Genomic DNA, 72089 nt, shown 5'->3' with positions numbered 1-72089 from the left:
GGAGCAAGTCTAGACTAGAGCATTGAGAAAATACAACAGCTCTTTGGGCAAAAGAAGTTGTCAAGGTAATTTCCTTCTAGCCCGTGGTTTTCTCCACAGATGGTGTAAATAAGTTAGCACAAGAATAGAGTGATGGCACGTGTGGTTAGTATTCTCCCAACCTACTGAAAGCTGACAAGCCATAAAAACTGTTTTCCGTCTTTATTTCCAGTAAAGGAATTAAGTAGCTAGCTTGCTCTGCAGTTCTGACTTTTCCAAATTTTGCGACTTTCCGCCACCAGACATAGAGAACAACCACGGCTGTGCCCGGTTCTTCAGGTGGCTGCCAGTCCCCCGGTGCCTGCTCCCTGTCCCTGCCTGCTTTCCCGCTGATGATGACTGACATTCTGGGACTGAGGAGCAGGTGTGTGGTGTCTGCCCTCGGCGTGTTGAAGCATGACTTGAAGGAGGAAATTTGAATTTTTCTTACTTCTTAGAAGAGAGGAGAACCAAAGGGATGACAGATTCCCATAGGAAATGCACACACCTGTTTTTTTTTTTTTTTTTTTTTTTTTTTTGGATTTGGCGCTTTAGGCAGTTTCAGAAAACAAACCCCAGAGTGAAACCATCAATATGAGAATGCCTTTGTGCCCTTCAAAATTATTCTCAAAAGCTAAATAGCACTTTCTGACCAGGTGCAGGAGAATTTTTTCCCCCATTTTTCTAAACTCAGAACTAATTTTTATTGCCTTTCTGGGCAATAAATCATTTTTTAAAACCAGATTTGGATAAAATTATCTGGGAGATAACATCGACAATTTTTAAACACTGATATTTTGGTTTATAACCTTTAAAAAACAAAATCTAAAATATTTTGGACAACTATATATTCAAATAAGATTTAGATATGAATATATAAATTGTGTTTGTGGGTGATAAATATGTAGCCTACCCAGAAATTAGCCTTATTAAGTAAGAGAGCTACTTATCTGATATTTTTACCCAGGTTAGGCCTAGGTACAGTGGTGTGCTAGTAAATTTGTACCAAAAGGCTCTCCAGGGGAAGAAAAGCCCTGATTTTCAGTGTTTGCCAATTTCCATGGTATTAAAAGTACTCACACCAAGGCCAATTTTAAGCAGTGCTCCTGAAGTCCCTGAAGACAGTTGAAAAGCATCGTGCACAGTTGACTCTTCTGAGCTAGTCTGAGCTGGCTCCAACACACTACTGCCCATGTAAGTATCTATAAATAATACAACTTAGAGGGTTCATAAGGATAACAATGGGATATATTCAGAATGATTGAATGCTGACTCAGAAAGAAAACTATACGATTTTGCTATACCATAAATCATAAAAGTATATCATAGGAACTGTGACCGAGAATATAATCGTTGACCTCAGATGGTCCTGATTCTTCCTTTTCTAGCTTCTGGGAACACTCTTTTTTGTGTCATGACCTGGTTATGCTGAGAGTCTGCATCTTGCCTCAGAGAATTTACTAAAATCACAGGAAGGTCTGAATTCTCATTTATACATTCGACACCAGGTATATGGACGCTTTCCCAATTGCTCTGTGTGAAGGACTTGAGTTTTTTTCCAGCATCAGCTGAAAATACCAAATGCCTGTTTGTGTGGAAATTTCCTGAGACTACAGCTCTTAACTCTCTGACCTGAGTAGTATATGTGTGAATTTTCCATCAGGTTTTATTCTCTGCATTTTTCTCTGCTGTATGGTGGCAAATGATTGTCCTAATGTACGAGATCCCCTGTCAGCCTCCCACCCCCAGCCTCAGTACTGCCCCTGAGCTCGGGAAGAGAACCCCTTGCCCTGGGCTCCTGCATTTGAGATTTGACTCTAGATATCTGTTGGCTATGCCCCTTTCCACTAAGTCTGTGTACCCCACTTCTAAGACTATTATCTGGATTCTGGAGACTCCAGAATTCTCTGCCTGAAAGGCTCTGAACCTATTGGACCTGTACTGGCCTCTTTGCCTTATCCATTCTCCAAAGGGTAGACTATGCCAAATCCCAAGATTTTGATTAAGAACAGCTAGCTTGTGTGTTTTTTTGTTTTTGTTTGGTGAGGGTGGTTGTGGGTGGAACTACAAAAGGCCACCATGGATGTTCACATAGCACTCATGCTTGTTGTGCAGACCATATGGAGCCAATAGCAAGAATGTTAAGGGGTCTAGCAAAATCAGAAGGCCTGGGGGCAATGGCTGGGTCTCCCCTACCTGTTGCCACATTTCAGTGTGGACCTCTGAAGACTGCGAGCATCCTGAATTTGAACCTTCCTTTGTAGTGAAGGATGGAATGTATTTCATTTAAGAGCTCATTGGCTTAATTTAAACTTTTAAATATTTAGACAGATAGTATATGGACCTCCATTTATACTCTTGCACCAGAGTCTGCACATATTGGCCAGGCCTTCCCAAAACACAGGGTTTTTGTGTGTGTGTGTGTCCTCTTTTCTCTTTCAAGTGTACAGTCTAGGTGAGTAAGGATTAGGTTTCTAAGAAGGAAAAGTCCCAGAGAAAGTGTCCTAAGCATGGGAATAAGTCCACCAAAAACTAGGTAGCTGATGATCCAATGTAATTGCCAGAGAGAATGTGGTGGATCTAACCCTTGGAGCTGCTAAGAGGGCAAACACTGATGCCCAGACCAGCAGCAGGTCTGGCAATGGCAACTGTCTGGTCTCATGGACAGGAATACAGACTGGGTTATACCGAGATCTACTTGTTTCTCGTCTCTTATTTCCTAACTCTCCCCTACATGGCCATCACTTTCCTCCTTGTATGCTCAAGAGACCTAATAAATCTCCTGCGGGAAGAGTTACAGGTGCCTCAGAGTTCTGGACTCTCCTGCAATTGCTGTGTCACCTTAATCTTATCTCTTTGACCATGGTCAGTTTGTGACTTGCTGAAGTGAACCAATGAGCATTTTAAACCCCATTGGGTAGGAAGAATCATTTTCTGCTTGGACTCTGAACTGAAAACAAACCTTCTCATTGTGCAGCACTGTGGTCCTTTCTGTGTGCTGTCATTAATCTCCTTTTCTCAGCTGCCCAGCTGCAGTGACTCTAGGACATTACAACATAATTCCTTCCTACTCAATATCACGTAGGCCACATATATGAACAGACCATTTCCTGACATTTTTTTTTTTAGCAAAATCAGTATCAATGTGGGAATTCAATGACACTCTATACTGGTGTCATTTTTACGTACTAAACAAAATGGTAATATAAAAATTCAACATAGTCTCAAGAAGGTCCCAGTTAGTGCACATGTAATAACAATACTCAAGTTTCAGTGGCAATTCTTGCAGGAAGGATATTCTGCTATCTTCTAATTAGTAAAAAAAAAAAAATACTAAGATAAATATTTTTGTGAACTTAATTGGGAAAATAAATGAAACGATCAATTAGCCAGGATTTGGGGAGCATCTGAGAACTATGAGGTTTGCAGTAAACATGTGACTGAACTGCCTTTGGATGGATGCTCTCATAAAATACGTTACCAGTTGGGTAGAGATAAATCTAACACACCAAAAACAAGAGTAGAAAATAAAAACAATAAATCACTCTGCTGCTATTCCAAGGACCAGATTTTTTTTACCACAATTAGTACTGACTCTCTGAGTGCTATAGGCTATTGAGACAAGGAAGAAATACATGAAGGGGAGTTAGGGAAAGCATCCTGAAAAAAAAAAAAAAGCCTTGAGCTGTGCTTTAGGAAGATGTGCAGTGGAAGGAGGAGATTTCCAGGGGATGGGGACATTATAAATATTTGTCAACTTGACTATGCCACAAGGTAACTAGATATTTAGGCAGACATTATTCTGGGCATGCCAATGAGGGTGTTTGGAAGAGATTAACATTGTGTAGAAGGAGTAAAACAGGTTGCCCTCCCTAATATAAGTGGGTCTTATCCAATCAGTTGAAGGTCTGACTAGAACAGAAAGGCTGGCTCTCCCCTAAGAGAGAATTCTTTGTGTCTGGTGGCATTTGAACTGGGACATGATGTTTTTTTCCTGCCTTCACACTCAAACTGAAGCATCAGTTCTTTCTTAGTCTTGAGCCTGCTGGCCTTTGGAATGGACCACACCATCAACTGTCCGGGTGGTCAGGCCTGTGGACTTGGGGTAGAACTAAACCATCAGCTCTCCTGGGTCAACAGCTTGCTGACTCATCCTGTAAATCTTAGGACTTGCCAGCCTCCTTGATTGCATGACCAATTCGTTAGAATAAATCTCTTCATATATGTGTGACCACATCCTATTACTTGTGTTCTTTTGGAGAACTCTTGACTACTACACTAAGTAAAGACACACAACATTTGCAAGACAATGCAAAGTTTGACCTGACCAAATTAGAAAGATTATGTTGTGGGGAAATTTAAGATAGTTGATTTGATAGAGTCAGAGAAGATGAAGGAGAGTTGAGATGGATTTAGATTGGTGATGCAATTAAAATACTTACTCCTAAGGTCATCACTATCTCACTAGTCAGTGTTATCCTATTTTCTATTGAGCCTGAATTTGAAGATTTTGTCTCAATAGTGTATCTCCAAACATTCCCTAACAATCATATGGAGTAAGTGCACTAGATTAAACCTTTTGCAAATCACATAGGGATTTGGTTAAAATGCAGATTATGCTTTAATAGACCCAGGGTAGAACCTGAGTTCTGCTGCTACTCCAAGGACCAGGTTTTTGAGTAAGAAACATCCCTTGTATAGTTAATGCTGCTTGAATCAGGGAGCCACTGAAGAAATACTACCTGGCCTCTGAAGGAATAAGGGCTGGTCCCAGTAAAAGACAGTATATTCTGGACTTTTTAAAAATTGTACTTGCATATTACCTCACAAATATTGTCCTGGGAATGCATTGCCAAGAATTTGCAACATCAAAGAACAAAAATTAAGAGGAAATCAATATTCATCCAGAATATGTCATTTGAGGTGAGCATCATGAGTTTGTCAGAGACAATTTGAATCATCATTTTGCTAATATTAAAAGAGGTGGCATTTTAAAATTTGAACTCTGAAAAGCATATTCTGGAATCATTTATAAAATGGCAATATTAGCCATAATTGGCCTGGGTAAAAACGATAGGAGGAGATGGAGGGATTTAGGTAATTCAAACAGAACCGTTCAGTTAGGTTTTCTCAGGGTAATGAGGCAGCATGTTGGTGGAAACTCCAAGGAAACCAAGTGGCAAGTCTTCTGAAAGCAAGGGCTTGGATTTTCCTTTCAAGACATTTGCCAGAAAAGAAAAAAGCACAAGTGAAGAGATGGATTATGAACCTCTGATTTAGACTCTACCTTAGTCACTTAATGGCAACTCAAGCTGCCAGGACTCTTGTTCCTCCTGTTTTATGCCTTTTCTGTCACCCTACTCAACTAGTGACACTTGCTTTTCCACCAAGGCTTAGCACACCACTTCCAAGAAGATCTGGGCTGGGTGGGTGCCAGTCTGAATCTGAATCGCCCCTGTCCTGGGCTCTCCTTATCAAAATCACTTAGCAAATTGTATTAAACTGTTTTACTATTTTCCCTTCTCTGACTCTACGTTAAGCTACTTGAAAACAATTATGGGTCACATATTTATTTTCATTCATTCATTCATTATCAGTTATTTATTAAGTGACCTACCACATGCCTGGGCATGGTGATACAGTGGAAATAAGGTACGCTCCATGTCCTTAATGAGTTTTGTGCGTGAGTGCTGGTGCATGGGTGAGTTCTGGGCAAAGAGATCAAAGAGGGATAAGTGCTTTCTTAGGGATAAGGACAATGACTAAGGGTCATCATATGACAGGCATGGAACTTTGGCCATGGTAGTCTTGGGAAGCTTTCAGTAGGTGATGTAAAATGCTGAATATAATAAATGAAAAACCAATACTGATTGTATTTACTTTATCATCATTCTTTTTTTTTGTATTTTTTTTTATTATTATACTTTAGGTTTTAGGGTTCATGTGCACAATGTGCAGGTTTGTTACATATGTATCCATGTGCCATGTTGTTTTGCTGCATCCATTAACTCGTCATTTAGCATTAGGTATATCTCCTAATGCTGTCCCTCCCCCCTCCTCCTACCCTACAACAGTCCCCAGAGTGTGATGTTCCCCTTCCTGTGTCCATGAGTTCTCATTGTTCAATTCCCACCTATGAGTGAGAACATGCGGTGTTTGGTTTTTTGTCCTTGCAATAGTTTACTGAGAATGATGGTTTCCAGTTTCATCCATGTCCCTACAAAGGACATGAACTCATCATTTTTTATGGCTGCATAGTATTCCACGGTGTGTATGTGCCACATTTTCTTAATCCAGTCTATCGTTGTTGGACATTTGGGTTGGTTCCAAGTCTTTGCTATTGTGAATAGTGCTGCAATAAACATACGTGTGCATGTGTCTTTATAGCAGCATGATTTATAGTCCTTTGGGTATATACCCAGTAATGGGATGGCTGGGTCAAATGGTATTTCTAGTTCTAGATCCCTGAGGAATCGCCACACTGACTTCCACAATGGTTGAACTAGTTTACAGTCCCACAAACAGTGTAAAAGTGTTCCTATTTCTCCACATCCTCTCCAGCACCTGTTGTTTCCTGATTTTTTAATGGTGGCCATTCTAACTGGTGTGAGATGGTATCTCACTGTGGTTTTGATTTGCATTTCTCTGATGGCCAGTGATGATGAGCATTTTTTCATGTGTTTTTTGGCTGCATAAATGTCTTCTTTTGAGAAGTGTCTGTTCATGTCCTTTGCCCACTTATCATCATTCTTAAACTGTCCATATGCTTTAGACACTTCTCTGTATATATACTTCATCAAACAAACAAACAGATATGATGTGTGCTATTTTTGAACATAATAAGAGATCTGGGGTAGTCTCAGCTGAGTTGGTATGTTGGCTGTAGGAGAGGCAGTCCCCACACCTGGCCTGGTAACTCTCACTCCTCAGTGAATGGCTGGATCTGCGTTCAATTGATCTAATCAATTCAAACCTCAAGCTGCTAACCATTTCAACTCCAAGTGGCCAGATAATTGAGAACTAAGTGAATTTTACTTGAATGGTCTAAAAAAAAATGCTTTCATTCTTTAGAGTGTATCTTTAGGACATACATTTAGCCTAACCCAGAAATACAGCTTCTTATCTATTTTTAGTACCTGGAAAGAGAGCCTTCAACAACCTCTCATTGACTTTAACAACATACTAGAAGACAGACTTTGAAAAAGTTCAAGTAGAAAAGAGTTAAATTTCCCCGCCTCTCCACCGCCCCGCCTGGTGATGATAACTCAGAATGATAAGGGTTTAGAAGAAATGAAGAATAAAAGAGAGAACTCTTGTTTTTACTATGTGTAGTTACTTGTATCTATTGTGACATGGAAGTTAAATTCTGGTAATTTTTTTTTTCATCTAGAAGAGTTGATCACACACTGAAAATGTTCTATTTTTTTTTTAAGAACAAACATTCTCAGGAAAGGTTTGATCTCATTTAGATGTAAAAGCATTTAAGATTTTCAGTAAAAAAGAAACGACATTGTACTATACCAGTTAATGCTTTTTCTTTGCAAGCAACAGACAGAAATTGGCTAACTTAAAGAAAAGTGGGATTTAGTGGAAGAATGTGGAGCAGCTTTCAATACCTAAGAAATAGAAGCACAACCAGACCTCCACGGAGATAGATGCAGAGCAGTGGTGGGGATCTGGGTGAAGAAATAGATACAATCTCTTTGGGAAGATATAATTAAAAAAAAAAAAAAAACTCAGCTCCAACCATGTTCTGTCCTTGGGCCAAATTCCTGGGACTTCTATCTTATCGGTCTTGGCAAGTGAGAGTAGGGATGGGGAGGAAGTGCCAACTCGCCCCTTTGCACTTTGATCCATAGTTTGACAGTTCCATGAAGATGGTTCATAATGGCGATGGGCAGATCCCCAGAAAATCAGAGGGACACTCTCAAAGCAAGGGGAGGGGATACAGGACTGGCAAAAAACAACAAATATTCACCATAGGCATTTTTATTCTATCAAGGGAAAAAAAGGGAAAAAAAGTTTTCTCTCCAAGTTAGTCCATCTGATCTAGTGTTGCTGACATCTTTCTTCATACCTGCATCAGGGGTTCAAATACTACCCAGTTTTAATTAAAGGCCATGGCACACTTTATTATTGAAACATTAGTAACAATTTTAGAAGTTGTAGTTGTTCATTGTAAGTCAAATTTTGTGATTTTACAATGAGTTATTTAATAGAAAGGCAGCTTATTTTAAGTAGATACTACCTTGCTCATCTCACTTCTTAGGATGATCACAGAAACACCATTTTTTTGTATATAAAAGCATCTAATTTATATTATGCGATCCATGCACAACATTAACATCAGACATTGTGAAAAATTCATGTTCTTTTTTACCTTATGAAATGTAAGATGTTTTACTTTTTGCTTCAGGGGATGTTGAATCCATTTAATTTTTACTTTATTTAATTCACTAATGCTCAATTATTATTTTAATCATAACCTGAGTTTGCCTTACTTTATTTTCTCCGTAGTATTCAGTGATGTGGAGAGAGGTAAAGAAGATGTCAGATGTTAAATATAATTAATGTTAAAAACAGATCTGATGAATGAGGGTGTTACTTCTGAAGAGAATGACTCAACAAAGAGTTGCCGGTCATAATTACTAAAAATTAGTCATTCTGTGAGATCTTTTTGCTGATACTAATAGATGAAACACCTTTGAGGGAAACCCTTTTGAAAGTGCTGCAATGTGACCTCAGAGAAACATGCCTTTCCAGACATTATACTAGTTATCAATTCATTCAAGAAGATGTAAGCAAAGTTTTCTTAGAATTTAAATATCACTGAAAAGTGTATTTATGAACACACTTCTTTTCCTAGCTAAGTTCTGGGTAAGTGATCTTTGCTCTGTACTTTGCATTCCATGAATTACTTAAGACTAAAGACTTAACCTCTGTAAATCTCAATTTTCCAGTCTGCATGATGGGGACAATATTAGTGCGTACTTCTTAGGGCTAGATTGAGTATTAACTGAAGCAAAGCATGTCAAACTTAGCATAGTACTGGACACATACCAGAAACAAGTTAATATTAGTTAATCTAATTCTTATGAAGCAATTTTGCAATGGTTTGAAAATTCCACTAATTTTCCCAGCATATTTGGGAAGTCTCTTTAATTTCATCACACCAGTGGATTTCATCTGCTTTCCAGTTTATGTTGCAACTCCTCTTCCCTAAGACTGTCAAGTTCCCTTTCCAAGTTATCTTTAGTGTGCAATCGGCTAGATCCGTCCTTCTCAGCTTTTCATGAGGGAATGAACAGGCACATACCCCTCATGGCCAGGCCTCAAAGTGCCAAGAAGATAGGCCAATTCCCTTGACATTTCTCCGTGTTCCTCAGGGCCATCTGCTTCCCTTTTCTGCCTCATCACCTTTAGAAAAGTCCTCTTTTGTTCTCACGGTTGCCAACGAAGACTGTTGTCACAGTTTGCCAGAAGATGTACTGGCATGCCCAGTGATAATGGACTCCATAGATAGGACTTGGAGTCCTCACAAATGAAATTCCCACTTACCTGGACAAAGTAATAACAGGAAAGATGGCATCTCAAAGAATACTTTGAAAAATAATAAATTCTAGAGAATCGTATATTCTTAGCATATGATACATCTCATATAAAAGAAAACACTGAGATATTCCTATGGAATTTTTTCTATTAATACATTATTTGAACTATGTCTTTTTATGGCATTTATTTCCTTAAGATCTTAGACATAAACCTAAGTTTGCAAGGAAACACTCACATCTGAAAGGAGATGTTCTTAAATTGACATTTTACATATATCAGTTGTTACAACTTAAGATCCCACCTTTACTCAATAGTGCTTAAGGGGTCATGGAGGAAGATTTGATTGATTGTTTTTTAAGTATACAAGGGACAGGCCGGGTGCAGTGGCTCACGCCTGTAATCCTAGCACTTTGGGAGGCCGAAGCAGGTGGATTGCCTGAGCTCAGGAGTTCAAGACCAGCCTGGGCAGCATGGTGAAACCCCATCTCTACTTAGATACAAAAAAAACTAGCCAGGCATGATGGCTCCCGCCTGTAGTCCTAGTCCAGCTACTCGAGAGGTTGAGGCAGGAGAATTGCTTAAACTGGGAGGCAGAGGTTGTAGTGAGCTGAGATAGTACCACTGCACTTCAGCCTGGATGACAGAGTGAGTCTCTGTCTCCAAAAAAAGACAGAGTGAGACTCTGTCTCCAAAAAAAAAAAAAAAAAGTATACAAAGGACAGCTGTTTTACCCAGAAAGGAAGAAATAAGAAAGTCAATTATTAAAAATTTGTTTAACTGGCATGTGTTGAGTTCCTATACCTTATTGGATACATTTGAACATTATTTCATTAAGTTCTTAAAAAATATGAATTAGGTATTATTTTCATCTCCCATCTTACAGATAAGGAAACTAAGATTTAGAGAGTATAGGTCACTTGCCCAAGGTCACGGACTACTGGGAAGCAGGGACATGAATTGAATCAAACTCTTTTCAAATCTAAATTCAGTGCACTTAATTTCTGTGTCATGCCATCACACTTCCTCTCTATAAAAGCTAATTTCCCTTTTAACATTAGGTTTTATAGGTGGTTCTACTAATTATGTTTGTGAAGTTTTGTTTTGTTTTCTTTTGCCTTCACAACTGGACACAGATCAGCATTCTCATGTTCTGAATGATTTAGCTTCGGATTACCCTTCTCCAAAGAGGGAGGAGGCAAACCTCCAACTAAAGGCAGGGTTGGAATATAAAAGTCTCAGCTCCTCAAGAGTCCAGAAAAACCTCCTCCCAAGAGTGCTGTGGCCTCTTGGCGCCTCTCCAGGCCCAGCCTGCCTGCAGGACTTGCTTGCTCCATCTTGCCGGTTCTCAACGGAGAACTCTTTGTTTTGGATCCTGTTCTTGTATTCTGCTCAGTGGACTTGAAAATTGGAAGTTTCCTTGCTTCCTGGTCCTTCCTGTGCCTGGGAAACAGACTTGGAATTCTTCTTTTCTTCTCTTCATTCAGCAAAAAGACAACCCCACCAGTTACCATTCCTTGAATTAGTTCTTGGAATCCAGCCTGGGCCAACAGTTAGGCCCCCTGAGAAAAGAAGCCTAACTTCTTTTGCCTAGTCCTTCCCTCAATAGATTAAGAAATGAAGAGAAAAAAACCTTCCTAAGATATACTACATAATACTAACATTTACTTTAAAAAAAAAAGACTTAACCCCTGCATTTTCATCACTTGAGAGAATTGATATAAGCTAATATTTTCAATAATTAAAAGAAAATAAACCATTTCTTTCCTGCTCCCCTCCCCTTCTGAATATTTGGCATAAATAGTTGCTTGGGTAGAATAAATTCTCACTATTCATTGGTTTGAATGCTTGTGTATATCCCAAGGGTATACACAATGACCTCTATGCACATGACCTCTGTTTTACATAGTCAACTTTTATTTTGCTGAGGCAGAAATAATGCATGCAGCAAAGACTGCCAGCTGTTTACCAGAATGCCTTCTGCTCTTCTTCCTGAGCACACAGCTAGACTACACTTCCCAGTCTCCATTGCAATTCTGTGTGGCCACCCACGTACTAGAGCTCTTGCACTGCTGTGTTTTTGCATCCCCTTCTACCTTCTGGCTTCCTGAGATGGAGCAGACTATATGCAGTGGACTAGGATGGCAAGGGCTCTACTGTCCTTTCAGGAGAGCCCTTGCCATCCTGGTCCACTGCATATAGCCGAGCTCCCACTGACCTGGAACCCTCATCCTGGCCTGTCGTCCAAAAGAGAGAGAGATGCGTTGTTCCCTCACACATGAGAAGCTGAATTTGGAGGTCTATTTGTTACAATATCATAGCCTGTCCTAACTGAAACAGGGCACATGTAGTATGTAGCACAAGTTTCTTAGCTAGTGAGAGTGCTTAGCAGAAGCTCAGTGCCTGCCCTTCACCATGATTTGAGGTTTCCTACTCACGGATTGTCATCAGTAACTCTTGCCAAGTGATACATCTTTTGAGTATTGGTGGAATATGATAACACAAAGTAAACTAACCCCTAATTGTTGGTAGCAAAAGTAAAATACAATTGAGTGTGTCTTAGAGGGCAAAAGTTCTTGGCTAAAAGGTGGTTGCTTTCTAGAGTTTAACAATAAAATACCAAACTCATATTAGAAATATGAATAATTTTACCATATGCTCCACATATAGAAAGAACAAAAAACTCAATTCTGGAACTGTTTCACCAAATTCTGCAACCAGAATTTTAAAAATAAATATATAAATAACTATGGTCCTGAATTTATAATATTAATGATATGTAGGAATCATTTACATTTTTCAGTTTAACTCACAACATTTCAGCTAGAAAATTATATGGTATATATATGGAAATTTAATGATTTACACACACTCACATATATACTGACACACAAAGTTATCACGTTATGATACATTCCTTCTAAATATTATTTGTTTGGTCCAAACTCTAGGATGATTTACCTTCTTAATTCTCTAAAACTATGATATTAGACCACATATTTTTGCATCTTAAATTGTAAAATTTCAGAATATAGAGAAAAGAAGAAAAGAAATATAAATGATATTTATTTCAGACTATTGAACTCATGTGGAAAAATAGACTGGAAAAAATAGTCCCCCGAGGACGTCAGGTCCTAATCCTTAGAATCTGTAAATACTACGTGATACAGAAAAAAGGTTTCTGTCTATAGGAACCTAAGAAAAGACAATTTTTAATTAAAAACAATTAAAACATTAAAAATTTAAGGTCTTTATAGGTATGATTAAGTTAAGGATATTGTGATGAATAGGTTATCACGGCTTATTAGAATGGGCCCTAGATGCAGTCACATATATCCTTATGAGAGAGAGGCAGAGGGAGAGCTGACAAAGAGGAGAAGGCAATGTGATCAGGGAGGCAGATGGGAGTGATGCAGCCACAAGCCAAGAAGTGCTGGCAGTCCCATGAGCAGGAAGAAGAAAGGCCAGATTCTCTCTTAGAGCTCCCAGAGGGAGCATGGCCTGGCTGACTCCTGGATGTAGGCCTAGTGAAACTGATTTTGGAATTTTGTCCCCTAGAACTGTGAGAGGATAAGTTTCTGTGGTTTTAAGCCATTAAGTTTGTGGCGATTTGTTATAGCAGCCACAGGAAACTAATCCAATTCCATTTTCTAACAGCTGAGTTCAACTTTGCTAAGTTTATATCTGTGATATTTTATCCTAAGTCTTTGGGGATCTAGGTTTGTCTTCCTTTTCCTTGGCCTGAAAAAGACAAATGTCCCACCCATTGTATTATGTGTTGTTGAGTGTATTATGTGTATTATGTGTTGTTTAGTGAGCTCAAGAGAGGGAACATCTCTCTTATCCAGCTGAGTTTGAGTCATTGAAAAACAGAGTAAGATAGATAGAGAGCAAATTATCAATTTTCTCACTGATAAAGTTGATTTTGCATGATGGCCTTACTAACACTGAATCTCAGATTTAGAGAGACTTACCTACCTTATTTCCAACATTAGACAATGGACTCTAAAATTTAGGGTCTGAAATGGCAGAGCAGAATGTATGCTTTCTCTATGCACATAGCTCTCAAGAGAATGAGGAGGTAAAGGGACTGAATAACATTAAATGATTCCCTCTTCTCCTGAGAACAGAGATGTCAGGACTGCTGTGCTAGTGGAAATCTTTTTATACGGAAAGAAGTGCTGGGAGTGGAGATGAAACATTTTCTATGGTTCCATCTCCTTATGGACCAAGATTCACAGCTATCTGTGGGCAGAAACAGTGACACTCTAGGCTTTACAAGCTGAGTGGAAGAAAACTTAAACCATAGATAGCAAAGTCGTAGCTGTTCTCTGCTCAGATGTGAATTTTGGACTTGGGACAGTGTTTAAGATCCTAAATGAGTCTGCTGAAGCCTAGTTAAGTCCTGAATATCCCCCGATTCACACATGGACCTTTGTTTATTAGCATATTCCACCCACCTCTTCTTTCAATCTGTTAAAGGAGACTTCTGCTTTATACGATCAGGTAATAAAATCTGTCTTTATAAATATACTTGTTAGTATGCATTTAGAAATGTAAGTCCTCACTCTTTTATAGACAGGCACTAATAGGTTACCTACTTTTTTCCCCAAATGATTCTTACTTGAAAATTAAAAGAACATTGCATTTAGTGTTAAAAGCCTGTAACCTCAACATGAGGTCTCAATAACCCAGCTGCTACCTATTTATCTTGGTAGATTCATTTATTCTCTCTTTCCTAAGGTTATTTTAGCAACGTTGTGTTATTTGTAATAAAAGTTGCTTTTGTTTCCACACTGGGCCAGAATGGATTGAGTAATAACATTAACAAATACCTTGAGCTCACATCCGCACCTTTCACCCTGAATTGTTTTCCAATGCTAACTCATTGTCTCCTCAACATTCCAGTGGCTCAGTGACAAGGGGTATTGTTCCCATATTTCAGAGAGAAAAAGGAAAGCATGAAAAAGTCAGAGCACACCTGTATCTAGAAATCAGAGCCTTTGATAATGTTACTATACTTTTTTTCCTAAGGGCGTACATTATGTTAAGTATCTCTCCTGGTTATTCTGAGTGAGATTGCTGAATATGCCTTGGGCTGCACTGAGGGAGGCATTAGTTGGAGTCCTGTGGTTGTGCTTGATGATTAAAGTGTGACATAAACATTGAAGTACCTACTGTGTGCAGGACACAGTGTACTTCTACTCTAAATCTTTGGGAATTCCTGAAACCTTGAGGTTTGAATAAGGGTCAAAGTGGGGGGCATTGACTTCCTCTCCTATCCTTGCAAGTTTGCTCAGGTAAGGGAGCATTATAAGACCAAGAAAATAATGATTATGTCATTTTCAACTAAGGTCCGAAACCACAGAATACTGATCATTTTCAAGGGGTTGACCATTTTCAGTTCTCCATGCAATGCTTTCTATCATCCCAATGGGACTTCTTAAAACTGAAACCTTCTCTTTTTGGTGTTATCTAATATTAAAAGACTTCTTATTTTTTCAAGAGCAATTTCTGCGAACTAGAGGAATTGTGAGCCAGCAATACCAATCAGCAAAAGACATTGATGATTCACAGCATTTGATGAAGCACAAAATCTTAATATCGCTGTCTCTAAAAGTACTGAAAGTTCTATCTTAACTTCATGTTTTTAATACATTGGAGTTTCTCAAAAGAAATACATTCTTATCGACTGCATTTTTAAACAAAATATTTTCATAATATTGAGCAAGAAATTTGCTGTGAATCATTCAAAGTTATTCATTCTTTTAAAATTTAGTTAGTGAACAGGTAAAAACCCATTGATGATCTAGTAACATATTATTATTTGGTTGTACTTTTTCTTTGTCTTTAAAGGTAACATACTTTACAGACACAACTTTTCATAATGATTTCCAAAGGAAGATAATTTTTTTTTTCAAAAGAAAAAAATCCACTTTGTTTTCCTAATTTAAAATTTGTCATTTATTACACGGGTTGAAAGAGCATAGTTGAGTTCTAAACCCCGTAATGGCCTACAAAGTCAGGAATGGATTGCCTGCATCCCAGTAAATGACAGACCTGCATTCTTACTTGCTAATTTGTTCTAGAATGCATCTTCTTATGCAATATTCATAAAATCAATAATATTTTGGAAGAGTCATCTATGGGTCCAGTGCCATCCTAGAAGCCATGGAATCTTGGAAAAGCAAGCTTCTAACTTTGGAAAGCAAGAAATATAATTGGGAAATTAGGAAACAAACAAACAAAAAAACCCCAAGACAAGAGTAAAGCAATACAGGAAACAGACCTCAGACTGTGTAAATGACAAGGACTTCATGGAAGGTAAAGAAAGACCTTTCTCATTGGATGAGTGTCTTATCTGGGAAGACTTTGTAAAGGAAGTGAATCCTGAAGACATAGTGAAATGTAGATTTCCTGAGAGGGTTATAGGCATATTTCATCCTCATTAATTTTTAAAAATTATGTCATTAATGTGTGGGCATTATAGCACATTTGACTATATAGAAAAATATGAAGTGATAAAAAAATACCTAGAGATGACTAATTCAAATCTTCCTGTTTCTAATATTTGTCATGTGTATTAATATGTATACATATATTTATGTGGTTATAACCATACCATAAATACAGTACACATGTTTAATTATTAAATTTATATAATCAACTCCTTTTACTGATTAAACCTGTTTCTCCAAGATTGACCTCTGGGGAGAAAACATCATAACCATTTTCCTGCCAATCTGTAAGTTTTCCCACAAACACTTAAGCTTCTTACCTAATCCATATGCTCCTTTCCTATTAGAACAGGGAGTAGTAAGCAGGAAAGAAACAGAAAACTCGTATCTTTCTCATGGCTGCATGAAGCTATGTAACTGGCCACATGGAAAAATGGACAATGGAGATTAGACCTTCATTTGTCTGTCTACCATGAATTATTTAGTGGTTGCCATGGTATGTGCCAGGGATGGTGCTAATCTATGGTAAGTGAACAAGACAGACACAGTCCAGCTCTCAATGAACTCACAGTATAAAGGAGATATAGACATTGCAATAGAAAATCCTAGAAAAGTGTGGTAAGTACTATGATAGAGGATATACAGGATGTTATGGTAACCCATAATCTGGGATTGTTCAGGAAGTCTTTTGAAGGCATTGAATGTAGTAGTGACTAAATAAAGCTGAGTGGTGACTTGGAGTTAGCTGTAGGCCAAGGAGGGAAAGCATGAGTTTCAGGAAGAAATAATAGCATGAGGTTTCTCAGCAGCAACCACAATAAAGCCCTCAATATGGTTGGAGCGTGGAGGCAATGGGAGGTGCTGGAATGGGTAATGTGATTGGGGAGGTTAGAACTGGAGCAGGAAGGACCTTGTAAGCTCTATGAGGAAGACTTTAAGAACAAGGGGGAATCATTAAAATTTAAAAGGAAAGTGACATGATTAGTTTATAATTTCACTCAAAGATTCTATCAAAGGTAGTTACCTTCTAAATTCTTGCTGTAATTAATTTATAAATGCCACTATGATGCCAAATGCTTCACTCACAATATATTACTGATTATTCACAATAATCTTTAGAGAATATACTGTCAGTATTCCAATTATGTAGCTGGAAAACTGAATTCAGAGACGTTAAGTAATTCGCCCAAAGTCACCTAGCTAGTAAATGGTAGAGAACTCAAGGAAAGATCTATTTTACTACAAAGCTTATGTTCTTTCCAGTGGACCAGGCTGCCTTGCAATTATGTTCAGAACTAGCTGTTGAATGAAAATGCCAAAATATATTTGAAAGTTAACTAGAACCTAAGAAGCTTCAAAAACAGGTGAAAAGGTGTGGCAAGCATAGGAGGTGAACAGGGCGGGGGTGAAAGGGTTGAGTGAATCAATTCCTTTTAGTAACAGACTCTACTCTAGGTCTGCTTAAGCGGGTTCTCATGCTCAGGAACTTGTCAGCCAACTGATGTAATCCTTTCAGAATAGGCAAGTTTTCTTTTACAAAGGGGAGCTTCATTACATTGGAAACTCCAAGTAGTCCCCTTTACTTAGATTGTTTGAGTTTCTGGGCTCACCTTAAATAGGGGAAATGAAAGTGTTCTATTATCAATAAATGATGATAGTGACTTTTTTTTTACAGTAGCCTGCAATTTATATGAGAGCTTCTAAAAGATCAGTAAGTTTTAGTAAAGCATCAAAGGCAGATAGGCAGTGTAGGAGAACTTCACCAAAAGTTTTGTTATCTATCTTTCATTGCTCATTGAACCTCCTGTAGTTCAACCATATACACTTAGTATTTGAAATACCTTATTCCCATGTGTATCCGTAAGCCAAGGATAGGTATTCATAACAGTTTTTAGTGAAATATAAATAACACACTTCAATTGTTTTGTTCACAATGACTAAGTGTATAGTGTATGTTTACAAATTAAGGAATGCCCAAATACAATCAAAGAGTTCTCAGAGCAAGAATTGTTCTTAGAGAACATCTGATCCAGTCCCCTATTTTGTAGATTAAGGAACTGAGACTTAAATTGACCTAGAGACCTGTTGAACATTATTCCCCGTTTCTCTGGACAGTTGTTTCCCCCAAATATGTTTTAGTTGACTTTATACCATTAATGGTTGATAAAGCAATCTGATTTTAAAAAACCAAAACCCCATCATCTATGTTATTTCTTTATTATACTAAGCTTCAAATCTCTACTTCATTGAAGCACAGATAGTGGATCAAAAATAACAAAATATAGTATCTCTTTTGTAGACAACATGAAATTTCTTTTTGCCATTTTCTTTTTTGGAGGTGTTTTGACTGTCTCAATTCTTCTATAATTGGCAGCAGCAATGAAAGCTCCAGTAAGGGCATAAGAATTGTTGAGGAAGTGTTTGATAAAAATGCATTAGCTCTATGGAGAAGCATATCCAGTTATTTCAGCTCACCTGGTTTGACTGCAGAGTGTTACCTCACAGTGAGGAAATGGAGCATTTAATGTCTTGATCACCTTCTAAGTGACCCCTTCATACCAGGCCTGTGTTGGGAGGCAAAAACAAACACAGAGCTGAGAATTCCCAAGGGCTGAGGGCCAGGTAATCCTCTCAGAACTACTCTAACCTGATACTCTCTGACTAAGGTGTGACTCTGGTAATCTTTGAGGAAACTAAAATCTCCCTTTCTTTTTTCTTCTTTGCCTTTCCTATTCATTTTGCTTAAAATAACCATCACGCAATTCCAAATATTGTAAATGCTCTTATAATAACTCTCTCACCTACTTTCTGTTGGTAATTACTATCTAAAAAGAAAAGCAAGTGCCAACCAAAGATTTTACAGTGGGACAGGGTTGTTGATCTAGGAATAATCAAACAGCTTTAAGTAAAAGGATTGCCTTCCCTTACAAAGAAGCATTTGACTGAGAACCGCCAAGCACCTCACAAGCACCATGATGCCTTAAAATCTAGCATGTGAATGAGGCCTCCCGGCAGAGGCTTAAACCATCTGGTCTCTCCTACCTGGAGAAGACCATGCAGACATCGGTCCACTTTTTTGTGCCGGGAACAAGAAGCACTCCAGTCATTAAGCGAGTCCCCAACTCTCAGCACTTAATTAAATAGGAGGACTTTGTGGCTCCAGACTGAATATAACTGTCAGGGAGAGCCTAAACTTCTTGGCCCTGGTTTCCCAGAATGCCCAATGCAATGTTAGTTTTTCCAATTTTTCTGAATTTGTTTGGTGAGTGACTTTCTGGAGTATCTATAGCAGCCAGACATCTCCATGGTCTTTTGGAAGGGAGAAGTTTCTTCCTTTCTGCTCTCTAAGATTCTATCAAAAAATCTCACACTCAGTCTACTTAACCAGGAAATGTCGTCATCAAACATAATGGCCATGTATACCATGGTGCCCTGGCATGCTCTAGGGACTGATAAATCCAGAAGTATTGCAGAACCTGAGAAAACCACATGCATTTGAACCCTAGCTCCACTACTTACTACCTGTATAACCTTTGGTGAGTTACTTTTCTAGCTTCAGTTTCCTCATCTATGTAATAAGCATTAGGGTACTTATCTCATAGGGGTTTATAAAATCAAATGAATTAATATATAGAAAATACTTAGAGCAATGCTGGGCACATAGCAAGTGAGTACGCAAAAAATGTTGGCTCTTATCATTTTAAACATGATCAGCCCCAGATGAACACTGAGGAGCAGAGGAATGAATGAACTATTTCTGACCATAAAGCAAATCACTTAAAATTTTACACATCAAAGGTATTCTTCACAGCTACATTTTGAAGAACTCCAGGGGATGCATCACTTGTTTTGTGCAAATGGTGCACCTGGAGTTCTGCAGCTTGATGATCCTAGTGTGCTTGTACTTGCTCTTTGTGGTTCCCTAGCATTTTGTTTTTTGTTGTTACTGTTTTTTTGGGATTTTGGGGGAGAGGGTTTTTGTATTTGTTTTTGGATTTTTGCTTCTTTCTCCTCCACAAATAATGAATATTTTTACAGTTATGCCCTGTATTGATTTTTTCTGTCACCAGTGACTAGAGTACAATTTATCCTAGGATATTTGAAAATAAGAACAAGTATGTTCTTCTCTGGCAGTTTACTCCCAGATCTAAGACTCTTGTGTGGTGGGATGTGCAGCAAATTAACATACGAACCTAAGTGGTTAAGTCCCTCCAGAATTCTATGGAAGACTTCTTTAAGCTGCTGTTATTGCTGCTGCTGCTAAACCTGGATAGAAGTTGCCAATCTTTTAAAACAAGCTACTTGGTGTTATTTTTAAAGGATGGAAAACCAAACCTACCCACAATTATTGAGCATGTACTGTATGCAAAGAAATATATAGATATGAAATTACAAGAGAGGCATTCTTCAGAGAGAAACTGAATTGTGCTAAGTGTAAATAAGCATTCATACTTTTAATTTTTCCTTCCAAGAGATTTTTAAGTACACTTTGCTCAGAAAATGAAAGAATATTCCATTAGAGGAATAGAAATTCACTTCAGTTGAAATTGGGGCCCACTTCTGTGAAAACACCCAAATTCTCTCATATATCAAAGACTTGTTTATTCCGGGGAGGGGGGGCGGCACATGATGTGAAATACTGAGGCGAAGAGACCCCTTGATTTTCTTCAGAATTTCAACCTGCAAAAGTTTAGAGACAAAAGATCTACCAAAAGGACCCATTCCTGAGTGGAGTTTTCCAAGCTCTTGCAATTGTAACATCAACCATCTCTTCTGCCTCCCATGGGGAAAACTTCTGCCAAAAGCATTCTTGTTTGCTGCCTGTCTGTGCTCTACACAGCCCTTCCCCTAGTCTTTTGTTACTTGGCCAAGTTAAAACAAAGCTAGATAACACATATAGGTGCCAAACACTTTTCAAAAGGTTCCATACATATTCAGTCATGTAATCCATCCAAAAACTTTTAAAAGTGTGTTCTACTATTTTCAAGTGAGAAAACTGAGGCACCCAGAGATGAAGGCAATTGCCCAGAGTTGTATAAATGCAAGCACAGAATCGGGATTCAGATATAGGCCATCCAGCTGCAGAGCTTCCAGTCTCTCAACCCTCATTCCTACACTGCTCCAAGGCAGTGAGGGGTCTCCATGTGGGTAATAGATTCATCCCTGGGGCAAGCTTTCTTATTCTAATTTTCTCATCAAATTCAACAAAGTCCCCAAATTTTACAATAGAAAAATTCCCCCTAATCATGCACCTGAATTTGCTGAATAACTTTTCGCAAAGCTGGTCTCTAAGTGACATTGCGTCTGAGAGAGAAGCAGCCCTGATTGGCCTTGGGCAAAATTGTGACATGGATGAAATTCTGTCTGTAAAGAAGTGGCCCCAGAATCCTGCTGTTTACGAAAAACCCATTACATCTAGCAATTGCTTGGGAACAAAAGTGAGAGCCAGAGGGGGCTTTATGGTTCTGCTTAAGAAAGTCAAAAGTAGTTGTTATTACTTATGAGAAGGGGCGAGAATAGGATGAGACTAGTGTAAAAACAAAACCAACAACTAGAAACAGTAACATAGTAACAGTCTGGGAACTACATGGCCAAAAGGGCACGTGAAAATGCCGCCATGATTTCAGGGACGCAGTAGGGCAAGGGAGAGGAGGTTATCTACATACAATATAGGATATTTTCAATATTTAAGAATGGGACTTCTTCGGTTTGATTTGAAGGTGTTTGCATTGCTTCAAGGTAAACCCTATTAAGCCACTCCCCCAACCCCACTCCTACACTAGGACCCATCCATACATCTGTTATGACGGAAGGAGGTGTTAGTGGAAATCTGGGAAGGGTTGGTATCACCATTGTGTTCAGCAGCAGGGAAGCAGGAACCCAGAAAACAGAGGGAGCGCCTGGGAGCTTTTGCCCAGTGGAAATTTGCAGAAACCACAGAAACAGCTTTGAATGTACCCAAGTCTTGGAATTAGGGCATTTTGCACAAGCAAACACCTACATTCAAGGAGCAGGGTGCCCCTAGCCATCATAGAGATGAAATGTCTCCTAGGCTGGGTACACTCCCTCTCCCTAAGAACCCAGAGTTGTCATGGAGCCACTTATTTAGTGCCCTCGAAATTCAGCTTTACAACTTCCTTGACTGAATGGGAAATGGATTCCTTGTCTGTTTTTCATATTCTATATTCCCTTGACTCCTTCTCATAGTTACTTCTTTTTCTTTGTCACTGATAAAAAGAGAGCTGTCACTTTCATTGCTAAGGCTTTCCTCAGAATGTTTCTTTTTTTTTTTTCTGGAAATGATCTCAGGCTCCTTGCACGCAAACACTGAAACCAAATAGTCATATTATCACTGTGTTCCTAACCCTAGAGCCCTAGAGACACTTAGCATGGGTGTGGGTTTGCTTAACAGGGAAACTAGTATTGACTCGGGACAAATGCTAATTTAATGTTTAAAAAATTCAGGGATAATGCTTCAATGATGCCAAGGTAGGGGTGTATGTGTGTGTGTGTGTGTTTCTATCACCTAAATGTATTTGATGGGGATACAAAGTTCAAGCAAAAGCAGAAAGAAAAAAAGGTTTGCATGAATGGATAGGGAGAATGGGTCCTTCTTCCAGGAAGGTTAGTGACTCACCGTGTGACAATACATAAGTCATCTAGTCTCCATGTTCTATCCTCTACCTTTAAAATGGGGACTGCAACACTTGAGAATGTGAGCACTCAAACAGAGTATCTCCAAGGTACATGAGACTCACTCAGGTACTCAAGTGTATGCATCCTTGGAAGGAAAGATATGAGTTGTGGGGAGAAAGATGTCTATGAAAGTAAGCCTTTCAAGACTTTATGATACTATGATGATATCTGAGAAAGGGGAGGCAAAATCATACTTACCGGAAAAACTAAAAAGAGAAACTCAAATTATATGGAAACAGGGAGAGAGTGGAATTGGGGGGAAGGTGTAGAGAAAATGAAAACAAAAATCCCAATATTCACCAAGGAAAGTATTATGAACTTTGTATACTTTTATTTTTGTTTTTTTCAAGAGAACTGTTCAACGACATTCCAGCATCTGCTGCCTAAACTCATTTCTAATTCACATCTTTAGACACCTGTGCAGTTGCAACAGTTCAGCATTCAAAGGACTTGGACTGGCAGATAAACATGTGATAAACACAGATAAAACACCTCACTGTCCGTCCATCTTTTTATCGTTGGCAGGTGCTCTTGAAACAGAATACATAAAAGAAAAGTAAAAATAATCAAACCAACTCTTTCTTTTTGCCCTTTTGAATATATTGTAGGAAACAGAAGATTCTGACGTTAGTCTACTCTGATTCAATTAAACAAATACCTTATGCTTGCTCACCACCAAAATGAGGAAGCTGCTTGCCCACAAATTCTCTAAAGGAAGATTCAGAAGAAAAAGGAATTGCAGTTAATCCTTTCCCAGGTCACACCTAAAATAGGTCTCTGCTAATAGGGAAGTTAGTTGTGTTTAAAATATAAATATACATTTTAGAATATGTCGAAGGAATCATTGATGAAAGAGTAGAGTCAGAACTTCAAGTCCCCATTAAAGGGACTGGAAAATACAAGTACAGTATAGTATTTTCCAAACTGTGTCTTAGGGTCTGAGAACTTCTATTAGATATTCCCAGAAAAAATAAATCTATGAAGAGTGTTCCTTTGGTTAAGTAATTCTGGGGAAGACTGAGTAAAGAAATTATTGCTTTCTGCAACATTTGGCAAATGTATATTATGAGTTTCTGAGAGAGAGATGTATATAGTAAGCAGCAACTCTCAAACGTGAAACTATCTCGGCAATGCCAAATAATATCTCATGTTTTAAGGAAAGCAGTCTAGAAAATGCTGGCATGGAACAAAATTGTACTTGAAGCTTTGTCTAAGTTTTCTGGGTAGATTATACAATATCGGTAAATAAACATTTTGATATCATACCCGATCCACACTAGCCTTCCCATTTTATTTACTTCTAGTTGTGTACTGATTTACTCTTTATGCTGAGACATCCAGACTTGACACTTGAATGTGAACATTAATGTCTCTTCTGATGTGCAGTGATGGGCAGTAAAACCAAAGAAAAAGATCCAAGTATCACTTAACAGAGGAGGGCAGTCACTGAGCGCTGAAAGCAGTGGCAATAAATCGCAGCTCCATACAAAGTTGGAAAGTGTCCTTTTGTGTTTAAATGGACACATGGTGTTTGAGAAAAGTCACATTATTTTTTCCTCTCAAAGTGTTTACATTTAGAAAAACATGCTTTGTTTTCTCAATGCAAAATCTCAATTGTTTTCCAACTAGCCCTGTTCCTCCTCACCCCTTCTCAATTTGGAGTCCTGTTTTTCTCCAGTCCTGCGGGTCAGCTCCATTGCCCTTTTTTTGAGTGTGGATCTTATAACGATTCCGGTAGAAGGAGAACTTTAGCAAAAACAGAGAGTCACGTAGTTTGATACTGCCTGCTTGTTAAATCTTTGCTGTAATAACATTCTGTTCCTACCTGGTTAAGGTATATTGGAATTTGTCACATGAAAGCACAGCTCCATATCAGCAATAGATGACATTAGAAGAAAGCCATTTGAAGTGACACAGAGACTTTAGTTTAATAGCTGTAATTATTGCCACTGATGAGAATAATGGGGAAAGATATTCATATGTCAAGCAACAGATATTGAAAGAGCCTGAGTCAATCATCTTACATAACTATCCTTAAAAAAATGTATAAGGATGGGAAGAAGATAATAAGCAAAGCATAAGAAAGGAAATGGAGATGTTTTCCCTTAATTATGGTATCCACAACATGAGGGAAACAGAACAGTTGTGTCTTGTGGCAGGAAGACCGCAAATGAAAGGAGCTCTTTCATCTTTTTAGTCATATATTCCAGGATCAAAATTCAGGGAGAAAGTGTATTCCCACTGTATGGATCTTTTTCCTTCTGTTGACTCTTGTCTTCCCTGATAACCACGCAGAAAGCACTCTGGCATGGGCGGGTGATACAGGCTGCATAATGCAGCCTATCAGTCATGTAGAACACACCCCATGGCGATCACAATTCTGATTCAAGGCGGGATAAAAAGAGTTCAGTGCACAATGTGGTGTTTAGGGAGGTGATCTGGAAGCATTAACCATACAACTTCGGCAGAAACTGCTTTGTGAATGTGTCAGTGATATCTCAAGTACATGAAAAACCAGCTTTACTGTCCCTTGATACAAGATTAATTTTTTTTTATTTCCAGAGCATTTACCATTGTATGGTAGACAAATATTATCCCTGTTTTTCAGCTGCAGAAACTGGAATGCTAAAAGGTTAAGTAACATTTACAAAGTTACACAGTGAGTCATTTCTTGAATCAGGAAATAAACTGGAGGCCATGATTCCCTTTTCTCTGATTTTGCTGGCCCCCAAGTGTCATTTAACACTATTTACAGAAGTGTTTTTCTTTATTGTCTTGCAGTGAGCTCTGAGAAGATTTTCTAAGACCTAAAAATCATGAAATGTGACATGTTTTAGGGAGCAATAAAATTCAGTCAATAACATTAATTCGTCCAACCAGTTTTATTAGCACTGAGTGTGTATAGGAGCCAAAACTTTCCAGTCTTAGTTTTAAATCTACCCATTATTTAAAAATACACACATGACATCTCTTTGCCTTTAGTAAAACAGGGGCAATTATTCCTACTACAGATTTCATAAGAAAATTATGTGATTATATTACATGATATGCTTTGGGTTGAATAAGTGGAATTACTGAATACAATTTTTAAAAATGAGCACATCACTCTTCCTTTACTAGTAAAACTTTGGTAAGTTTCTTATAAAAAAGTTTAAAAAATATTATCTAATTTTAGCATGTGTGTTTGTAGTTGTCAAAATATAAAACAACCCCTTCTGGAGGTATTTTATTGTGGCACAGTTAATATATTGTCATAGTCAGCCCTTGTGCCAACCACTTTGGTACTCTTCCTATGGGGGATTAAGGCTGACCAAATAACCAAACTCTATTTCTCCAAATATCCTCGGTGTTGCTCATTAGTTTTTCTACCCTTGATACTATATTTACGCCCCATCTCTAGCTATACACCTTTTCAAACTAGGGCTAAGACGTAGTCAGAAATCCCAAATTGAATTCCTTAGTACAACTGAACTGTGCTTTTTATAGGTTGCTGCTTTTAAAACGACTTTATTAAATGATGAAAACAGCAAGGATGCAAATATAGGAAAGACAGAAAGAATAACAGAAGCCTAGTTTACACACTGCAGATTTCTGATTCAACTACTCCTGCGTAGAACTCTGCCCTGATAAAATCTGCCTTTCTTACTCCAAATGCTGTTTTGAAGAGTATAGTGCCGGCCTTGCATGCCTATTCTATTTCCCTGGACTTTTTGCATTCTAGTTTCTAGCCTTGTTCCACATGGGAGATGCCATCAAATGAACCACCCCAGAGAGGCTTCCTCCAGAATGTCCTGACACTTTGTCTCCCTTAATAGTTAGTGAAGGCCTCTGGGAGATTTCTGCCTGCCTTGGTTGTGCTAAAGAGAAACAAGGGGGTGTAACTGTCTTTGAATCAGTTAAGGAGAACAGCCAGACTGGAGGACCCCTCACAATGCTAGCACTGGTAATAAAAGTGGGACAGCCCCACAGAAAGATAAAATTGGGGGAAATGCCAAAGCAGCTTGATTTCGCACATATCTTACCACAAAGCTTTTTCTTTCATGACTAAATTTTGAGTTTCTAGATTTGGTTTTAGTAAAGAAAAAGGTTGCCTTGGTAAGTTAGTATCAGTATCTTCATTTTACAGATTAAGAGAGACAGAAAAGCTCAGAAAGGTAAACAACTCATTCTCAGTTATATAAGCCTGAATTGGTAAAGCTGGAATTTGGATGCATTTACCTTTAAAGGGCATCCTCTTCTTTCTGTGGCATGAAGTTGTGTAGTCATCCGATAAGTCATGAGCCCCACTTGGAGCACTGCAGAGTAGTCGTATGTGGGCAGGTGGGCGCAGCCACCAACTAACTTCCCAGGACTTCTGAGGAAAGCCCCTTTCCTCTGAGATTTATGTTAAGAAATATTGTTAGTGGCACCCTATCAATAGTAAGAAATAATTATTAATACTAACTAAAAAGTCTCTCTAACTAGGAGAAAGATTTTTTTAAAAAAGGAATTAAAAATCATCATAAGAAAAGGATATGGTGAGCATAATATATATGGTAATAATATAGTATTTCATTTTTAAAGAAACCCTACATATTAATGTCTTCTAAACTTTCCATCTGATCCTTTCTGAAGATGATGAAAATATCAAATATGAAATATACAATCAATTCTCATCATTTGCAATTGTTATGTCCTATAAAATTGCTTCAAATACTAAACAATTCCTCCTAAGGGAAATACAGGGTCAGGTTCTTCTGTGCCTTGTCACAATTTCATTAACTGATGAATACATAACCTTCTTTTATGTGTGTTTCCATTTAAAGACACATTTAGTATTATTGTTGATTCATTAACATTGAACTTAGAGCCAACAGCACTGTAATTTATGATTGAAGCTTATCTAATACATATATTTTCTCCCTAAGGCACATCACAGCCTTAGAAACTCTAGACAGCACTTCAGCACTGTGCTTGGGGTTCATTTTAAACTGTGAAACACAACAAAAAGCACAACACAGAAACAAGTGGCAATAAATAGACTGAGAAAAGGCCACTTGTTTACAATGTGAGAGCTGAACCAGGAAGGCAGAGCATGGTTTTGTTCTACCTCAGCTGGGATGTGATCAAATTTGCCCCTGCTCTATGCATGTTTGTGAAAGAATACAAAACACTGCTAGTGTTGATTCTGGGGTTACAAATAAATTTTTGTGAGTAGGTGAATTCACAAACACAGAACCTGCAAATAATGAGAATCAATTATAAACGCAATAAACAAGTTGAAATGAGTTTTAATCATGTGGCTACTTACTTTCATATCCACATTGACAAATTAGTGGACTTAATCTTTTTTTTTCAACTTTCATTTTAGATTCTGGGAGTGCATGTGCAGGTTTTTTACAAAGGTATATCGTGTAATGCGAGCTTTGGAGTGTAATTGAACCCTTCACCCAGGAAGTGAGTGTAGCACCCAGTAGGCAGTTTTTCAACCCTCCCTCTCTGCTCTTGTGTCCCCAGTTTCTCTTGTTCCTGTCTTTCTGTCCTTGTGTACACAATGTTTAGCTCCCATTTATGAGCAGGAACATGTGGTATTTGGTTTTCTGTTTCTGCATTAGTTCACTTAGGATAATGGCCTCCAGCTGCATCCATGTTGCTGCAAAGAACATGATTTTGTTCTTTTTTATGGCTGCATAGTATTCCATGGTGTATTTGTGCCACATTTTCTTTATCCTTTCCACCATTGATGAGCACCTGGGTTGATTCCATGTCTTCACTTTTGTGAATAGTGCTGCGATGAACATATGGGTGCATGTGTCTTTGTGGCAGAATGATTTATTTTTCTTTGGGCATATACCCAGTAGTGGGATTGCTGGGTTGAATGGTAGTTCAACTCTTAGTTCTTTGAGAAATCTCTGAACTGCTGTCTACAGTGGCTGAACAAATTTCATCCCCACCAGCAGTGTATAAGCATTCGCTTCTCTCCACAGCCATGCCAATGTCTGTTATTTTTTGACTTTTAAGAAAAGCCATTCTAACTGGCGTGAGATGGTATCTCATTGTGGGTTTTGATTTGCATTTCTCTGGTCAGGACTACACCAGGAAGTCTGTTGACCAGTTCTTACCATAATTATCAACCTTGCTTCAGTCTATGACATTTGAAAGCTGATGATGCATTTCTGACTAAAGTTCTAAGGATAAACCAATTCAAGTATAATAAATTGAAAAATGATTTTGTCTCAAAATTAAATCACTCAGAGGGATAACAACATAAAATAAATATTAGTGATAACATGTGATCATAGGGCCTAAATTGAAAAAGGGAAAGAATTGAAAGATGGTTTTGCATGTATGCCAGACTTTCATTTCAACATAACTGTTGCTGTAATATCCTCCCACTACCTTTTTCATACCAAGTGCTGTAATCCCACGCAGTCCACATGATGCTCTGTGCTATTAAGTGAAGTGACAGAAAAATAAGAGACAGAACAGCAGGATTATATCACCCAATGCCTTGGAATTCATACCTAGAATACAAGTAGTAGAAATCACATAATGGAGGAATCACTATCACTGATTAGTGATAAATGGTGGTCTTCACAGTATGGTTTTATTATTAGCAGCTTGTTTTTTCATCAAAAGTCTACGCAAAATGCACAGTGCCACAAATTATACATTTTGGCTCTCTTAGATATTCTATGGATTATAACATACTTGTTTTATTTTGTAGGGTTTTGGTATAAGTTTTAAAAGGGATTAATATGAGTGTGTGTTGAGGGGTTGGGGAATGGTAGTGATAAAATTAAAAATATTGTATAGTTACAGACTGATTGCCATGTATGTGAAGAATATTTGAAACAGTTCAGATTAGTACTGGGATTGTGATCGACTTTGAGTTGCTTCAGGTCTAGCAGAAATCCAGTTATTTCCAAGCCTGTGAAATGTGAAGTTCAAGAAAATTGAATCCGTGTATAGCAAAACCATTTTTCTCACAATTTTTTAACCAACGAACATTGTGTGGGAAATTGATTCCATATGTTTTCAAGTCATTTATGCAACTTGAATAATTAAAATATTCATTGGTAAGAGCTGCCTGATGTCTTTAAAGTCAGGAAATTGTCTTATGCCAAAAGTAGACAAACTCAAACACCAAAAGGTCAAGCTAAGTTTGAAATTTCACAACATCCCAAAATGTAATTATTCTAAAAAAATTTAAGTGTTTGCTAATCTCTCATGCTTATTATCACAGAGTAGAAAAATAATAAATTCCTTTATCTTCACAGTGTTTATTGTTCCTTTTTTACATTTGAGAAATCTTTGCCTATGTGTCTTTCTCTTGCTAAAGTTACCTCCAAATTATGTTGGGGAAAAGCCTGGACTATTAATGACATTGGCAACAAAATCTTGTCATCTCTTTTTGTAAAAAATAACAACATAAAAATGCTTCCAGTTCTTTTCTAATTAAAAGTAAAGCATAATGATGAAGATACATTTTGCTTCAATTATATCTAAATATTTCTAAGAGTTGTGATTATTATTCCCATTTTTTAGATGTAGAAATTAAGGTCCTGATAGAATAGACAGACTGGGAAACCACATCTTAATTAAAGAAGTTAAACTTTGCCTGAAATACTTTAGAAATACTTAATGAGAAGCATGCACAAAGGGGATAACTGATACATTTGGCCCTAGTGAAATACTCAAGATTAATCTGTTTACTTCTATGTAAGAGGATGAGATGAAGAAAATGTGAAAATAAGGAATGCTGAAAATGCTACCGTGTTTATAGCATAAGGATGACAAAATTTGGAGCTGAAAGATCTACTTTCAAATTCAGACTCTTCTATTTATTAGCTCTATGAGCTTGGGCAAGTCACTTGATCTCTGAGTCTCTATTCCCTCATCCCTTTAGTGGGAATAATGACACCTTATAGATTTGTGAGAATAAAGTAAGATGTCATTGTATGAGTATTTCATAAATTAAAAATTACTGTATATAAAAATAATAATAATCACAATAGTATGGAAATATAGGGGTAGTCCCTACCTGTAATGAAATTAGAAACATTTAAATTTGACCCATATTATTTATTTTGTTTCATACTACAGATTTAATTTTCTCTCATCCTTATTGTGAAACAGAATCTTATGAAAACATAACATGTAACTTATTTGAAAAAATTATTGCAAAAAACTTTAAAAACATCTACTTATTTTCCCATCTTTGCATCATTTTTACAAAAAGAGCCCTTTCTTTGCTTTGTTTATTCTAAATTTAAAGCTTCTTTAATGCCTTGGAAAATTAATCAATTTAATTTAACATGGACATTTAATTTAAGATGGACAATGGCGTTTCAAATAAGACGTTCTTTCAGGAAAAAGAGGATCAGAGGGCCTGGGGCCCAGGATCTGGGTGGCTGGTGGGGTCGGAGAAAGAAAACAAATCATTCAGTTGGAAACAAGCTGATACCTGCCAGAACAATCCATGGAAGTCACCCATTGCTGTACATATTGTGTTTATACTATAATTAAAAATGGATTAAAGAGAGCTAGAGCATAGCACCTCTGATTGCTGCTCGCCTTCACACTCAAGAACCAGAAAGCCATAGTGTTAAATTTAGCCAGTGGCACTCAACTAAGCCCAAGCTGTCTAGCCTGGCCTGTGGGCTAGGAGTGCTTTAAAAAAGGATGGACAGTTAGTTTTCCTCTCTGAGATGTTTCTAGTAAAATAGCAAAAAAAAAAGTTGATTTTTTTTTTTTTTAAGCCAGAAATGCCATGTATAACTAAGGAACATGAGACATTCTCTTCTCTCTCCTTCTCTTAATGTGATTCCTTGAGCTTTAGAATTGGTAATTCTGAATATATTGAGCCTTTTTATGTGCCTTATTGAGGTTTCAGATATGACATTTTCATTCTCTCAAAGAACATATGACTCTGTACAGTGGCCTTGATAACCTGTAAATCCTGGGGAATTTAAAACCTTCTTTTTTGTTTCTTCAGTCTACGAGGTGCTAGTTACCTACCCTTTTCCCTGAATAAGGAAGCTGCTTCCTCTGTTCTTTGCCCTTTCCCTCTCCTCCTTTCAAAATGAGTTTCATTGTGTTTACCCAGAAACGGGGCTTTGTGGCAATTAAAAGATTCCAAAGTGGCAGAGGCTACCATACCAGTAGAGCTGGATTCCAGCTTTCCATGGTAACACCCAGCTTCCCTTCTCTAACCACCTCCTTCTAGTCCACACAGACAATTCTAATCCTACCTCTGTGGTTGCTCTGAAAAGGCATCCAGTTTGGTTATCAGAAAAGATCTTTCTTAAACAAATATTTACCAGCGTCTGTTTTACTCTTTGGAGGAGTGAGTAGAGGAAGGGCTTGATTCTCTTAATCCTTTTGGATCACACATTGTGTAGATGATGATAGAATGTAGTCAAGTGTACTAGCACTGGAGCCCAACCTGCAAGAATGACGCTTTATTGCCTGAATGATCACAAACCTTAAGTGGCTTGATTGGCTACTCATCTCCTGGGTGACTATTATTCCTATCGCCTTCCACTACAAGTCCCTTCCTCTGCATGGCAGAAATCCAGGAACATTCCATGAGGATTACGATATTTTCCTTTTACAATAATGGGCCTTACCTTTCTCTTGGTTCCATGAACCCTTTAAATGTCAAAGTGATTCACATGGGAGGAACTGATCCTACACTCTTCATTGAAATGCTTAAGGATGTAAGATCTTTTCTCTCATGAAATGGTGTGATGCTTATCTTTTTGCTAATAATGCACTGCAGGTTTGTCATACTGACATTATCAGTCTGCATGTAGCCAGGAAGTCTGTTGGATAAAAAGGCACAAGGAATGTACAGTATTTGGGGAAAAATATTTTCTAGAGACCTCACTTTTCCTACATGCTTTAGGACCCCCTAACTACTGTGAAGATTATGCCAAGAAAGGATTGGTTCTCCATGTCCTTATGTTGTTGGATATTTCATTTTTATTAGCCACGTCTTAGTTTGAGGATGGTTCACATCAGTAGTAACCCAAATTAATTTGTCTTTCATGTAATCTGACTGTATTTCCCACAAATGTTAATAAATGAAAGTTTATTCCTTCAAGTTGTTCATTTACCTCACATTTATTCTGAATTAGATTTCAAGTATCCCTTTTACAAAAGAACAAGTGAGAAAAAGAAGAGTGAGATATTAAAATCTCAAGAAAGAACACACCAAGCATTTTAAAATTCATTCACAACAATATATTGAGAGCCTTTTCTGCTATAGTTGGACTCTAGCAGGGACCAATTCCTCCACTTAGGACCTAGATCCTATCCACTCCTGCCTACTCAGGGATATCATTGTGGTGGTTTTTTACTCTCCTGTCTACGTCATCAATTGTTTCACCTCTTCTGAATCTTTCTGATCTGCATACAAATGCGCTGGTATACTCCCATCTTAGAAAGCCCTCTTTTGACCTGACTCACCCTCGCTACTTCTTCATTCCTCTCCTTCCCTTTTTAGACAAAGTCCTTGGAGGTGTTGAGTCCACTTACAGTCTCTAAATTCTCTATTTTCTCTTGAACTTACTCCAATAAGGCCCCCAGTACTCCAGTGAAATGACTACTCTTGTCAAAGTCATGAATGAGCCTCACAACACCACATATAACAGTCGGTTCTCCATCCTCATGTTACTGAATCTATAGTAGCATTTAACACCATCATATCTAAAATTTATCTAAGTTGACATTACAGTGCACTATTTCTAGGATCCACAGCTTCAACTTTCTCTTATTGGCTGATGACCTTCAAGTTTGCTTCTCGAATCCAGACCTGATAATTGTCAGAGGCATGGATGAATGATGAATGAATTTCCTTTACTATAGTTTATCTTAGGTGTTCTAACAATAATATTATTAAATGGAATGCTTATTTTAATACCTTCAGAAGTATTAACTTGTTGCAACTTTACTGATAAGACTGAAATGTGGTCTTCTTTTTCCAAGGGAAGTTACTTTAGTAACAATCATAAAGCACTACAGCTTTATCCTTATGTTATTTATTTATTATTATTATTATTATTATTATTATTATTATTATTATTATTTCGAGATGGAGTCTTGCTCTGTCACCCAGGCTGGAGTGCAGTGGCGTGATCTTGGCTCACCGCAAGCTCCGCCTCCCGGGTTCACGCCATTCTCCTGCCTCAGCCTCCCGAGTAGCTAGGACTACAGGCACCCACCAACATGCCCAGCTAATTTTTTGTATCTTTAGTAGAGACGGGGTTTCACTGTGTTAGTCAGGATGGTCTCGATTTCCTGACCTTGTGATCTGCCCGCCTCGGCCTCCCAAAGTGCTGGGATTACAGGCGTGAGCCACTGCACCCGGCCTATCCTTATGTTTTATAAACAGTGAAAGTTGTATAGATAGTCTGTCATGCCAATTCTGTGATTTTTTTCAGTCTATGAAAAGAATTAACTTTGATGCTAATCCTCACCAATAATTAATTGGAATCTGATCTGTGGCCTTGTAAAAACATCATGGATAAAATATTATTTTCATGCTCTTGTCTTCCAGCTTGGCCCCTGCCTCTACTGCGCATTCATACTGCTCTAGACTCAGCTCTGAGTCCCTATTATTGACCTGTATTCTCACAACCAGGAAGCACAATGCCCAGCAGGTTTCTAGCCTGTCTGATCCTGTCCCAAAGCTTGGTAACCAAGTCCTGTTTTACTGATTGTGGTCTACTTAATTCCATGCTTCCTGGTTCTTGACCTTGGCTACAAACTGGTTTATGAAATATTCCTAATAGAGGTGAACTTCCTGTTAATAAGAGGACCCTTACAGTAAGATTTTAATTTCCTTACTAATGCAGGAATGAAACTGTTGATCAGAGTTGCCGTATTGATTCTTCCTGTGGTCATGGATACACATATGGGTAAGACATACAGTTTCTTATGTATTTTATTATAATAACTCCCTCACCACCACCTTTACCATGTGGAACTTATACTAGCCTAGAATGACTTAGATTGGCATGGATAATCCCAGCATTATAGAGGAATTTTTATCTGTGTTGTAATGCGCTTTTTTCTTGATTAAGAAAGGGTATGGGTAGGGATATGAGGGAAGGAATTTATATTACTCTGTATGGGGCAATTGAGCTAAGCCATAAGGATGCAAAGGCATAAGAATGACACAATGGACTTTGGGGACTCAAGGAGAAAGGGTGGGAAGGGGGTGAGAGATAAAAGACTACAAATAGGGTGCAGTCTCTATTGCTTGGGTGATGGGGGCACCAATATCTTACAAATCACTACTGAAGAACTTACTCATGTAACCAAACACCACTTGTTCCCCAATAACCTATGGAAATAAAAAATAAAATAAAATAACGTAGTTTGATGTGACAATCACTTTTTACAAATGTAACGAGATTCCCCCTCTCAATAAACAATTAACCAAAAAGGAGGAGGAGAAGAAGGAAGGAAGGAAGGAGGGAAGGACCCATAAGATCCACTAATTAAATATGCCGGATAATCTAGAAATTTATTTAGAGAATTTAGTATTCTCCCTATAGTGATGGCTTAATTCCAGGGGTCGTAATGCAGTGTCAACTAAAAGTGAGCTTGTAGTTGTTTCATGGAACATAGAGATGCTTAAACAGAGAGAAACTAAGCTCCAGAGAACTCTTAATAAGATAATCACATCAGACCTTGAGTTCAACTCCTATTTTATAACAGTGTTTTCAAAAAGATGTAGTTTATTGTGGTCAGTTTAGAATAATGGAGTAAGCATTGTTTTCTTTTTGGTTCTTCCTGCCAGTAAACTCTATGACCTTAAGCTATCTATCTATACTCTTATTCCTACTTATGAAAAAAAAGGAATCCCATAATTTATTTTATAAAACCTTGGGGCTACTTTTGAAGCACCACATTATTTCAATTCATAAATATTAATGGCAATGAGACCCAGAAAATTGCTGATTTAAAGAAGAAAATTGAACATTTTCACTGGAACCACTGGCAAGATATGCATCAAAAGCTATCATTGCACGTAGTGCTGGTTGATGCCCATATATCAGAAACCTCAGAAGAGAAGCCAACATTTGACTCAGCAGAAAGATTGATCCCTATTGCTGGATCCTCCCATTTGGAATAATGTTCCAGGAAGTTTGTACTACCACTCCCTATGCTGAATAAATACACAGATTCTGTTTTAATTATGTATCAATCTCTCCTTCATATGAAATTCCCACATAGGTAGGATGGAAGGTCTTTGATATTTTACAGGAGTCAAGGATTAGTCTCTGTAGTTTAATTCTTAGAAGCCACTCTTGTGCCTGATATTTCACGTGTGCAGCACAGCAAGGTGCCTCTAATGGACAGCTGACGTAGTGAAAGAAAGCGTGACCACAGAAATCATACTCACTAAAACTAGGTCCGAAGGTTACTTCTTTCAGGCCTCAGGCTTCTGCTTGCCAAGTCTGAGGATGGGGAAGAAACATTACCATGGTGAGAGTTAAGTATTGACCTTTCCAGGTCTGGCCATGACCCTTCCATTAGGGCCTCTGTATCCCAGGCAATTAATTGTAAAATGTTGAAGGATCAAGGACAAATGAAACTATTTTGTTACTGAATACCGTGTGTGTGTATGTGTAAAAATCCTGACGTGGCATTGGTTACACTTGAATCTTAAGCAGCAGACTTTTTATGTCAGTCGGTAACTAAATTGGTATATTCTGTGAGTTACATTTGTATTCATTCTCCCTCCTTGGTCTTCAAATAATTCCTCATATCTAACACTCAAGTAAGGGAGGTGTCCCTAGACTCTTAATAATGATATAATATCAACTTCTTGATGCCTCTAGAATCTGGTGGCCCTTGTTTTAACACACTCAGATATGTACTACATGGATTTTCGTGTCACTGCTGTTTTTCCATGGTGTTTTTTGGATTCCTTACTGAAAAGAATCAGTGCTTTTAATGCAGAGCTCCAGCAATCATGTGCCTGGATTAATCTGTCGTCACAGCATTGACACCCTTTGCAGCAAAAAGTTTAGAAACTCGATTTTCCTGGCTTCTGAACAACGCTTTGGCTAAGGAAGGAAAGACAGGAAAAGTTAGGCCCCTAGTTTACATCTTTCTGAGAAAAGATAAAAGTTTATCAGATAAACTTAAATCATAGAAAGTTAAAATTATTTTAAAAGAAATACATCTTGGAAAGTTTCTGTAAGAATAACACAGAGCTCTGTCATCAACAAGATGTAAGTCATTCATAATTAGGATTCTGTGAGAGATGACTCATGTCTCTTGGATAAATGAACATAAAAGCAATCAGTAGGGTGTGAATTATTTGGTTTCTAAATGGCCTGACAGTTACGGCAACCAAATTTAGGTTTTTATCTGTCCAACACTGGTTCAATGTATGCAGCATTTAATTAACTCTTTTATTTCTTAGAGTCAGTGAGAAGCTTTCTTCAAAAACTTATTTTTAATATTTATGATTACACTTTCCTGTTGAAGGAAAGGCAACATGACAAAAAGATGTGATTCCAATAAGCAGCCACCAAATTGGATGTGTCATCCCAGTGAGCATGTCCAATATAATGCGGAACTTCAAATCTCATGATGGACAGCCAAGCACCTGTTCAGCGTACACCATGCACATGATAAACTGAGTGAGCTGGTAAACTTAATTGCACTGAATTCTGTAAAGGACGCTTCACATACTCAAGGCTGTCTCATTTCCTTACTCAAGTGAAATTTATAACCTAACATGTACACATTGATATAAGCATAGAGAACTGAGGACCATGAAGAGATTAAGAAATTAATCATATCCCAGTGATTTTTTCCTTGGGTTTATCTGGGTGTTTACATAACAGCATGGGAGGCAGACAGAATACTGCTTAAAAGCAATGTCTTGGGAATATGACAGTCCAAATACTGATTGCAAAAATTTCTAGTAAAATGACTTCATGCAATTTACTCCCTCTATGCCTCAGTTTCCTATTTCACAGAACCTACTGTGAGGATTAAATGCAACATGTTTACTAGATCATGAACTTCTTGAAAATAGTGTCTATGTGTCACTTGTTTGTTATTGAATCTCTGGTACCTTGCATACTCTCTAGCATATAGTAGGTGCTCAATAATGTTAGGGGAATAATTATGTAAAATATTTACTGTAGTCTCTGACATACTGAAGGAAATATGATGGTAGTGATAATTTCATTCTTAGGAGATTTAAGTATCCCTTTAGTGGTTTCCCAATACTCTTAGAACAATCTGTAAATTCCCATAAGGCCCTGAATGATCTGACTTGTTTCTGTTGTTCCAATTTTATCTTGAGTGAATCTTCTATTCCTTTTTTCTACCTGTAGCCACACTGCTCTTCTTCACTGTCTCAAATAATCCAAACTATTTCCTTCCTCGGGACCCTTGCACATGCTTCTTTCATTGTATTTTTGCCATTTCACATTCTGCATCCAGTTCTCTTTCCTAACTCCTGGTCCTTCTAACTGAGAGCTATGTCAGGCACACTACCAGATGCTTTGCTGTGAAATCATAGAAGCAATAACCATGAAGGACTACAAACCTCTCATAGATTTCTACACTAGCCTATTTCCTTATACACTCCAGCAGGTGAACAAGCTTAGTCTCCTGAAAACTCAACAGGTTCACTTATGCCATGGCTGGTTAGTAACCTTTTTCTGATCACTTTTAGACCTTTACTTCCTCAGCTTCTTCCACAGTTGTACAAGGTGAAATTCCTACAATAAATTATGTATTCTATAACATTGTAGTTATTCTGCTTTCCTGATTAAACACTGATTGCTAAAGTTATTGGTAATAGAATCTTAAAGATCAGTAACTGTAGTTGGTTCTTATCTTATTGGATTTAAAGGCATCCATGTTCCCATGGCCAGTAGCAAAGGAGGCACCAATAATACACTGACACAACAGTTATTTAAATACTCACATTTTGGCACCTGTAATAAAGTGCCTATAGGAGACAAGGCTTTGGAATGATCAAATTTTTCCACAGAACATCCCAGTAAAAATAAGGTGCATTATGCAGTTGATTGGTTGCTTTTAAATATAATCGAAAACTTGGAAAAATAAAATAATATTTTTGGAATTTCAAAATCCCAGCTAAGTTTATTGGATCAGGGTGGAAGGAAATAAGATTAGATCAAGCTGAATTTGATAAAGGTGCATTATGCAAAGATTCTGGATTCATAATGTCACCTTGAGCAACAAAGAGAGGCTCTAACAGTTTGGTTGGTTGATTGACTGAAGCCTAGACCCAAAGGTAACCTATGCTAAATCAAGCTGTAATGTTAATGCTTTCCTGGTGTACTAAAAAGAAAGACATCTAAAAGCTTAGGGAGATTTGAATGTTGGAGTAAATTTATCCTGTAAGATCTTTTTACCTACTCTTTTTTTTTTTTTTTTTTTTTTGAGACAGAGTCTTGCTCTGTTGCCCAGGCTGGAGTGCAGTGGTGCAATCTCGGCTCACGGCATGCCCCGCCTCCTGGGTTCAGGCCATTCTCCTGCCCCAGTCGCCTCAGTAGCTGGGACTACAGGCTTCTGCCACCAGGCCCAGCTAATATTTTTGTATTTTTTAGTAGAGACGGGGTTTCATCGTGTTAGCCAGGATGGTCTCGATCTCCTGACCTCGTGATCCGCCCACCTTGGCCTCCCAAAGTGCTGGGATTACAGGAGTGAGCCACCGCGCCTGGCCCTTTTTACCTACTCATTAATCTTTAGGAGGTCTAGAAGACAACCCATTTACCAAGGCTGTGGAAGGCTGAAAGAAATTCATTCCTGAGGAGAGCTTGTGGCATCTTTGAAGAGCACTGTGGTGGCTAGTTTTATAGGCCAGGAGTGATAGGGAAACTCTTGCCATAAAACGGAACCCCTGGAATTCAGTGGAGATAATGAGAATTGCTAAATGTCAACAGCTAAATGGTAGCATATCATCATCAAAAACAATGTGAACATGATGATCATCATGGGCAGCAGAGCCAAGGCAGTAATTAGGATGACTTGACCAACAGAGATCTGACATTGGCTAGATGATAATGATGTACCCAGAAGTGGAATTGATTGACAGCCTACTAAAATCTTAATTAAGTGGAAAAGCTCTGGGTCTTACGAGCAGGAGTTTACTTGAGTCATCACAATAGAGAGATGTGACCAATCCTTCAACTAATTTTCAGACTTGAGCAAGTGAACAGATTCAGAGTACCTTGAATGAATTGAAGGTCGGATTCCCTTGAGGAAGGACCCCGCTACATAGTCAACAATTGAACATACTCCTCCTATCCTTCCCCAAAGGGACCTGAGGTCACTCACCAGCATGACTATGCATTGGAAAATAGTAAATAATCACATTTTTAAAGGGATTATTAGGCACTGTCTCTAAAATGACATTAAGTCCTGGAGATGCAAACAGCACTGTGGTCTAACACCTGAAATAGGGGCTTTTTAAGGTCAGGTGATTGAAGGACTATTGGCTTGGGTTCTGAGTATCCTCAAATGCTCTTTGTGATTTTTTCCTCCAGCTTTTGAATTATGTAGTTGGAGTAGATAAACTTAGCAATTTTCATAATCCCCATATTGGCTATTATGATAGGAAAGGCTGTAATATGTGGAAACCACCAGAACTGGCTTTGCATACAAAGATAATAAACCCAAAGTAATACTGCATTCCTGGAGGGATTATAGAGATTAGTAATACCATCAAGTACTTGAAGATGCAGAAGTAGTAATTCCCACCATATGCCTACTTAACTTGTCTATTTCTCTTGTGCAAAAGACAGATGAATCTCAAGAAATGACAGTGGATTACAATAAATTTAATTATCTAGTGACTACAATTGCAGCTATTGTACCAGATGTGATTTTTGCTGCTGGAGTAAAGAAACACATTACCTGGCACAATACATAGACAGGTAGGTAGGTAGGTAGGTAGGTAGGTAGGTAGGTAGGTAGGTAGATAGATCTCAATAAATAGATATTGACTTAGCAACAGCTGTATTATCTGCAGATATAGTCTGCTATTACCAGAGCAAATAGCAAGGCAGGACCAAAAACATACTATCAATGGGCAGGACCAAAAACATACTATCATTGTATATGAATGGTTATATCAACTCTAAAATTCTTGTTTATAATTTCATCTTCAGGAACTTTGAACACTTTTCCATGCTAGAGAACATCACATTTGTCCATTACATTGATGATATCATACTGCTTGGACATGGAGAACATGAAACAGGAGCTACTTAATACCCTTTGGTAAGATGCATATACCAGAAAATGGGAAATTCCACAAAAATTCAGAACCCTGACATCTTGGAGAAATTTCTAGGGATCTTTGGAGAGAGGTTTAGCAAGTTTTTGGTCGTATGAGTGATGGTTGCATTGTGTTAGATGGAAATATAATTTGCTTTTGTCTTTTCTGAGAAAATATTTGTTTAACATGAATGCTAAATTGACAAGAGGTAGATTGCGGTGCTTTCGTACTGTCGTTTTAGCTAAATTGAAAGTACATTTCTATGTTTCGGATTAGGGTTGTTTACTAGAGACATTTTATGTGACATTTGGGAGGCAGAAGTGAAGCAACCATTATACTCTGAAGGCTGTTGTTTAAAGGTGATAAAGAACAAATCCAGAGAGGCCAAGAGGTTCCAACTGGTCCTTATCTTTTTTTTTTTTTTTTTTTTTTTTTTTTTTTGAGACGGAGTCTTGCTCTGTCGCCCAGGCTGGAGTGCAGTGGTGCAATCTTGGCTCACTGCAAGCTCCGCCTCCCGGGTTCACGCCATTCTCCTGCCTCAGCCTCTCTGAGTAGCTGGGACTACATGCGCCCGCCACCACGCCCGGCTAATTTTTTGTATTTTTTAGTAGAGACGGGGTTTCACCGTGGTCTCCATCTCCTGACCTCGTGATCCGCCCGCCTCGGCCTCCCAAAGTGCTGGGATTACAAGCGTGAGCCACCGCGCCCGGCCCCAACTGGTCCTTATCTTGCCCTACTGTGAATGTCTTCTTCTTCCCAAATGCCTATTCTATTTGTGGCTAAGGATTTAAAAATAGGCTAAGTTCTTTGAGGGCAAGATCCAGGTTAAATTCATTGTTAAATCACAGGGACAGGCAGTCAATAAATGCTTGTCGATTTTCTATCAGTCAATCAATCGCCCTTCTGTTTTCCCTGTCATCTTCTATTAATGTGATAAGAATTGCAATTTCAGACCAGAAAAAATCAGATATTTTAATTCTCTTACTTTACATATAAACAAACATTTTGCATTTACCAAAATTTAAATGAGTAGTTTATAGAAGAAAAGTACTAGGATTCCGGTCTCTTGACTCCTAGTCCCCTGCTTTGTCTTCTCCAGTAGATGACTAAATTACAATGAAAACAACTTGCCTTTGTAAAGTAATTTATATATTTCAAAGAGTCATACATGTTATCTTAGTTAATCCTTTTCACTAACTCTCTGAGGTAAACAGGACTTTTTTTTTTTTAATAGCAGAGATGAAAATAAATTAAGCTACTTATATAAGGTCATTTTTAATATAAAACTAAAACAATTTTTTCCTTTTATACTTTTTAAGGGATATTATAAAAACTGATTTGTATTCTGTCTTGCACATGTCTAAATTTCTAGAATCTGTAAATTAGTACATTTGTGGAATATAGACTAAGAATCATTTCTTTCTACTATATTCATGATTAATGTGTATTATCATAATACCCACCTGACTCTGGTGGCTGGGTTGGTGAGAACAGTGACCCAAAAGTTAATATTGTGAAATACATTTGAAATGGGAGCGAAAAAGATCACTGCGTATTCCTTCAATCTGGTTGTAGTCTAGCAGACTCTCTGGGGATTGTCTGATTCTATGAGGGCGTGCACATTTGTTTGTCTTTGGTCAGTCTATTTAGCAACTTCGTGGGATGAAAGTTAACTTGTGGAATGGTGTAGATGTTTTTTGTCCGTCGTAAAGCAAATGACTCCTGTTCATCACAAAGCAAATGAATTTTGTCCAGTAGAGAATACAAATCTCATTGCGGTATGCACGTGGTAAGAAGGCAGGGCATCTTTATTAATAGTGCCATCAGACTATCAGATAGGGAGGAGAAAATTATCCAAAAGGAAATTGGGCTGTTCATGTGATGGGACACTTATGTCACTATTAATCAGATGGATGCAAATTATGTGACAATGAAATATTATTTTTTGCCATCAGATTACAAACATTAAAAGGATGGCAATCACGTGCAAGGCTGCTCACAGCGTAAGATGATAGGGTAAAGCTTTTTGGAGGGTAATTTCAGTACTCAAAAAGCTATTTGTAAAGATATTGACCTGCAGCTTTACTCCTAGGCATCTATTGTGCAGTAATGCTTATATATGTGCACAAAAACATGAGCAGAGATATTTGTTATGACATGGGAAATCAAGAAGCTGTAAAGTGCTGAAAGTATATCAGTGGAAATAGTTAATACAAATTATGGTATATAACTACTATGAAATACTCAATATTTATTAAATAAAATGTGGACAATCTATGTGTATGGACATAAAAATATGTTCACACATACTGTTGGGTGAGCATAGAAAGGCAAATTGGTATCATATATACAGTCATCACCATTGGTTAAAAAATTAGCACATAAAATGAACTTCTGGAATAATCTACACTAAATAGTGTTTACCTGTTTAACAGGATTAACAATGTTTACTTCAGGTGAATTGGGCCAGGTGAAGTAGGCCGGATAAAGAGATACAATCACGTTTTTCTTTTTCTTTCTTTCTTTTTTTTTTTTTTAAGACAGAGTTTCACTCATCACCTGTCACCCAGGCTGGAGTGCAGTGGCATGATTTTGGCTCACTGCAATTCCACCTTCCAAATTCAAGCGATTCTTGTGCCTCAGCCTCTCAAGTAGCCAGGAATACAGGTGTGTGCCACCATGCCCAACTAATTTTTGTATTTTTAGTAGAGACAGGGTTTCTGTATGTTGGCCAGACTGGTCTCAAACTCCTGATCTCAAGTGATCCACCTGCCTCAGCCTCCCAAAGTCTTGGAATTACAGGCGTGAGCCAATGCACCTGGCCTCAATCATGTTTTCCCTAGATCACTTTCCATAGTTTGAATGCATTACCAAAAAATCAGGTGTATATTTATTGCTTTTGTAGCATAAGAACTTTAAAATAAGAAAATAACTTCCCATTCCTAGTTCAGATTTGAGGCAATGAAATTCTCTAGTTCTACTTCTAATATTTAATCAACGTGATTATTTCCATGTGTTTCACTGCTGGGAAAGAAAAGAGCAGAATAACTCAGAAGTTATTTCTTGCAAAAGTGTTAGTTATGGAGCTCTCTGAAAATACTGAAACAGGAAGACATTTATACCCAGCTTACCATTATTTTTAGATTGAAAAGAGCGGGGCAACTCTAGGCAAGTGACTTAAATTTTAGAAACCTGTGTTAATGAAGTGCCAGTTTCATTTATGTGCTGAAGACTTGCTGTGTGGGACAACCAACATAATAGACTATTTTTCAAATATTCCACTTTCAAAAGTGGCTGTATTGAAATGTCAGGGGGTATGATATGAGGAAGAGGGAATTGAAAGAAAGACCTGAGTCCTATCCCTGGCACTGTGTCCTACTAGTTATGTGACCTTCATCTATAAAATGATATTAATAACCACTCTTCCTTTTTCACAGGGTTGTCCTTTAAGCTTACTGTACTTTCATGTTATAAAGCATTTCATAAACCAAATAAAAACATAAGGTATTACCATATCAGATCCTGCTTTATAGTTCTGCCTTCCTTTTTATTTTTCATTAGTTTTCAGTTACTTAGCAAAGTACTTGGCACTCAGTATCTGTTCAATAAATAGTTGAATGAATGAATAAAATCAGGTTAGTTTCACTCCTCTGAGCTCTCATGCTTTTCTGATATTGTACAAGTTAACTGAAACAGGTGAAAGAGTTTGTTTAGGAAATAAAAAATTACCGCATTCCACAGACTTAGAGCAGTTAATTTCTTGGGAGCAGAAAATCGTTCCCCCTCTCCCACTGGGCTCAGAGGAATTCCATTAGGGCAGCCAGACAATAATCCACCAAAGCCACCACATCTCTGCTGGGCAGTAAAACACTCACAGGATTAGCTCAGTCAGTCCTGTCACATAATGGGTTTCTGAAGAGTCAGGAGCATCTCTTTCAGAATTTTTTATTTGGGGTCAGCAGGACAATTTCAAAAAGCTATTGACTCTAAAGGGACAGAAGAGGCAAAAAGCCTCTTTTGAAGCACAAAATTCATTGTTCTTTTCTGAAACAGCAAACTAAATGAGATACCCATAGGATGGCAGGACAGTTTGCAGTAACAAACTAAACCAAATCAAAACCAAAAAGCCTTTTCTTGCCCTTGCTTCATATTGATGAAATGGTTTGTGAACGGATCTATACTCTAACCGTGACTGTATTTGGCATCTTTGAAAGTTAGCTTGAGTCTTAGTGGATTCGTCTGGAAGGTTCTTTGATATAACTAAATTTATCCAATTCCATTGCCTTTCTTTGACTTCCTAGGCATCTTTCTCTGTAATACACATTAAGGGTTATACAAGCAATTATAAAATTAAATAACAAATAAGTTCTAAAAACAAGTTTTAGCTCCAGTTGGTAAAAATCTTTAAAATATTAGATTTTATTTTCTTTCTCTTAGAAAAAGAGGAAGTATTCTAGAGAATATAAAAAGACTTCTTGAGTCCTAAGAGGTCGTGAAGACAGCTTTGGAAATGTTATAAGCGTCAAGATTCACTCAAGATACACCTGCTTCTCTTGCAAAAGGTAAACAGACCTGATTTTTTTTTCAACTGGAAACAGACCTGATTTTTTTTTTCAGTTGGATATTCCAAAATTATGGAGATGTGTAGAAAGTTAATTTGGAAGAGGGTTGTTAGGATTCAATGTGCGTGACAGAGAAATATGAGGGAGTGTACATGCCTTTACCTTGGTTCCCTGACTCCTGCTTCCCCATCTTTGAGTATGGAATTCATGCCGATTTAATCAGCTTTTTGTGTGTGTGTGGTTTTTATTCATTCTGTCACCAGGTGGTGCTGCACTGTATGATGATCCTATGTGTAGCCCTCCTGTTTCAGCAATCAACAAGTTGTGGTCTTACTAGACCCCACAATTAAAAGCATAATAGAGCTGTAAGTGAAAAGCATAAGTAGATGGTGGGCTGTTACTCTCCATAAGCTTGTCTATATTTGTGCTTCTCTTTGCAGTGTAGTGTTGTTTTTTCTTAATCCCCCAAGGCAGTTTCCTTTATTTTGTCCCAATGTATTATTAAACATCACTTTATGATTTTAAAAAGTAGCTTAACTAGTTTTAAAAATCATTCGTTTTACGTTTTTCAAATTGTAATATGTCGCCTTTAATTTTTGCACTCTGGTGAGATATTGTTTATCAGCCAATTCCAAACTAAAACTTCTGCCATGTTGGATGTGTCATGAGAATTCTGTTAGTCTCTACCTCTATAGATATTAAGTATAAATATGGGAAAATGAAACTTGCATGAGATAATAGCATATCAGAGTTGATTAGGGCTATCAAAACTTAAAGTACTCATTATACTGGTAGGTTTTGTTGCCACCACAGAATACAGGGCATACTCATTAGAAAAAATTAATAGAATTTTAGAAATCAATAAAATTTAATAATTAATTTAAATAAGCTATTATTTAAATAAATTAAATAACTTTTTATTAAACAAAAATTTAAAAAACTGTGTTAGTCTATTCTGTGTTGCTATAAAGAAATACCTGAGGCTGGGTAATTTGTGAAGACAAGAGGTTTATTTGGCTCACAGTTCTGCAGGCTGTACAAGCATGGCATCAGCATCTGCCTAGCTTCTGGTAAGGCCTCAGGAAACGTCTAATCATGGAGGAAGGCAAAAGGGGAGCTGGTGTATCACATGGCAAGAGTGAACAAGAGAGAGAAGGGGAAACGTGCCCCACTCTTAAAATACCAGATGTCATGTGAAGTCAGAGTGAGAACTCACTCATTACTGTGAGGAGGGCACCAAGCTGTTCATGAGAGATCTGCCCCGTGGGACCCAATCAGCTCCCACCAGGCCCCACCATCAACACTGGGGATTATATTCAACTTGAGATTTGGAGGGTACAAATACCCAATATATATCAGAAAACAAAATTTATTTTGCTTGTAATTTATTAATAAGGTAAATTTCAAAAAGAACATTCCAGACCAGATAAATTATCAGATTTTGATGTAGATCTCTCTTAAAGTATATTATAAAATACTATGTAAAGGGACACTGGTCTCTGAACTACTGTAGTTTAATATTCTGATATCTCTGTCAAAGCTACATGTTGTAGATAATAACAACAGGTCCCAGAAGTTTTAAGTTAATTCTTATTTTTGATATGCCCATTTTCTCTTAAGCATATACAGTTGTAAACAGTATGCCATCTAGCTACATTTTTTTTCTTTTTCATACAAAAGCCTCTTGACAAGCTCTTTTCCTTTCTTGCTTTATATGTTCTCTTGTTCTCCTCTTTCTTTTCTCTGCAAAAATCCCATATGGTAAATTCTACTTACCATTACTGCCTTTTCTGACTCTATAGTTTTCTTTTTTTTTGCTTTGCCTTGCATGGTCTTAAATAATTCTTTTAAGTTTATAGTAATAGCTTAGGTTGTGTTAGTTGAACTTGTTCTTCTAATATTCAGCAATAGCTGGTAAAGCGTTCATCAAACCTCCAGTGTGTCTTGATGGGCCACAGTCATTTCCTGTTACTCTTCCTACGTTCCATCAGTTGGACCCTCAAACCTCACTCTAATCCCCCTGCTAAACCCTATCCCAATGGCTCAATTTTTAGATAATTTTTAATTATAGTAATCAAAGTATCTATGAATTCTAAATTTTCAAAAGATGAGAAGTATCAGTTTGGCCGTTTATTTTCCTGAAAACTTTTATCAGTTGTGTCCTGTAAAGAAAATGGATACATAAAAGAAAGAGTAACTTCTCCTTAATTTTCCTCCTTTGAGTGGAAGGGTGTGGTTCCTGTGATCAACCATTATCTTTTAACATCATGAAATAGTATGTAATGTAAGAGATTCCCCTCCTTAATACAGATTAAATTACATCAATGGCTAGTGAAGGAATCACCAAATTTTGAGTGTACTTTGAATATGTACTAGGTGATGATTATATTGCCAAAGTTTCATTTAGGGATGAGGTTAAAATGAATAACAAATAAAAAAGAACTCTTTTAGGATACATTATTTTTAATCTTTCTAAATAGAATAAAAGGCCAAGAGAAGGCTTTATGAAACTGCCTGTGAATAAATTTAATGAGTGAATATGTTTTTGGTAGTATTGAATAATGTACAGAAATCATTCATTTAGGAAATAATTATAACAAGTAATTTAACAAGGCTTAAAGGATTAAACAGTTTTATGAGCGTTAATGACATACCTGTTGCTGATAGAAGAAAAACAAAAGGATATAGAGCACATATACTCCATCATGAGTTGCTGTCATTCTAACGTATTATTCCAAGGATGTGAGGGTAGGGAGTTGGGAGGGTGTCCTTCTGACAAAGGAAAGAATTTTGACAACCCAAGTGTTATTAAATAGTAGCTGTACTGACAGGCTTTCCAGTAAAGGCCAGTTAGGCCGGTAAGGAGGCCACATGAAGTCACACAATGGGCAAAGGCACAGAAGGATTAAATAAATCCAAATAACCTGCATATTCCTAAACTGTGACTTACAACATGGAGAAACAATGACTAAGATCATGGCCCAACAATAATAATAATAATTAAATTATTATAAATTAAATTAGTTTTTAGTAATATTAATATTAAATTATTATACATAATAATAACCAAATCATTACTCTAGAACAAATGACAGATTCTAACCTCATCTAAATTTTATAAAACTGGATTACTGGGGAAGTGAGAGAGGAAGGAGTTAAAGCTGTTGATAGTATAGTTCAAAATCCAGGTTCAAGATGCCCTAATCACTCAGACTTCAGCTGGTGAACATTAAAAAACAAACAAACAAAAAACACAACAAAAACCTAGCATGTTTGCTGATATAACTTTTGTTGTTGTTACTGTTGTTTGAGACAGGGTCTTGCTCTGTCACCCAAGCTGGGGTGAAGTGGCTTGATTCAGATTCACTGCAACCTCTGCCTCAGGGGCTCAAGTGATCCTCCCACTCCAGCCACTGGAGTAGATGGTACTACAGGCGCATGCCACCAAGCCCAACTACTTGCTTTTTGTGGGTTTATTTTGTAGTTTTTGTAGAGACTTGGTTTCACCATGTTGCCCTGGCTAGTCTCAAGCTCCTGGGCTCAAGCCATCTGCCCACCTTGGCACTGCGAAGTACTGGAATTACAGCTGTGAGCCATCGTGCCTGGCCTGATCTAACTTCTATATGATCACTTTATTTTCAAACATATGTTTCTCTTTCTGACTTTAAGATATAACATAAAAATATTTGTAGTTTAGTGCATCCAAAGGTAAAAATCAAGTTTTCCTGGCACGTAGGCTTGAAGATTGCTTCCATAGATAAATGAAAATTTGTTAAAAGTAAAACATACATGCTAGAAAAGATATTATATATGTATATATGTTTTTAGAAGTCAAAAACAACAGTGAGTTTACTGTAAAAAGCAGCAGAACCCTGACACATCCAATCCCATTTCACTTCCCTATAACCTAAGACAACCATTTGCAACACTTTGAGCTACACATTCTGGTATTTAATTCTATATTTCCAAGTAACATGCTTTATTGCTATGTCTTTGCTCTTTAGTTTTATACATTATCTATAAATTCCTTATTATGAAAGATGAGAATTTATCCTCATCTATCATCCTTTTTTTAAAAAAATTATCCTTTAAGTTCTGGGATACATGTGCAGAACGTGCATGTTTGTTACATAGGTATACACGTGCCATGGTGGTTTGCTGCACCCATCAACCCATCATCTACATTAATATTTCTCCTAATGCTATCACTTCCCTGTCCCCCTACCCACTGACAGGCGCCGGTGTGTGATGTTCCCCTCCCTGTGTCCATGTGTTCTCATTGTTCAACTCCCACTTATGAGTCAGAACATGCAGGGTTTGACTTTCTGTTCCTGTGTTAATTTGCTAAGAATGATGTTTTCCAGCTTTAACCATGTCCCTGCAGAGGACATGAATTCATCCTTTTTTATGCTGCATAGTATTCCATGGTGTATATGTGCCACCTTTTCTTTATCCAGGCTATCATTCATGGGCATTTGGGTTGCTTCCAAGTCTTTGCTATTATGAACAGTGCTGCAATAAATATGCGTGTGCATGTGTCTTTATAGTAGAATGATTTATAATCCTTTGGGTATATACCCAGTAATGGGATTGCTGGGTCAAATGGTATTTCTGGTTCTAGATCCTTGAGGAATTGCCACACTGTCTTCCACAATGGTTGAACTAATTTACACTCCCACCAACAGTGTAAAAGCATTCCTATTTCTCCACATCCTCTCCAGCATCTGTTGTTTCCTGACTTTTTAATGATTGCCATTCTAACTGGCATGAGATGGTATCTCATTGTGGCTTTGATTTGCATTTCTCTAATGACTAGTGATGATGAGGTTTTTTTCAAATGCGTGTGTTGGCTAAATAAATGTCTTCTTTTGGGAAGTGTCTGTTCATATCCTTTGCCCACTTTTTGATGGGGTTGTTTGGTTATTCTTGTAAATTTGTTTAAGTTCCTTGTAGATTCTGGATATTAGCCCTTTGTCAGATGCATAGATTGCAAAAATTTTCTTCCATTCTGTAGGTTGCTTGTTAACTCTGATGATAGTTTCTATTGCTGTGCAGAAGCTCTTTAGTTTAATTAGCTACCATTTGTCAATTTTGGCTTTTGTTGTCTTTGCTTTTGATGTTTTAGTCATGAAGTCTTTGCCCATGCCTACATCCTGAATGGTATTGCCTAGGTTTCTTTCTAGGGTTTTTATGGTTTTAGGTCTTACATTTAAGTCTTAAATCCAAGTTGATTTAATTTTTGTATAAGGTGTAAGGAAGGGGTCCAGTTTCAGTTTTCTGCATATGACTAGTCAGTTTTCCCAGCACCATTTATTAAATAGGGAATCCTTTCCCCATTTTTTGTTTTTGTCACGTTTGTCAAAGATCAGATGGTTGTAGATGTGTGGCATTATTTCTGAGGCCTCTATTCTGTTCCAGTGGTCTATATATCTGTTTTGGTACCAGTACCATGCTGTTTTGGTTACTGTAGGCTTGCAGTATTGTTTGAAGTCAGGTAGTGTGATGCCTCCAGTTTGTTATTTTTGCTTAGGATTGTCTTGGCTATACAGACTCTTTTTTCGTTCCATATGAAATTTAAAGTAGGTTTTACTAATTTTGTGAAGAAAGTCAATGGTAGCTTGATGGGGATAGCATTGAATCTATAAATTACTTTGTGCAGTACGGCCATTTTCACAAAATTGATTCTTCCTATCCATGAGCATGAAATGTTTTTCTATTTGTTTGTGTCCTCTCTTATTTCCTTGAGCAGTTGTTTGCAGTTCTCCTTGAAGACATCCTTCACATCCCTTGTAAGTTGTATTCCTAGGTATTTTATTCTCTTTGTAGCAATGGTAAATGGGAGTTCATTCATGATTTGGCTCTTGGTTTGTCTATTATTGGTGTATAGGAATGCTTGTGATTTTTGCACATTGATTTTGTATCCTGAGATTTTGCTGAAGTTGCTTATTAGGTTAAGGAGATTTGGGGCTGAGACGATGGGGTTTCTAAATATACAATGATGTCATCTGCAAACAGAAACATTTTGTTTTCCTCTCTTCCTATTTAAATACACTTTATTTCTTTCTCTTGCCTGATAGCCCTGGCCAGAACTTCCAATACTATGTTGAATAGGAGTAGTGAGAGAGGGCATCCTTTTCTTGTGCTGCTTTTCAAAGAGAATGCTTCCAGCTTTTGCCCATTCAGTATGATACTGGCTGTGGGTTTGTCATAAATAGCTCTTATTATTTTGATACATGTTCCATCAATACCAAGTTTATTGAGTTTTTAGCATAAAGGGCTGTTGAATTTTCTCGAAGGCCTTTTCTGCATCTATTGAGATAATCATGTGTTTTTTTTTTTTCATCATTGTTCTGTTTATGTGATGGATTACATTTGTTGATTTGTGTATGTTGAACCAGCCTTGCATTCCAGGGATGAAGCTGACTTGATCATGGTGGATAAGCTTTTGATATGCTGCTGGATTCAGTTCACCAGTATTTTATTGAGGATTTTCGCATCGATGTTCATCAGGGATATTGGCCTGAAATTTTCCTTTTTTGTTGTGTCTTTGCCAGGTTTTGGAATCAGGATGATGCTGGCCTCATAAAAAGAGTTAGGGAGGAGTCCCTCTTTTTCTTTTGTTTAGAATAGTTTCAGAAGGAATGGTACCATCTCCTCTTTATACCTCTGGTAGAATTCGGCTGTGAATCCATCTGGTCCTGGGCTTTTTTTGGTTGGTAGGCTATTAATTACTGCCTCAATTTCAGAACTTGTTATTGGTCTATTCAGGGGCTCGACTTCTTTCTGCTTTAGTCTTGGGAGGGTGTTATGTGTCCAGGAATTTGTCCATTTCTTCTAGATTTTCTAAGTTTATTTGTGTAGAGATGTTTATAGTATTCTCTGATGGTAGTTTGTATTTCTGTGGGATCAGTAGTGATATCCCCTTTATCATTTTTTATTGTGTCTATTTTATTCTTCTCTCATTTCTTCTTTATTAGTCTGGCTAGCAGTCTATTTATTTTGTTATGTTATGTTTTCAAAACACCAGTTCCAGGATTCATTTATTTTTTTGAAGGGTTTTTGATGTCTCTGTCTCATTCAGCTGTGCTCTGGTCTTAGTTATTTCTTGTCTTCTGCTAACTTTTGAATTAGTTTGCTCTTGCTTCTCTAGTTCTCTTAATTGTGCTTTCAGGATGTCTATTTTAGATCTTTCCCACTTTCTCCTGTGGGCATTTAGTGCTATAAATTTCCCTCTACACACTGCTTTAGCTGTGTCCCAGAGATTCTAGTGCATTGTTTCTTTTTTCTTATCAGTTTCAAATAACTTATTCATTTCTGCTATATTTCGTTATTTACCCAGTAGTCATTCAGGAGCAGGTTGTTCAGTTTCCATGTAGTTGTGTGGTTTTGAGTGAGTTTCTTAATCCTGAGTTCTAATTTGATTGCACTGTGGTCTAAGAGACTGTCTGTTATGATTTACATTATTTGCATTTGCTGAGGAGTGTTTTACTTCCAATTATGTGGTCAGTTTTAGAATAAGTGCAATGTGGTGCTGAGAAGAATGTATATTCTGTTGATTTGGGGTGGAGAGTTCTGTAGACGTCTATTAGGTCTGCTTGGTCCAGAGTTGAGTTCAAGTCCTGATTATCCTTGTTAATTTTCTGTCTCATTGATCTAATATTGACAGTGGGGTGTTAAAGTCTCCCAATATTATTGTGTGGTCTTGTGTAGGTCTCTACACACAAGAGTGTGTAGGTCTCTAAGAACTTGCTTTATGAATCTGGGTGCTCCTGTATTGGGTGCATATATATTTAGGATAGTTAGCTCTTCCTGTTGCATTGATACCTTTACCATGATGTAATGGCCTTCTTTGTCTCTTTTGATCTTTGTTGGTTTAAAGTCTGTTTTATCAGAGACTAGGACTGTAACCCCTGCTTTTTTTTTGCACTCCACTTGCTTGGTCAATATTCCTCCATCCCTTTATTTTGAGCCTATGTGTGTCTTTGCAACTGAGATGGGTCTCCTGAATACAGCACACCAATGGGTCTTGAATCTTTATCCAATTTGCCAGTCTGTGTCTTTTAATTGGGGCATTTAGCCCATTTACATTTAAGGTTAATATTGTTATGTGTGAATTTGATCCTGTCATTATGATGCTAGCTGGTAATTTTGCCCATTAGTTGATGCAGTTTCTTCCTAGCATCGATGGTCTTTACAATTTGGTATGTTTTTGCAGTGGCTGGTACTGGCTTTTCCTTTCCATGTTTAGTGCTTCCTTCAGGAGCTCTTGTAAGGCAGGCCTGGTGGTCACAAAATCTCAGCATTTGCTTGTCTATAAAGGATTTTATTTCTCCTTCACTTACAAAGATTATTTTGGCTGGATATGAAATTCTGGGTTGAAAATTCTATTCTTTCAGAATGTTGAATATTGACCCCCACTCTCTTCTGGCTTATAGGGTTTCTGCAGAGAGATCTGCTGCTATTCTGATCGGCTTCCCTTTATGGGTAACCTGACCTTTCTCTCTGGCTGAGAGAGAATTTTTCTTTTTACACCCCTTCCCTGTCACCCCCACCAGCCTTTGCCAACACACACACACACACACACACACACACACACACACACACACACATTGTTTAGCCAGTTCTATTTTTCACTATATCCTGCAGTTTTAGAAGTATTTGGAGTGAGCAATTTCTAAGTCTTTCCAAGGTTGTGCAACGGGTATTAACTTGTTTCTTGTTCCCCTTACCTGCCTCTGCCTAGTATTTTGTTAAGTCAGTTACCATTCATACATCCACTTCCCACTTTCCAATATTTTGACTTCTGTTTTCTGTTGTTTCTCCCCCTGTTATTTTTGTAGTGGTATTTCTTTTTTTAAAAAATTCCTATCTGTTGTGCATTTTGGAGCAAGAGCAGAGAAAAATGCATGTGTTCGATCAATGTGTTCAGATCATTTAGTTTCATTATCCACTTTGTAGGAATACAAAATTCCAGAAAAGTGGTTTGACCAAGACATTTAGGGTTCCATGGTAGAGCCAGAACTAGACTCCATGACCTTGATTCCCAGTGTAATTTTCTGCTGCACCACTATCTCTTATAATAGACTATTATACTTTTCTCTTCACCACACAGATGATTTAATTTTTATGTAAGGAACTTACCTCTACCTGTTTAATAATTTAATATCCACAAGACTACTGCAATTCATTATTTGGCACACTGTTTCTGTAAAGTGCTTTTCTATCATTATCCCAATATATATGTGTGCCACACTAGTGAATGATGAAGTATTTACATTTTCACAAGTAGTGCAGCTAGAAGTAGACAGTCATTACATTTATATATAGAATTAACACTTGAAACCTAGAGAATAGATTTTGGGGGATTGTAGATAACAGGGTTTTTCTTTTTAAACAATTGTAAGAACAGAATGAATGACCTTCATGATTGGTATAATCTTATAATCCTCATCCCCACTTCAGCATTTTTATTTTATTATAATAATCACTTTGTAGTTTTTTATTGACATGATACATATTCCCTAATTTAAAAATTAATCACTATAGAAAAGTACAAAGAAAAAATAGCAACAAATCATTCCAAAACAAAAACACAAATGTAAACCTAATTCCAGGTATCACTTTCACATATATAGAGAAAGAAATTTGTAGAGAGGAAAGGAGATTTGTCAAAATAATTTTATAACAATGGGCTATTTTTAAAAATCCACTTAATTATACTTCAAGGAAATTTAATAGAAAAAAAGGAAATCAGATTAAAACTGCATGCGTTATTGAACTTCAGATAAACATGGCTTCATCATATAAAGAAAGCATTTAGAAGTAGTCCTTTTAACTTGTTTTTCAGTTTCACTCTGAATAAGTCGACTCCCAGCTATAAAGATTCGTATGTTGTTCAGAGACTAGCTCTCTGGATAATAGTTAAAAGTTGTGGACTCTGAAACATTCAAATCCTATCTCTACCACTCAATAGTGGTATGAACTCAGGCACGTTTCTTAAGCTCTCCATGCCTCAGTCTCCTTATCTATTATGGCAAGAATAATAGCAGATGCCTCAAAAGAGCTCTGTGATGATTAAATGAGTCCTTAAAACACTTAAGAAAAACTAGGAACCTCTACAAGTGTTAGAAATTATTATTCACTCTCCCCTTTCAACCTCCTTCAATGTGGTTTGTATTGACTACATTGCTTTTGTTTTATCATACTGTATAATATTTATATCTTATTTTGTAACCTTAATTTTACCTATTGTTTAGTTTGTAAACAATAGGTTAGTTTCAATTCCTCTCCAGCCTAAAGAATCTAGTTCAATCTTAGTGAGATAGCTCCTGGCAACATCCTCCACTCCACCTGTCAACCTTCCCTGTCCTCATCTAGTATTCTCCATGTCTTTAATTTCAAACATGTTCTCCTTCCATGGACATGCCAGGCTCCTTAAAACCTTTAGGCCTTGGCTTACGATGGTGGCTTTGGAATACCATTTGTCTCCAGCCAGCTTGGTGGACATCTACTTAGCTTGCAACATAAACTTTCCTCATTTCAATAAGTGACACCAGAGTCCTTCCAGTCACTTTGACCTCAAACCTAGGACTTATCCTCTACTTCTTTTTCTACCTCATACCCCATATCTCATCTAATAGTGAGTTCTATCAATTTAGCTCTGAACTATTTTCCAAATCCAACCACTTTTCATCCTCCTCCCTGCTACCATCCTGATTCAAGCCATCATCATTTCTTGCTTGAATGACCCCAAGCATTTCCTAAACCATCTCCCTTCCTCTACTCTTGTCCCTTTACAGTCTATTCTTTTTTTTTCTATTATCATACTTTAAGTTATAGGGTACATGTGCACAGCGTTTGTACATATGCATACATATGCACAAAAAAGGTTTGTTATATATGCATACATGTGCCATGTTGGTGTGCTGCACCCATTAACTCATCATTTGTATTAGGTATATCTCCTAATGCTATCCCTCCCCCTCCCCCCACCCCACAACAGGCCCTAGTGTGTGATGTTCCCCATCCTGTGTCCAAGTGTTCTCATTGTTCAGTTCCCACCTATGAGTGAGAACATGCAGTGTTTGGTTTTCTGCCCTTGTGATAGTTTGTTCAGAATGATGGTTTCCAGCTTCATCCATGTCCCTACAAAGGACATGAACTCATCCTTCTTTATGGCTGCATAGTATTTCATGGTGTATTTGTGCCACATTTTCTTAATCCAGTCTATCATTGATGGACATTTGGCTTGGTTCCAAGTCTTTGCTATTGTGAATAGTGCTGCAATGAACATACGTGTGCATGTGTCTTTGTAGCAGCATGATTTATAATCCTTTGGGTATATACCCAGTAATGGGATGGCTGGGTCAAATGGTATTTCTAGTTCTAGATCCTTGAGGAATCACCACACTGTCTTCCACAATGGTTGAACTAGTTTACAGTCCCACCAACAGTGTAAAAGTGTTCCAATTTCTCCACATCCTCTCCAGCACCTGTTGTTTCCTGACTTGTTAATGATTGCCATTCTAACTGGTGTGAGATGGTATCTCATTGTGGTTTTGATTTGCATTTCTCTGATGGCAAGTGATGATGAGCATTTTTTTCATGTGTCTGTTGGCTGCATAAATGTCTTCTTTCGAGAAGTGTCTGTTCATATCCTTTGCCCACTTTTTGATGGGGTTGTTTGATTTTTTTCTTGTAAATTTCTTTAAGTTCTTCGTAGATTCTGGATATTAGCCCTTTGTCAGACGGGTAGATTGCAAAAATTTTCTCCCATTCTGTAGGTTGCTTGTTCACTCTGATGGTAGTTTCTTTTGCTGTGCAGAAGCTCTTTAGTTTAATTAGATCCCATTTGTCAAGTTCGGCTTTTTTTGCCATTGCTTTTGGTGTTTTTAGTCATGAAGTCTTTGCCTATGCCAACATCCTGAATGGTATTGCCTAGGTTTTCTTCTAGGCTTTTTATGGTTTTAGGTCTAACATTTAAGTCTTTAATCCATCTTGAATTACTTTTTGTATAAGGTGTAAGGAAGGGATCCAGTTTCAGCTTTCTACATATGGCTAGCCAGTTTTCCCAGCACCATTTATTAAATAGGGAATCCTTTCCCCATGTCTTGTTTTTGTCAGGTTTGTCAAAGATCAGATGGTTGTAGATGTGTGGTATTATTTCTGAGGGCTCTGTTCTGTTCCATTGGTCTAGATCTCTGTTTTGGTACCAGTACCATGCTGTTTTGGTTACTGTAGCCTTGTAGTATAGTTTGAAGTCAGGTAGCATGATGCCTCTAGCTTTATTCTTTTGGCCTAGGATTGTCTTGGCAATGCAGGCTCTGTTTTGGTTCCAAGTGAACTTTAAAGTAGTTTTTTCCAATTCTGTGAAGAAAGTCATTGGTAGCTTGATGGGGATGGCATTGAATCTATAAATTACCTTGGGCAGTATGGCCATTTTCACGATATTGATTCTTCCTATCCATGAGCATGGAATGTTCTAATGTTCTTCCATTTGTTTGTGTCCTCTTTTATTTCGTTGAGCAGTAGTTTGTAGTTCTCCTTGAAGAGGTCCTTTACATCCCTTGTAAGTTGGATTCCTAGGTATTTTATTCTCTTTGAAGCAATGGTGAATGGGAGTTCACTCATGATTTGGCTCTCTGCTTGTCTGTTATTGGTGTATAGGAATGCTTGTGATTTTTGCATATTGATTTTGTATCCTGAGACTTTGCTGAAGTTGCTTAATGCTGAAGTTGGCTTATCAGCTTAAGGAACTTTAAGGAAATTTTGGGCTGAGACGATGGGGTTTTCTAAATATACAATCATGTCATCTGCAAACAAGGACAATTTGACTTCCTTGTTTCCTAATTGAATACCGTTTATTTGTTTTTCCTGCCTGATTGCCCTGGCCAGAACTTCCAACACTATGTTGAATAGGAGTGGTGAGAGAGGGCATCCCTGTCTTGTGCCAGTTTTCAAAGGGAATGCTTCCAGTTTTTGCCCATTCAGTATGATATTGGCTGTGAGTTTGTCATAAATAGCTCTTATTATTGAGATACATCCTATCAAGGACCTAGTTTATTGAGAGTTTTTAGCATGAAGGGCTGTTGAATTTTGTCAAAGGCCCTTTCTTCATCTATTGAGATAATCATGTGTTTTTGTCTTTGGTTCTGTTTATATGATGGATTACGTTGATTGATCTGGGTATGTTGAACTAGCCTTGCATCCCTGGGATGAAGCCAACTTGATCATGATGGATAAGCTTTTTGATGTGCTGCTGGATTCGGTTTGCCAGTATTTTATTGAGGATTTTTGCATCGATGTTCATCAGGGATATTGGTCTAAAATTCTCTTTTTTTGCTGTGTCTCTGCCAGACTTTGATATCAGGATGATGCTGGCCTCATAAAATGAGTTAGGGAGGATTCCCTTTTTTCTGTTGATTGGAATAGTTTCAGAAGGAATGGTACCAGCTCCTCTTTGTACCTCTGGTAGAATTTGGCTGTGAATCCATCTGGTCCTGGACTTTTTTTGGTTGGTAGGCTATTAATTATTGCCTCAATTTCAGAGCCTGTTATTGGTCTATTGCGGGATTCAACTTCTTCCTGGTTTAGTCTTGGGAGGGTGTATGTGTCCAGGAATTTGTCCATTTCTTCTAGATTTTCTAGTTTATTTCCACAGAGGTTTTTATAGTATTCTCTGATGGTAGTTTGTATTTCTGTGGGATCGGTGGTGATACCCCCTTTATTGTTTTTTACTACATCTATTTGATTCTTCTCTCTTTTCTTCTTTATTAGTCTTGCTAGTGGTCTATCAATTTTGTTGATCTTTTCAAAAAACCAGCTCCTGGATTCAATGATGTTCTGAAGGGTTTTTTGTGTCTCTATCTCCTTCAGTTCTGCTCTGATCTTAGTTATTTCTTGCCTTCTGCTAGCTTTTGAATGTATTTGCTCTTGCTTCTTTAGTTCTTTTAATTGTTATATTAGGGTGTCAATTTTAGAGCTTTCCTGCTTTCTCTTGTGGGCATTTGGTGCTCTAAATTTCCCTCTACACACTGCTTTAAATGTTTCCCAGAGATTCTGGTATATTGTGTCTTTGTTCTCATTGGTTTCAAAGAACATCTTTATTTCTGCCTTCATTTCGTTAGGTACCCAGTAGTCCTTCAGGAGCAGATTGTTCAGTTTCCAACTAGTTGAGCAGTTCTGAGTGAGTTTCATAATCCTGAGTTCTAATTTGATTGCACTGTGGTCTGAGAGACAGTTTGTTATAATTTCTATTGTTTTGCATTTGCTGAGGAGTGCTTTACTTCCAACTATGTGGTCAATTTTGGAGTAAGTGCAATGTGGTGCTGAGAAGAATGTATATTCTGTTGATTTGGGGTGGAGAGTTCTATAGATGTCAATTAGGGTCACGTGGTGCAGAGCTGAGTTCAAGTCCTGGATATCCTTCTTAATTTTCCATCTCATTGATATAGAAATGTTATAGAAATGTTGACAGTGGGGTGTTAAACTCTCCCATTATTATTGTGTGGGAGTCTAAGTCTTTTTGTAGGTCTCTAAGAACTTGCTTTATGAATCTGGGTGTTCCTGTATTGGGTGCATATATATTTAGGACAGTTAGCTCTTCTTGTTGAATTGATCCCTTTACTATTATGTAATGGCCTTCTTTGTGTCTTTTGATCTTTGTTGGTTTAAAGTCTGTTTTATCAGAGATTAGGATTTCAACCTCTGCTTTTTTTTTGTCTTCCATTTGCTTGGTAGACCTTCCTCCATCCCTTTATTTTGAGCCTCTGTGTGTCTCTGCACCTGAGATGGGTTTCCTGAATACAGCACACTGATGGGTTTTGAATCTTTATCCAATTTGCCAGTCTGTGTCTTTTAATTGGAGCATTTAGCCCATTTACATTTGAGGTTAATGTTGTCATATGTGAATATGATCCTGTCATTATGATGTTCGCTGGTTATTTTGCTCATTAGTTGATGCAGTTTCTTCCTAGCATCGATGGTCTTTACAATTTGGCATGTTTTTGCAGTGGCTTGTACCAGTTATTCCTTTCCATGTTTAGTGCTTCCTTCAGGACCTCTTGTAAGGCAGGCCTGGTGGTGGCAAAATCTCTCAGCATTTGCTTGTCTGTGAAGGATTTTATTTATCCTTCACTAATAAAGCTTAGTTTGGCTGGATATGAAATTCTGGATTGAAAATTCTTTTCTTTCAGAATGTTGAATATTGACCCCCACTCTCTTCTGGCTTATAGAGTTTCTGCTGAGAGATCGGCTGTTAGTCTGATGGGCTTCCTTTTGTGGGTAACTCGACCTGTCTTTCTGGCTGCCTTTAACATTTTTGCCTTCATTTCAGCTTTGGTGAATCTGACAATTATGTGTCTTGGAGTTGCTCTTCTTGAGGAGTATCTTTGTGCCGTTCTCTGTATTTCCTGAATTTGAATGTTGGCCTGCCTTGCCAGATTGGGGAAGTTCTCCTGGATAATATCCTGAAGAGTGTTTTCCAAATTGGTTCCATTCTCCCCATCACTTTCAGGTACACCAATGAGATGTAGATTTGGTCTTTTCACATAGTCCCATATTTCTTGGAGGCTTTGTTTGTTTCTTTTTACTCTTTTTCCCCTAAACTTCTCTTCTTGCTTCATTTCATTCATTTGATCTTCAATCACTGATACCCTTTCTTCCACTTGATCAAATTGGCTACTGAAGCTTGTGCTTACGTCAGGAAGCTCTCGTGCCACAGTTTTCAGCTCCGTCAGGTCATTTAAGGTCTTCTCTATGCTGTTTATTCTAGTTAGCCATTCAACTAATCTTTTTTCAAGGTTTTTAGCTTGTTTGTGATGGGTTCAAAAACCCTCCTTTAGCTTGGAGAAATTTGTTGTTACTGTTCGTCTGAAGCCTTCTTCTCTCAACTCATCAAAGTCATTCTCCATCCAGCTTTATTCTGTTGCTGGTGAGGAGCTTCATTTCTTTGGAGGAGAAGAGGCGCTTTGATTTTTAGAATTTTCAGCTTTTCTGCTGTGGTTTCTCCCCATCTCTGTGGTTTTATCTACCTTTGGTCTTTGATGATGGTGACGTATAGATGGGGTTTTGGTGTGGATGTTCTTTCTGTTTGTTAGTTTTCCTTCTAACTGTCAGGACCCTCAGCTGCAGGTCTGTTGGAGTTTGCTGGAGGTCCACTCCAGACCCTGTTTGCCTGGGTATCACCAGTGGAGGCTGCAGAACAGCAAATATTGCAGAATGGAAAATGTTGCTGCCTGTTCCTTTCTCTGGAAACTTTGTCTCAGAGGGGCACCCGGCCGTATGAGGTATCAGTCGGACCCTACTGGAAAGTACCTCCAAGTTAGGCTACTGGGGGTCAGGGACCCACTTGAGGAGGCAGTCTGTTCGTTCTTAGATCTCAAATTCCATGCTGGGAGAACCACTACTCTCTTCAAAGCTGTCAGACAGGGACGTTTAAATTTGCAGAAGTTTCTGCTGCCTTTTGTTCAGCTATGCCCTGCCCCCAAAGGTGGAGTCTACAGAGGCAGGCAGGCCTCCCTGAGCTGCGGTGGGCTCCATGCAGTTCGAGCTTCCCGGCCACTTTATTTACCTACTTAAGCCTCAGCAATGGTGGACGTCCCTCCCCTAGCCTCACTGCTGCCTTGCAGTTCGATCTCAGACTGCTGTGCTAGCAGTGACTGAGGCTCCATGGGCATGGGACCCTCCAAGCCAGGTGTGGGGTATAATCTGCTGGTGTGTCGCTTGCTAAGATTGTTGGAAAAGCACAGTGTTAGGGTGGGGGTGTCCCGATTTTCCAGGGACTGTCTGTCATGGCTTCCTTTGACTAGGAAAGGGAATTCCCTGACCCCTTGTGTTTCCCGTGTGAGGCAATGCCCCACCCTGCTTCGGCTCACGCTCCATGGGCTGCACCCACTGTCCGACAAACTCCAGTGAGATGAACCTGGTACCTCAGTTGGAAATGCAGAAATCACCTGTCTTCTGCGTCGCTCACGCTGGGAGCTGTAGACTGGAGCTGTTCCTATTCAGCCATCTTGGAACCTTCTTCCTACAGTCTATTCTTTATACAATCGGAACAATTCTGTCCTTTCTTCTGTTGCAAACTTGTCCTGGTTTTATGAGAACTCTGAGGTCTTGCCAGTGTTATTTTTGTTGGATGCTGCTATAAAATGTTTTTTTTTTAAGTTAGAATGTTCAGTAAATATGTAGTAAAAGTTGAAGATAATCCTTAGATATTGCATTTCTTCTTTAACCAAAAATCTTTGTCTTATAGTCCTGAAATACTGTCTTTTGTTAACAGCAGGAAACAACTTCTCTGCCCTTTCCCCCAAAATTTAAGGTCAAATTTAAAACACATTTTTATTTGCTCTTGAATTTTTAAAGATTTTGCATCCTATGAATCAATGACTATGAGGTGATAAATTTACCTTAGGTTCTTAGATGTGTGAGTTATTGTGCACAATTATATTTCTGAAAAAAATCCTTGGGCATTTAAAAGTTGTCTTGTTCCTTGTGAAATAAGGTCATTCTCTTTCTACTAATCTTAAGATTTCTCCTAGAAAAGTTTCATTTTTGGTATTTTCAACTGATAAGAAAAAAAAACAAGGACAGAAGGAAGGCAGGGAGAGAGGGAGGGAGGGAGGGAGGAAAAAATATAATGCATGCAAAAATTGCGCATCACTGAAACAAAAGTGAATGGCTAATATTCTACTAGTACAGGTTGAGTATTCTTTATCTATAATGCTTGGGACCAGAAGTGTTTTCAATTTTGGATTTTGGAATAGTTGCATGTGTATAGATAGATAGATAGATAGATAGATAGATAGATAGATAGATAGGTAGACTGATAGATAGATAGATAGAGATATATAGCTATATAGATATCTTGGGGATGGGGCCCAAATCTAAACATGAAATTTATTTATGTTTCAGATACACCTTATACACATAGCCTGAAAGTAATCTTAGATAATCATTTAAAATAATTTTTTGTGTGAAACAGTTTGTGTACATTGAACCATCAGAAACAAAGGTGTCACTATCTCAGCCACCCACATGGGCAATCTGGTTGTCTAGCATGACCATCATTCCTTACTGAATTATATGCTACTGATAAGCAATCATTTTTTACACTTATTTACACATAAGTACTTAACAGTAAAAAATATGACACACCACTGATACAGTGAAAAAATAATGTGTTCAGGGAAACTAAGCAGCACAGCAGCATCACCAGAACACCCATCTCAGCTGTTATCAGCAACAACGAAAAATAGCAGGCTCTTAGTCTCTACCTGTGATGCTATGTTTTGGTTAAAAGGTTAGTGTACAGTGTATTTTATTTTTGTAAGAAAAATCATCAGAAGCAGTGAAGGATCAGGAAGTGGGTCCTCTAGGGATAAGGAGGCATTATGCTGGATGTTTTTTTTTTTAATGTTTCCTCTGAAGTAATCTGCCTCGTTAACAACAGCTTTTGTCTTACAAGGCTTTCCTTGATTTTATAAACATACATGATTTCTTGTTCTGTTATGAATGCGTGCTACTCCAGTCCTTCAAAAAGCTCATCACATCACACATCTTCACCACGTTGTCTTTACATACCTTTTCTGCAGTGCTAATAACGTCATCTTCACTATCACTATTATCAGGATTTCCTTAAATTAGAAACATGTTGGCTATTTTACCATCAGTCAGTGAATGAAAAACTGAAGCCTTACTATCAATGTCAAAAACTTCTTCGGTGTCCACTTTTTCCAGCTGACTAATGGACTCTGAAGGTATATTTTTGCATATGTAAGGAGATCAGGCATTTTTTTCTCACTTGATATGAGAACACTTCAAAGTCACCATCTTGCTCATCATCATCTATGAACCTAGTTACAGGCCAGAGGTTGCACCATGCATATACAACTGTGTCTGTAGTCACTGTGTTCCAAGTATTGGCAACAGCATATATGGTATCCTTCATGCTAAACTCTGTTGGAAAACCTTCTATGCCACCACCTGTGTTCATTGCTGTTAGCATGCTGTTCAAGAAAGTGTTTTCATGTTTACTTTTCATTCATGTAAGGATACCCTGGGCATATGGCTGAATTAATAAAGTCAAATTTGGGAAAAAAATCCATGGCATAAGCATTACTTTGATGATGATTTCAGCTGGAGGATGAGCAGAACCGTTGTCAAGGGATAACAAAATCTTGCAGTTGTCATTTAGTACAACTTCCCTGCAGTGAGTATGAACTGCTGGTAGAAAATGTTTGTGAAACCAATCAGAAAAGGTTTCTCTGGTGATCCATCCCTTTTTGTCAGCATAACAATTAACTGGTAAAAAATATATTCCTTGAAAACAGTAAGGATACAAGCTTTGGCCTGTCACAGCAAGTTTATTCTTAATGCATGCCTGCTGCATTAGCACATCCCAGCACAGTTATTCTGTCCTTGGAATTCTTAATTCCTGTAGGAACTGTCTCATCAGGTGTAATCAGGGCTTTTTGGGGGCAATAACACCAAAACAGTGATGTTTCATCAATATCATAGATTTTTTTTGGTGTCAGATTTTCATCAGCGATGACCTCAGCAAACTTGTGAATGAATTTCTCTACTGCTTCATTACCACAAATCCTTAAAAAATTTAATGTTGTGGCTTTTCTTACATTTCTGCAATGAGCCTATTGGATATTAACAGTTCCCTTCAATTTTCAGTTTATCAAGGTAGATCTTTATTTGTTTTATACTCAGCATGCTATTATGTGGCACTGTTCACTGCAATGCTAATGAATCCATTTTTCATTACATGATGGAGATCTTCATTTTTAATTTATGGAGTGTTTTCTACTTTTCATTAATTTCTGTGCATCATTTTCAGCACAGAACTTCAACATTTTATCCTTCTGTCTCTTCAGGTCATATATGTTGGTAATTCCCATACCATCCTCTTCTATAATACATTTCACACTTACACCACTGTGCAGTTTCTCCAACAGCTTAAACTTCTGTGCTACAGATAAACATAAATGCCTCCTTTTTTGCCACTGTTATTCATAGGGGTATTTACAGGTTTTGTTGACATTTTCAACAATATCTTTATACCACAGAGCAGAGAATAAGCAAAAAACAAACAAACAAACAAACATACAAAAACCCACAGTGAGGAATACATTTAGGTCTTGGCCCTATGTGGGGCATTGCTGGTGTGTCCAGCCCACATGCATGCCATTTTATTACCCTTTGTGGGTGTGATTGCATAGGGGAATTTCAGCATGCAAAGAAAAGATATAGTACAGCTGAAAGGGGCTAGGAGACTCTTTTCCCCTTGGAAACACTAAATAAGCTGTGTGTTACACACCTATCACTTGAGGTCAGGTGTGGAATTTCTACTTGTGGCATTATGTCAGCACACAAAAATTTCAGATTTTAGAGCATTTCAGATTTTTTTTTTGCATTAAGGTTGCTCAATCTATAGTAATACTACTTTTCCTAGCATTACTACCAATGATAGTAATAGCAACAATAGCCATTTGTTGAATATTCTCTATGTTCCAGGCCAGAACAAAACATTTTACAAGCATCATCTCATTTAGTATCCATGCTACAATTTAATACTGGTGCTACAAGATGTTAAATAACTTACCCCTGGTTACCCAAATAGTGGGTATCATTGCTAAAACTTGAACCCAGGTCTCTTAATCTGATGCTCTGATGCTATCTAACACTACTTTACAATATCCCTCATCATTAAATAATGAATACAAATTTAAAAATATACTTCAAGGTTGTGTTAAGAAACTGAAGATATTTGTGGTTAGGGTTTCTGTTTCCTCCATTGAAAAGTAGATTGTGTTTCACAGTTTTAAATCACAACAATTCCATTAGCATTCAGCTTTTGCTGTGAAAGGGTTTGGATCTTTGCCGTAAAATCCTCTTTAAAGTAAAATTTGGCCAAGCTGTAGCCTAGAAGCAATAGTGGGGCACAATTGATCTACTAAAATAAAATTGCCAGACTTGAGTGGTCTAGCAACCATAATGTAGAATGCTGACTACACAGATTTCAAAGGTCCTTTTTTAATGTCAATGAAGTACTAATTTTTCATGTTCCAAGATGTTCACAAGTAGTCTGCATATATATCTATATATATATATATATACATATAGATAGATAGATAGATAGATAGATAGATAGATAGATATATTTACTTATTTTGGAATCAGGCAATCAATTATAGAACGGTAATTCTATAAGCCATAGCTAGAAAAAGAGGCTTTCTTCACATTTGCCAATTCTCTACCCAGCTCAAATTTGTGGGAATTTAGTGTAAGGAACATGTAGCCTGCACTACAGCTTACAGGATTGATATCTTACTGGCATTTTAGCACTATTGGTCCTAAGTGACAGAAATTCAAAAGAGCTTTAGCAAAAAATAAATTTTTGATTTCTGTAAATGTGAAGTTTGGGACTGTTTGCCTTCAGGTGTGTCTGTCCAGTTGGTCTAACAATGTCATTGTTAGACGACAACTTTGCTTCCTTTATATATCCTCAATTTCCAGGCAGGCAATATTCGAATGGGAGCAAAGATGGAAAATATTTTGTATTTAGTTTAGTACCATCATAAGAATACAGGTGCCTCTGTCCCTGTCACTTCAGCCAAAGCTCCTGGAATGGCTACCAGTGCCTCCTATTGTGTCATGTACTCACCCCTGAGTAGTTACCAAGGCTAAGTACAATAGAGTGCTCCGAATGACCACTCAAGCTTGGTACTTGTATTGTAATAGATTGATTTTGTTCCATTCTTGATCCTAGGCTACAATTTTGCCGAATTTCACTTTAAAGGACATCTATCCACTCCTGAAGCTGAGGACTCAAGTCAGTCCCACCATGGTGGGAAAAATGGAAGAGAAGCTGTTTCTGTTACTAGAAGAAGGACAAATAGATGTTGGTCAGACAAAACAAAAGTCTAGTATACCTGGATATGTTTTTGTCAAGTGACAGAGAAATATAGTAATCTTCCATCAACATCTCATTTTATTGACATGAAATTCTACTTTACCCCAGTTTACTTTAGTTTAACCTTTCTATACCCTGGCAGATTTAGGACTTGACATAAACCTGTATTTCCAGTCACTTATCTTGGTGATAATTGGAGAGATAATTAAACACCAGCATAGAAAAATGGGGATAAAGTGTGCTGTACAGCAGGAACTGAACTATTTAGGAAAAACTTATGAAACATAAGAAATGCTAAACCCTACCTTAGAGATCTTCCAACGTCATTAAAAGCAAGTGGTGTATCAAAAAGATTGATGATGTCTGCTTTGGGGTGACTTGACCTTAGATAAAACCAAAGATTTATGCCTCACTATATATTAACAGGGAGTTTTAAAAATTAGCATCTCAGCTAAGCTGTTTCCATGGTGAGCATCAAAGTTACTGTCTGTCTCCAGGACTGTGGTGAAATGTAGGAGGTGAGAATAAACAAATACAAATAATATCAGAAGGATATTAAACATTTAGTAGAAGAAATAGGTACACAGAATAGATTTTAACATTCCTATTATAAGCAGCAAAGAAAAGCTAATCAGTGAGTATCTGGTTGAAATTGTAGGAAAGAAAACTGTTAAATGTTTATAATGAACAATGAAATGCAACTACAAATTAATTGTACAGTGCTTATTATTATTAGCTAGGAGTAATAATAGTATCTAACACATAAAGCTATTGTTAGAATTAAATGAGACAATAGTGCACAGTGCTAAGCTCAGATGAACTCCTCAAAAATTGTTAAATATTATATTGAATTTAAATATCCTTCCATATTACTTCATTTAAATTACAGTAAAAACATTGATAACAACTTTCATCATTTCCCTGATGATCTTCTTCCTTGACTTTAATTTTCCCTGAAGCTCTTAAAAGTTTCTCAATCATGCATTTTCCAAGTAGTTTTATGAACCAAGCTAGTAAAGCTACTGTGGATAATACATTGAGTGTATGCCATGGGCTATGTGGGAAAATTGTAGATGAGTGAGATGAAAGGACCTCAGAGGAAACCTTCCCTTCATTGCAGCCACACAGATTTTGGGAAAATGAAAAGAGAGAGGGTTTGGGCTCTGTGATGCTGCAGTTTTGCTCAGATGGAAGAGTTACTGGGCCAGCTCCTTTGCAGCATTTACAGAACTACAGCAGGTGCCTAGGGAAGCTTTGGTATTTACAGAAAACACCCTGTTAAGCAACCCTTTATTCTTTCACCCCCTTTTGGTCCCACACCAATCTATTATTAGTTCTGTAGCCAGAGTCATCTTTTTAAGACACATCTGTTAGTCTTGATGAATGTACTGCTTAAGCAAGAAAAGCAGTCATTTGAGGGAGTCCAGGTTTTTCTCTCTCCCTCTTTCTCACCCTTCACAGCCCATCAGACTTGTGAATTCTTCCTCACAAATGTTCTAGGTATCTTCCCCATTTTCTATCCTCACTTCCACGACACAGGTACAGGTTTCTATTGTCAAGTCCTGGGACTATTGTGGGAGTACTTTATTGTCTTTCTCTGCTTCTTGACTTGTTCTTTTCCAAACTTTCCTCCAGAGAATAACCAGAAGGATATTTATCAAATATAAATTTGGCATTTCACTCCCTTATTTAACATTCTACAGGGGCTATCCCCTGACTTACAGGACAAAGCCTAAAATCCTTCATATGGCTTTCAAGGATATCAGTGATGTCTCCGGCCAACTGTCCAGCCTCACTTCTTAGGCCCTGTTCCTCCCAATAGTTGGATCTTTAACTTCCAGCCATTTAAATTATGCAAAGCTCCCTTATTGTGCCATGATTTTTACCCTCTGAAGTTGCATCTGCCTTTCTTTCTACCTAGGACCCTCTCCTCCTGCATTTCCTGAAAATTCATGCTTTTATAAGCTTCAATTCAAAAGTTTTTTCCTATGAAACGTTCGTTATCATTGAAGGTCTTTAATTCATTTACTCATTCACTTTTGTTTTTGTTCAATTTTGTTGAGTCATTATTATGCACTGGGCCCTTAAATACTCCCTCTGTTCTGTTCCCACTAAACTTTTCTATTCAATTATAACAGTGTTCTTATTATGCCATAATTTGTGTTTTTTTCCTGTCTCTTTTTAAAAATACTTAAAGACCTTAAAGGACAAGAGCTATATCTTTTAATCAAATCCTCACAGCTTAGACTAGTGCCTGGCACGTAATAGGTACACATTCAATAAGTAATTGAATGTGTGAACTTACCTAGAAGAGTAGGAAAAATTAAAGAGGCACTTGGGTTGGGATTATTCTAATAGGGGTTACCTATGCTATGCTCTTGCCAGGACCCACCTGTATACTCTTTGCCTGTTCCTCTGTAGAGAAGCACTGGGCAATCATACTGAGTAGTTGTTGTTTTGTCTTCTTCCTCCCGTGTGAGATAGCTGTTCATTTCATCTGATTGGTACTGCCCACTTAACACTCAGAACAGTAGATGAGCTAGTTGTCTAGAATCCTTATTAGTAATGAGAAACTTGGGATGAAATAATACCAGAAGATACTGAGTAGTAGTTGCGCAGATCCAGATAACTTTTGAGAGCCATTTTTCTCTTCCCATTTTTGGGAAAATAAGATTCATGCCACTTTTTGCATTGTTACTTTGCCTTCCCACAGCCAAATGACATATGACATAAAATAGGTAACTGGTTGCCATGAGGAGTAACTATTTTCCTGATTAATTGGATGCATTAGGAGATGCTGATGTGTAGTGGGAATCCTAAAACATACTACATATTCCTGTTGCCAAAATATATTCATGGATGGCTTACTTTCTTTATTTTAAAGGAGTCTCATGGAATGCTGAAGCACATATGGAACTTTACACAGTGCTTTCATTCATTTCCAGCTACGTTTATGCACTTTTGTTTTTGTGGTAACATTCAGGTGGCTCCCAAACATAATTATTATGCCATAGTTTGAAATTTTCCTTCAAGAATGAATTTGAAAAATAGCTGTAACACCTGGTGCCATTTATATAATATACTAATATGCTCTTATTGTGGCATTCCAGTTAATGAAAAGCATTAAATTAATGTATAAATTAAAGGGAAAAACAAAACTGAAATTACAAGCTCACCATAATGTAATTAAAAGCAGTATGTCTCATAGCAAGTTATGGTAAATAGCAAAATTTACCAAGAAGACAATTTACAGCCTTAAATGCCTTTATTGTTAATAAAAACATATTAAAGAGTAAGAGATAGTGACCATCTTAAGAAATATGCAGAATAACAACAAAAAAGAACAAAAGAATTTAGAGAAAGAGAATTAGTAATATTAAGGTGAAATTAATTTTAAACACTTTAAAAATTAATAGAAAAGACCAACATATCAAAAAATATTTATTTCAAGGCTATAAAATAAATTATTTGAGTGTTATTAAAAGTGAAAAACAAAATGAAACAAAAAGTGAAAATAAAATTGAGAAAGGAGACATAACTCTAAGTGCAGAATAAACTTAATTATACATTACTAAATACAAATTAATATTCAAAGCTTTAAAAGCCAAAGATGTTGATCTCTTAACAAGAAGTAAATGACCAAGATTGATTCAAGAAAAAGTGAAAAAAATGGAATGACTCAAATAAATATAATAGAAGCAATAAAAGATTTGCCATGTAGAAAGGCAACAAAACCAGTTTCACAAATAAGTTCTTTCTGACATTTACAGAAAATAAAATTTCAAAGATTCTTAAATTCTTCCAAGTAATGAGAAGAAAGTGGAAATCTTTCTAATTCATTTTTAAAGCTAGTATAACATATAGTTTGGACATTTGTCCCCACCCAAATCTTATGTTGAATTGTAATCCCCAATGCTGGAGGTGGGGCCTGGTGGGAGCTGTTTGGATTATGTGGGCAGACCCCCCCCACTTGGTCCTAGCTTCATGATAGTGAGTCCTCATGAGATCTGGTTATTTAAAACTGTGTGGCACCTCCCCTCCACCCCACTTTCTCTCTCTTGCTCCCACTTTTGCCATGTGATGCACCTGCTCTCCTTCATCTTCCACCATGATTATAAACTTCCTGAGAACTCCCTAAAAGCCAAGCAGATGCCAGAACCATGCTTCCTGTACAGCCTGCAGAACCATGAGTCAATTAAACATATTTTCTTATAAATTACCCAGTCTCAGGTATTTTTTTACAGTAATGTAAGAATGGCCTAATAAAATAGCAACAATGTTAAAGCTGACAAATATACAATAAAAAGAAAAATATAAAATATAGTTTGCAAATATAGATGCAAAAATTCTAAATAGAATCTAGAAATATATTGAAAACTAAGTAGATTTTATTTTAAGAATGCAAGGATGGTTCAATATCTGGAACTCAATCAACATCATTTATTACATAATTTTGTTTAAAGAGAACCATATGACTAAACCAGTAAATGCTAATAAGTATTTCAAACAATCAAATAGCCATTTCTAACAAAAATATAAGTGAAATAAGAAGGAAACTGCATAAATAAGATATTGATTTCCCCAAATCCAACATCTAGTGATTATTCTGAGTTGTT

The sequence above is a fragment of the Nomascus leucogenys genome, chromosome 22a, assembly GCF_006542625.1.
Source record: "Nomascus leucogenys isolate Asia chromosome 22a, Asia_NLE_v1, whole genome shotgun sequence".
Lineage (NCBI taxonomy): Eukaryota > Metazoa > Chordata > Mammalia > Primates > Hylobatidae > Nomascus > Nomascus leucogenys.
The sequence above is the reverse complement of the archived record's forward strand: the minus strand, read 5'-3'. Positions refer to the sequence as shown.